Source organism: Eulemur rufifrons, chromosome 2 (assembly GCF_041146395.1).
Source record: "Eulemur rufifrons isolate Redbay chromosome 2, OSU_ERuf_1, whole genome shotgun sequence".
NCBI classification, from domain to species: domain Eukaryota; kingdom Metazoa; phylum Chordata; class Mammalia; order Primates; family Lemuridae; genus Eulemur; species Eulemur rufifrons.
Window position 1 is genome coordinate 46,618,687 of NC_090984.1, and position 72,089 is coordinate 46,690,775.

Consider the following 72,089-nt stretch of genomic DNA (forward strand, 5'->3'; position numbering starts at 1 on the left):
TCTCAAAGGTCCAGAGGCAGAAGGTAGCGATGGTGATGGAGGGGCAGGAGTAAAGGACCTTCATCAGCCATTCTCCTCACCTGTGAGACTGAAACAGCTCAAGACTTCCCCACAGGCCAGAGCAAAAGTAAATTAACCCCATACTTTAAGAGGCACCAAACTAATGCGTTATCAACTCAGGGAAAATCATAGAGCCATCTACTGGTTACAAAGTAAAAAGAGAAGTCATCTGAAAACAATAAACAGAAAAAAATAAAAATATTCAAATCAACTTTAATAACTTCATTACAGAAAAGTGATGGGAAGTATCATCTCATTCCCTTCAATGTAAATAAAAGAGACTATTTTCTTAAATAGAAAAGACACCCGAAGTCAGACATGCCATTAGTAAATGCATTTCGGGAATTAAAACTGTAATATACTAGGTCATCTACTCCACAGTTCTAAGGTCCTCTTCAATTCTCTCAACTCTACATGTTCAAATTCTGTAAAAATAAGACATGAGTTCATTTTATGAAACCTGAGACCTGCAAGTTTAATTAAGGAATTTCAGGTCCTGCAGGTTGGCTGACAAATGATACACTCAGCACCCAATTTTCTGCTATTAGGTGATCTGCAGTACATAATCACAGAGCCTCTGTACCAGCGTTAAGACTGATTTTCCCGAATGGTCATAAAGGTTTTTAACAAAGAAAGAGTTTCGAAGACTTGGGGACAGGATGGGGGCAATAAAGGCCTCATTCAAATAGGGGCCCACTTGAAAGAGCAATATTAAATTTAGAAATTGAGCTATGTCTGCTAAAACACCAAACAGCTTTGCTGCTTAACAAAAAGCTGATATGTTCAAACCAACTCTCCCACACCCCACAGGCCTAGAATGTGACTCTAATGTATAACAGTTTCTGATTTCAAGTACAAAACCCAGAAAAGACTCCCAGGCAAACACTTGGAAGAAACACCTTAGGGTCATTTTCATAGCCTGTGGGCATCATTCCAAACCCCAGCTCGGGACATGATCCAGCCTACGGTGAATGCTACATTTGAGCACAGAACGGCTGACCTTCCATTTAGGGTCAGAAATTGGCTAATCTGTTTCTCAGACTTGCTCCACAGAAGCTGCGCAGATAGATAAAGTTTAACTAAAAAGATGCCAGATGCCGTCCCTTCGCCAAACAAATCTCCGAAACACACTGACCACCGTGCACCAAGTACACAGCGCCACCTACAGCACGATTGGTGCAATTCGCCACGGCCCTCTCCAAAGGCAGCGCTGGAAACACAGGCTCAGCCTGGGAAAAACACTTGTTCAGGTCTGTGTACAGGGCAGAAAGTATCTGACCTAGACTTCAAACTTGGCAGGTATTATGTTTATTTGGGGGTATAAAAAAATAAAGAAATGTGCTATAACAAGCAGGAGGCTGTGCTGATCGGTTATATGCCTGTTTTCTTGCTTGTTTCAGGCTGACATTGAATTGTAACGTGGCGATTTTTCTTCTCCTAAGACCTGTTGCAGGAATTCACCAGGGAGTAAAATCAATCAGAAACAACCACCAAGAGCAGTTGACAGGGAACTATGAAGTGAAACTGTTCATCAATCATCTGCCGTCTCTTAAATTTGGAAAATAGAACCCTAGCTCTGGAATCCTCAACCTTACAGAAGCTGGAACTGGGTGTGATCACAGCTCCAGTGGTTAGAACCATCTGGTTCTGTAACCACTAACTCCCGAGAGCCCACCATCTTTCCTCCCTCCTGAGTCCATCTTCACAGGTCCTTTTATTTATTTTTTAATTCAAACTGACCAACATCTACTATGTGATACAGGGAGAGAGAAGATAGAAGGAGGGAAAAAATACACAAAAATGAGATTAGTTCTTGCCCTCAAAAACTTGTGCCATTTATACTGCCAAGCATTATAATTTCATCACTTCAATATAACGTGCTCTAACATACAGACCCATGTTTTCTATTTAATTTAATTTGTTCAGGGAAGGATCACTGGGTCTGGGACAATCAAGAAAGACTTCATGAAGAGTGGAAAATCCTACTTCTTCAAGTTCAAGCTCAAATGTCAACAGGGACCAGCATGCCAAACAGAAGGAATGATAAGAGCAAAGCCATGGAAGTAGGAAAGTTCTAGATGTGTCCATTGTAAAACAGCACTCACACATACACACACACACACACACACACACAGGCAAAAAGACAGACACACCCTCAATCATACACCATTCCACTCTATCCCCTTACCCTGCTTTATTCTTTCTCAACATTTATTATTACCTGATTCATATGTATTTGTGTAATTATTTTCTGTCTCTCTCCGTGACAGCAGAAACTTCATTTCAAACACTCCTGTGTCCTGAGTGCCTAGTTCAGTGCCTGGCACATTGTAGCATCTAGATAAGTATGGAAGGCAGGAAGGGACGAAGGGACGAAGGAAGGAGTGAAGGAAGGAAGGGAGGGAGGGAGGGAGAAAGTGGAAGGAAGGAGGGGAAAATAATGGAAGGAGAGGAAATGCTCAGAACATCCACTGGAAAACACATGAGAGGGTCTTGGGAAATTAGATGGCCAAGGTGGACGGAGACAGAGTGTGGGGTGTTTTGAATGCCAGATGAGAAGCTTGGGTTTTTTCCTGCTTCTTCAGAGCTGCCAGTTTGGTCAAAAGGTAATGACAATGGCTATGCCAATATTTTAGAAGATTAATCTGGTGAAAGTATAGGATGGATTTGAGGGAAGAGAGACCGGAGGCAAAATGAGCAGTTACTTTAAAATAAATGATAGTGATGGGTTACAGCCATAGGATAAAATGGAAATCAGTGAGACTTTAAAAAATATAAATAAATAAGGACAAGACAAGTTTGGAATATCTTGTTGTGTTAGAAAGTAAAGCAGTGCTCAAAGATTAATAAAGACATGTCGAAAGAACTCAGGAGCCAGCTTGAAGAGGGGTCCCCCTAGCTAAACTTGGAATTTTTGAACTTCAAAATAATAATAGTGATGATTTACAACCCATTGGATAAAATGAGAATCTATGAGACCTTAAAGACATAAATAAACAAATAAATAAATAAATAGGTGAGAAAGGAAAGCCCGTCCTTACAGTGAATACCAACTAACTAATGTAGATGGAAAGACAGAAATGGGAAATCACCATTTGGCAACCATCAGAGGGGGAATCATCAATAATTGCTAAGGCTGGTGAGTAGATGTTCGATAAAGAACAGGATATTGGTGTAATGCCAGAATATCTCCCCACAAATACTTATTAATCACAATGGGGGAAAAAAAACAGTGTCTTTATGATGGAGAAATATGACAGAAACCACCCTGAAAAAGTGGTCAAGGATAATATCAAGGGAAGAGTTAGTACCACGTGCTTTCTAGTGCAATGCACCAAGAGGAGCACAGCATTATTTCTGTGGAATTCCTGCCAAGAATGCATGGCTTGAGTCTAGCCATGAGGACATATCAGTCAGACCCGGGTCAGCCTTCAAAATGAAAGGTCATGCTATGGTTTGAATGTATTCACCAAAAGTTCATGTGTTGGAAATATAATCCCCAATGAGATGACACCTAGAGATAGGTTTTTAGGAAGTAATTAAGGTTAAGCGAGATCATAAGAGTGGAGACCTAATCCTACAGGACTGCTGCCTTAAAAGAAGAGCAAGAGAGACCTAAGACGGTATGCTCTTTCCCTCTTGCCTTGTGAATGTCTTCTGCCATGCAGTGATCTGGGAATGACATTGCTCTGACTGGTTCTATTGGCTTGAGGGCCCTCACCGGCTGCAGCTCTTAGCTCAGGAGTAGGGAACCTACTACAGCCTTAAGGCCACATGTGGCCTTCTAGGTCTTCAAGTGCAGCCTTTTGACTGAATCCAAGTTTTACAGAACAAATCCTTTTCATAAAAGGATTTCATTAAAAACCTAGGACCTAGATATTAGACTTCCCAGCCTCCAGAACTGTAATAAATAAATTTCTTTTCTTTATGAACTACCCAGTCTGTGGTATTCTGTGATAGCAACAAAAAAACAGACTAAGATAGGTCAGTACTCTTCAAATCCTTCTAGGTCATGCAAAATAGGGAAATCCTGAGAAGCTACTTCAGAATGAAGGAGACTAAAGAGACATGACAACTAAATGCAAGATGTGATCCTGGACTGGATCCTAGACCAGAAAGGAAAAAATGAAATTGTTGGGACAGTTGGCAAACTCGGGGTCTGTAGATGGGATAGAAATATATCAGTGTTGATTTAGGGGATTGTGTAGTGATTAATTATAAAAGTGTTGCTTTGGGGAAAAGACCCACTGAAGTATTTAGAGGTGTTGGGCATCATGTCTGTAGCTTGCTCTTAAATAGTTCATTTAAAAAGAGTAGTAGGAATGACTATATATAACAAATTTTCATGTTTAATTACATAGATAGTATATATAAAGTACCTGGTACATGGCCAATGGTCAATCCTCATTACAGTTGTTTTCCCCCAAGAAAGATGGGAGAAATGTTAAGGCTGTGTCCACCGCTTCATCTGAAATGAAGATTGACATCATGCAAACTCTCTTCAACATGAGAGGGTAAGACCCACACCATGGTCAGGTCAGCTGACCCCTCCTCAGCATCTGGATAACAGTGATAATACCAGGTATTTAGCAACATGCCAGTATAATGATAGTTCTTTTTGGATTACAAAGCACTTTTGAGTCCATTATCTCATCCCCACAGTACCCCAATGAGATAGGCAATTATCATTATAGTCGCTGGTATTTTTATATCATTATTATCATAGTTATTATTGTGAAGAAATGGCAGTTCAGAGACCTCAGAGTAGGGCTAAATAGTTTAAATGATGGTTTACCTTTTCAGGGACAGAATCAAGATTGTACTCATAACTTGCACGTACGCACATATAGAACCACAAGTCCTAAAAGTCTCTGGACCCCAGAGGCATCTCTCAGGCCCCAAAGGAAAATGCTAGGGTCATGCGCTCCGCCTTAATATGGAGCTGGCCCAGACTGACCTTAACATTCCTGAGAGTAGGCCCTAGAACCTCAGTGCAGGGCTCCACATCTCTCTGGTATCTACATCTGCACCTCAGCTCATGCCATCCCTCTCCTTGCTCCTTGAGCAAGTGTGCTGTGTTGGAGAATTTATTTATTTACAGCTCACCTTCCTCAAACTAAAACTTGACAACTTTTTATGCAAAGCACCACTCTTGTGGACGCAGCACAGGGTACGCAGGCAGGCTTGGGGTCTATCTTCAGCTCGAGTGCTTACCACGTGGTCATACACAAGTTAGTTAGCTACCCAAGCCTCAGTAATAACAACTTCAGAGCTAAAAAAAAAAAAAAAAGTACATAAACCAGCCCCATCTATTTTATAACCAGTGTGTGTCATTGTTCAGAAATCAAACATTTCATCATTGAAATGTGCAGGTGGCTTTAATCTTGGACTGACATGACTCTGCCTGGTTCTGTTGGCTTGAATTTCCCATTGCATTTCCAGCTGCCCAGTTTTCCATTTGTCCGGTTATATTGTTTACATGGAACGACACCCAAGATTTCCTGAAGCTTATGGCTTCATTTGCACTTCTGGCTTCCCCGACTCCCTCCCTGATGCCAAGCCAGGAAGTGAACAGGGCAGCCCTGGGCTCATCTGCCATCAGCACTCTTGTCCTGTTAGGAGCAGTGATCCTGCACAACAGGACGCATGGTGGCAGAGAACGCACAACCACAACCCGACCATGAGGAAACACCAGACAGATGTAGCATGAGGGATGTCCTATAAAAAAATGGGGAGGGGGGAGATGGGTCCTTCAAAACTGTCAATGTTATAAAAGAAAGGCTGTCGAAATGTTCCAGAGGAAAGAAAGCTAAAGAGACAAGACGACTGACCCTAGACCAGATTCTGTACTGGAGGGGAAAATGCTATAAAGAATATCATTAGGTCAACTGATAAAAGTGGAATAAGGACAGCAGGTAACATCTTGTTATCAGTGCAAATTTGTGAGGTTGATAACTGTACTGTGCTTATGTAAGAGACTGTCCCTACCGTAGTATTTAGTACTCTCAGTATTGTAGTTTAATATTCATTATAATGTAGTATTGAGGATTAAAGGCCATGGCGTAACTTACCTTTAAATTATTCAGAAAAAAAATGTGTATACATATATACTATACTATAAATAACTAAACTTGTATGTATATATGTATATAAGTATGTATGTACATATATTTCATAGAGACAGGAAGAAAAAGCATGAACAATAAAGCAAATGGGAATAAATGTTCCAACAGGTGAATCTAAATAAAGGGTATGTAAGTGCTCATTGCACTGTTTTATATTTGCAACTTTTTGTAAGTGTGAAATTATTTCCAAATAAAAAGTGGAGGGGAAAAAAGAAAGAAATGGCAGCCCTGGCCCCCACTGCTGAGTTCTCACAGAGCCAATGGACAGGATGAATTTAAATATGTCTTTGGCCCTGTCAGTGTCTTTTCTGTGCCCCAGCCTTTGTTAAGAATAACAACCACTTGCATAAAAATCAGCTAATGCTTTCAAAGTGCTCTTGTGCAATTCAGGCACTGGTTTATAAACCTTACACATATTAACTTATTTAATAATGGTTCACACACTGTTATCCCAGTTGGTACCTTGATCACAGTTCTGTTAATGAGAAAAGAGTATAAACAAGTAAGTCAGCAGCTCTGTGACCCTCGCCTCAGCCTGTGAAGAACAGAGGTCACCATTGAGGAGCGGTGGTGCCAGGACACAAACCTAGCTCTTCCTGCTCCAAATTTCATCCTCTTTCCACCCCCTGGTGGTTCCCCAACCTGGGAGAGCACCTGACTTACCTTGAGAGCTTTTAAAAATACAGATTCTCACTCCTAAACATCTAATGTCCTTCTGCACACACTTTCCTAGGCCCAAGCTCCTACTCTGTCTGTTTTCCTGTCCTCCTCTATGATACACCTGCATTCAGGGTCCCTGGGTGTCCTGAGGGCCCTACCTAAGGGACATGCATGACAAGCTGACTCCAGCTGAGGGGCTAAAGGCCCACAGACCATTCCAACCTTCTCCAGCTCCAGGTGGTGCGGTGCACGCAGGTGCAGAGCATCCAGCGTGCAGTGCCCATTCCACTCCTCCTCCACTGTGGAAGGAGGCCTCTCATCCAACAAGCTGCTACGTGGAATCCTGTGTCAGGAATCAGGCACTCTGTGAACCTTTGGATGACACTAGCTAAGGCACAGGAAAGGCATACCAATATCTGATGGGATCGGTTCCAAAAAGGATGAATCACTCTCCCCTGCAGGGTGCAAAGGGCCTGATGGAATCAACTTGCCAGCGCATGTCTGGCTGGGCTCTGGATGGTACCACATCGAGGCCTCCAACAGGTCAAGTATTCAGCAGTGACAGTAACTGGACTAGCTTTGGGCCCATGCAGAGCCTCCATGCCTGCTACTGTAACTCTTCCACCCACAGGCCCATGGTGTGACTGCTGGAGTGACCGAGGACAGAGGCTGGCAGACATCTACCAGATGAGTCATGCTGTCTACCCGGTTGTTGAATGGCCTCTCTGCTGTGCTTACTCTCAGACAGGTATTGATGGGCAACATAGAGACCTGCATGCGTTGTGCCCACTCCCATAGGTTCGGCCACACGCCTCTTCCCCAGACTCCTGCTCTCAGATATTCCACTCCTGCTCCTTCCAGACTGCTGACCAAATCATACGCCACTGCCCTGTAGTCTGTGTAAATGACCTGAGGCCCCTTCTCCCTCCATACAAAATGGACAAACAAGGGTACTTCTCATAGCTCTGCCCACTGGGAGGATTCTCCCCCCCACCCCAACATCCTGTAAAGCCACTCCTGAGTGGGGCAGTAGTGTGGCAGCCCCTACCAGCAGACCCATGCTATTGTCCAAGTGTCATAGGGAAATCCCTCTCCTGCCCAATGAAGCCATGATGTGAGCTGGGGAGGCATCGATCAGTGCAGCAGAGGTAGACGCCACAGGGATGGGGCCAACTGTCCACGTAACACAGTGGCCAGGCTTCAGCCTCAACCCAGCTGGACAGAATCTCCAGGTGAAGGTGTGGAAAGCCCTATGTTGAAAAAAGTTGACTGGGATATGCCAACAGGTTTGGGATACGTAGTTACATAGCATCAAAACCCAACATGTACAAGGCTTCAATGCATAAAGTAGACATAGCCTTTGCCCTCCAGAAGCCCAAAATCTGGTGGGGAGACTCAGTGGGTACAAAAATGTCTTAATGAAGGTTTGAAAACTATCACTTTAAATGAGTTGATAATTAGAAACTGAAGTGGTTACTTACAGATGAGGCAATCAGAAATGGCCAATGCTACTCCTCTGTAAAGAATAAGTAGAATTTAGACACGCAGAGGTGCTGGTGAAATAACACCAGGGACAGGAACAGCATGAGCAAATACGCAGAGGTGAAAGAGGCTTTAGTCCGAGTGTCATAAGGGCAAGGGAGAACCTAGGACTAATTTGGAAGAAGCATTAGGTAAGTGTGCTCGCTTGTGTGCATGCGTGCACACAGACACACACACACACACACACAATGTGGCTTACTCACAAAGGCCTCTCATAGTATTACAGTTTCATCCCATACGGTATTGATAACCAATACCTTAGATTTTACAATACTCCTAAATTCAAAACTTTTGCTTCCTGTAGACCAGATGGAGTAAAATTTTCAGTGCCAGAAATAATGTTCTCATCCTACCTGCAACCCACACTCCCAAAGCTGCCCATCCCCTGAAATTAAGAAACAAGTAAACAACTAAGGCGGGTGGGGAGAGACCCATGGGACAGTACAGAAAAGGGAGGAGCGCCCTCTTGTGGCTCTGACCTGCCTTTGTCGCTCCCTAGCCACGTGACTTGAGCAAGTTCCCTCTCTTTAAGCCTCAGTCCTCCATAAAACACAGGTAAATGCCCTCCTTTTAAGGTGATGGTGAGTATTAAATGATAAATTAGATACATAGCGCCTAAGCCAGTGTTTGCCTCAAAATGCCCGATCAATTGTGTTATTATTTTGATTGTGATTGTGATTATGGTAATGGCTGAGCAAACTCACCTCAGCAGGAAACGGCATTGCTCTCCTCCCTGCACCCACGGAATTTAACCGAAACGGCCCTGTTTATGAGTTACTTTAGTTTCCTACTATTGCCCTAGGTGTATTAAATCTCACCTACCGAAAACATAAGCTGCACGTCTTGTTTCCTGGCTTGTCTCCCAAGCGTCATGTCTCAGACTAGAAATTAGAAACCAGTGTTAATCAGCTTGTGCCTACTTTGCTCACAAATGCTTGATACCTATATGGGGCTAGAGAAAATAAAAACCTGCTTTTGTTTACATTTAAGTAGCGGCAAGCCCTTCCCTTTACGTTATCTCACCTACGCAGTCCTTTGTTTAAGAAATATTTATTGAGCGCCTCAGACGGAAAAACAAAGCCCCCCCCCCCCCCCCCCCGCTCTCCCGGGCTCGGCGTGGAGAGGACCGGGGCCGTGGGGGGACCGGGCGCCGCGGTGGCGGGAGCGACAGGGGGCGTTGGAGGGGCTCCAGGGCCCTGGGGGTGGACTGGGGGCCGTGGAGGTGGCCCGGCGCCAGGCGGCGTGAGCTGGACTTGGACGATGCCCTGAGGGCGCAGAAGAGGAGTCTTTCGTGCTCTTGGAAGGAGTCTGGAAGGAGGAACCGGAGCTCGGGGAGGGTAATCCAGCAGACGGAAAGCGCGTGCAAAGGTGTGGAGAGCCAGCGCGGCACCTCTGGAGACTGCGGGTCCTTGTGGTGCGTTGTAAGGTGATAGGAGGGTGGCTGGAGAGACGGACAGGGGCTCCCGCGACGGAGAGTTCGGACTGCTTTACCCAACGCTTACTTCGCACAGGTAGTGCGGTCACAGCGGGGCGTTACTTCTACCTGGTCAAACCAGGCGTTTCAAGGCACTGCATATAAAACAGATGCGGAAGGACAGGGACCCGGCAGGTTTCCGCCGCACGCAGGAGCGCCTGCTTTTTGGCAGGGGGCGCCCACAGCCCGGGCTCCAGGAACAAACGGGGCGCGCCCTCCGCTTTCGGTGATTCTGTCCCAGGGCCCACTGAGAGGCCCCGAGACGCTGAAAGGGCTCTTGTCAGCTGATGCTGGCAGGAAGCCGTGGTGTCAACAAGCCAAAAACCCATCCTCCCTGGAGGAGCAGTGGGTCTTCTTCCTGGTGAGCAGGTTGCTGTGCCAGTGTCCATGGGAACACTGTCTGTGAACTCCGGCTCCCTTAGACTGGAAGCTTCTCCAAGGCTGGAGCTCAAATTATTCACGTGAGGAACCCCAGCGGCCAGCCAGTCCCCATACAATTCATAACTGTAGAATGGATGAATAAATTAACACTGATGTTGGAGAAGACAGGATGTGTTCACCTTCCTATCCTTATAGCAAATATAGGTTTTTAAGCCCAGCACCTCACTGGAGAACCACCAACCCCCATTCTCAGTCCATATGGCTCACACTGGGCTGACCCAATCTTCTCCCCCAAGGATGGGCACATGATTGGTTCAGGGAAGGTCACAAGCTTGGATCATCAAAGTTTTCATTAGTACTTTCATCACCAGATTTTCATTAATACTGTAACAGAAAAGAGGCACAGTCTCTGAGACTGTGGGCTCTTAGGTCCAGGTAAGTCTAACCCTTTCAGGGCCCACTTTGTCAACATGTGAAGTAAGACTGCCTATAAAAGAAACCATCACAAAGAAGACAGAGCTGAAAGGTCAAGAAAGTAATAAACTGAGCTTCTTGATCCAGCCATGCCTGATCTCCTTCCCAGACTTCCTAGATACTTAAGCCAATGAATTAATTGTTTTGCTACTTGGCAAGTGAAAGAATTTGGACAAATACATTTCTCCCTTTTCTTTCACTCCCTAAGCAGAAATAGTACAGTAATGAACTGGAAGAAAACTTCCAAAGTAATCCTGATATCAACAGTTTTCCCAAGACTTTCTAAGAACAGATGAAGGTTCAAATCCCAATTCTACTTCTCATTTGCCACGTTACCTTGAAAATATTTCAGGCCTATTGACAATGAACATATTGTTCCTAGTCAGAAATGACAGCCCTTTTCTGGATTTGTAAATTGGATTCTAGAAAAGTTTTGTCTTAACCACAACCATTCAATTACTGTTTTAGTCAGCTTGAACTGCTATAACAAAATACCGTAGCTAGGTGACTTAAACAACAGAAATTTATTTTCTCACAGTTCTGGAGGTTGAAAGTCCAAGATCAGGGTGCCAGCATGGTCGAATTCTGGTTTCCAGATGGCCACCTTCTTATTGTGTTCTCACATGGCAGAGAGAGAGAGAGAGAGAGAGAGAGCTCTCTGGTGTCTCCTGTTATAAGGACACTAATCCTATTGGATCAGGGTCCTACCCTATGGCCTCATTTAACCTTAATTACTTCTGCAAGGGCCCCATCTCCAAATCCAGCCACATTGGAGCTGAGGACTTCAACATACGAATGGGGGCCAGGGGGAACACACACATGCAGTCTATAGTAATTACTACATTGTTTTTACACCTATTGGTGTTTAAGCACCTGCAATATTGTATTTGCACATAAAAACCATTAGAAGGCATTCCTCATTTAGAAGACAATCACTAATTAGTAGGATATCAGGTGGATTAGTAGGATTCAAGGATGGATTTGTGAGCTAGACTATTACCAAATAGGTCTTTGAATCTCTACTCAGATAAGGATATCGGGTGGGGGAGAATTTTCTGCCACAGTCATGTTAAATTTCAGAGTATGGTCCCCTGTCAATAACAGGGAGCCTACCCTGGGAGGAAGGGGGAGCCCTGACTGACAATAAGCAAAGTGGAGGCAGAGACCCAGGGCTGGTCAGCACTTGTTGTCCCAGTGCCCTTTTGCTTTTCCCACATCCTCCCATTGCCCCCACACAGTTAGCTGACCTTTCGCCTCTCTACTGAGGCCCATCGTCAGGTGCACCCTCTCTCTCCTCCCCACCCCCTGCCTCCCACCACCTCTCCCTCCAGTTTATGAGATCTCCTCACTTTGTTACTGTGCTTTAGGCCTCTCTGGTGTTCACAGGACTATGGGTGCCAACAGGGCGATTGCCAATGTTTTCCAATTCCTGGAAGGTCTCCTTTAAACCTACAAAAAGGAAGATTTATAACTGCTTTAGCTTACAAGCTGGATATCATCAGCCATGGCAATATCTATTAATTTCAGTCCTGGAATACCAATTTTGTTTATGTCAAAAGTACTTTATGGTTTTACCCCGTGAATAAATCTGAGTACAACCCCCCTGGGGCAGATAGCTGTGACTCCACTCCACAATTGGCAGGAGTTTGGGAATCAAACCTCCTGACAGGGCCCCTTCTTGTGCCCAGAATCTTCCTCTTTTCTGCTCCTCTCCCTCTCCATGGGTGGCACAATTCATCACCATCGTCCAAGCCTGGAAGTCATCCCAACCTCCAAATCCCTGTCCTCACCAGTCATCCCAAAGCCCTGGGCTTCCCTATCCCTGTCCCTTCTACGCTCACTTCTGTATCAAGAGGAAAATCTGGAAAGATACATCATTTTCATTTAGAGTCAGCTGATGAGGGGCACTCCTGCCAGATGGGAAGGCAGAAGAGGAGAAGCCTTTCCCCTTCCAGCAATGGTGGGTGTCTATACCTATAAACATGAGGCTAGTGCAGGCTTCTAGGCTTCGAGGCTATCTCCTGCGATCACCTACTTTGATGTGGCTGACCAACAGCTGAGATCACTGTGGCCAGTATTCCTGCAATTTCTGCAGCCCCCGGTCTGAAAATCAACAGTGGTTTTCCATGATTCTTGTTCCCCTAGAGTACTGTAAGCACCTACTTCCCAGTGTTCCAGCAGTCAGCAAACTTTTTCTGTAAAGGACCAGATAGTAAATATTTTAGGCTTTGCAGGTCACATATGGTCACAACTGCTCAACTCTGCAGTACAAAAGCACCCAAAAACATCACACAAACAAATAGACATGACCATGTTCCAACAGAATTTTATTTATAAAAACAGGCAGCACACTGCACTTGGCTCACAGATCCTAGTTTGCCACCCTCTGCAGTGTTTAATTCCTTTTTGCTCAAGCTATTTAGACAGTGGTTTTTGTTTTCCTGACTGATACAATATCCTGAATATCTGTGAATTTTGTCCTTCCCTTAGTGCCACTGCGTTAAGTTCAAGCCCTCTGCATCTTGACATTAGCTGGCCCTGGCATCGGTCACTCTGTCTGGAGTCTTCTCCCCAACCCATACCTCACCCTTGCTGCCACAATCTCCTGTCATTTGTCTGTAAACTTCCTCAGTGGTTCTACATCACTCTCAGGTGACCTTGTGTCAGTTGGGGTCCCAACGGGGAGCAGATGACAGAATCAAATTAGGATAATTCAAGACGGGTTTACTTACAAATGCGGGGCCCAGGTTCAGGGGAACCACAGGCACAGTGCGGTTGCTCGCGCAGGTTTCACAGAGTGGAGCTCTTCTCTCCCCGCCACACCCCCCTTGGATGAGGGCCCGGAGCCTCACCACAGCCTGGAAGAGTCATGAGAGCCAGGCTTCCCTAATGAAATGTGCTGAAGGACCAGATTTGGGGTTTTTGTTCTCACTGTGTTCGGATTTTTTAACTCTAATTCTCTTCAGACTAGTACTTTAGTAAATTATTAATACAATTAAAAATTATTAGAAAAAAGATGAGGAAAAAACACATAGAAATACAAGCCCAGATTTTTTTTAATTACAAATTAACTATCCTTTATCCAAAATGCTTGGGACCAGAAGTGTTTTGGATTTCAGATTTTTTCAGATTTTGGAATATTTGCATCTCCTATACATAGTGAGGTATCTTGTGGATGGGAGCTAAGTCTAAATATGAAATTCATTTGTATTATATACCTTATATGTATAGCCTGAAGGTAATTTTATACAATATTTTTGATAATTTTGTACACGAAACAATGTTTTGACTATAACTCCATCACATGAGGTCAGCAGTGGAATTTTCCACTTGTGGTGTCATGTTGGCTCTCAAAAACTTTTGAATTTTGGAGCATTTAGGATTTGGGATTTTCAGATTAGGGGTGTTCAACCTGTATTAGATCCAACAGATAAAAATCTCTATCCAATTGCTATGAAAGTTTATGAATTTATATCTTAATTTCTGTTCTTACCCCAGCATGAGGCCAAGACAGCCCGGCAGAGAGGGAGCTAGAGGAATGACAGGCCAACCTCACTCTCCTCCCTCTCTCCTATCTCCTGCCGACACCCTCCAACCAAATCCAACCAGAAAGCAGACAGCAGGAGAGACCACCGACATAGACCGTGCCTGTCCACCTCCTGGGGCAGAGGGCAGGGTGCAGAAGGTGGCAGGTGGAATTGAAGGAACGACAGGAAAGATCCAGCCCAAGGGCCTTCGGAAGACCACTTCCCACCCTGTCTCCATGTGGTCCCGTAGTCTATCTGTACCAAATTACCTATAGCTTCCGAATCCTCTCACCTCTACTCCTTTATACACACTATTCCCCATGCCTGGGAAGCTTCCACTCCTCTGCCTGGCTAAGTCTTGCTCATGGTTCATGACCATAGATATAATAATGGTTTCAGGCTGCTCAGAACATTTTTCTACCAGTCTCCTTCTGTTGGTAGCAAGCTCCACTCCTTCAGATAGAGAGCGGGCAATGACCAAAATTTAGCTGGTTAGTTCAGTTACTTAACAAATATTTACTGAGTGCTTACTCTGGACCATACTTACTATTCCTAGGTCCTCCTTCATGGTGCACAGTACCAGTACACCATGTTCAGTCTCTGGCTGGGGGAAAGCCTGGCCCCAGCACAAACAGGTGCAGCCGGAAGGGTAGCAGCTGGGCTCTCGGTCCACTGTGCTCCACAGCAGGAGTTCTAAGCAGCACAGAAGGGCTACCATGCACTGTGTTTGAAACAATACTGTCCTTGGAATGACTCTGTGAACCCAAACAGGCTCTGTGAAATGATGCCAGCTATCAGCTGAATACCCACAGTAGATGACAAGTACACTAACCCACCACCACCATTTTTTTCTCCCAAGCGCTTAACTTTTCATTCCTACCAGTCAAGATAAAATTCTCTCATGGAACTCAATCAATGACAAACTTTTATTGAGAAAATAGAAGTCTATTCTTCCATTTGATGATTTCCAAAGAATCAACCCATCCTGGGCAGCCCACACGGTGGCTGTTCAAAGGTACTGAAAACGGAGGCATTTCGTCACCATTATCCAGCAAGAAACTCTTCACAGGGTTAGGCTCCAAGTCCTTTGTGCTGCTCTTGGGCAATCCGTGATGGTAATTTTGATCCAGAAGCCATCCAAAGTGAGCAAGGGCTGAGCCATCCTTAACTCATACCCAGATGAAACAGCTTCCTCAGAAAGGCTGGTCCTCCCCAGTAACCCCTGGAAAAAACAACATGGAAAAGATATTTGCAACAAAAGAGATGGGGTGACTTCAGCCAGCAGGATGTTGAAGGGGAAGCCATGCACAGAGCATGCATATCAGCACATAAAGCAAGATCTGTCTAGTGAGATAGAAAGATCCCCATGACTAACAAGGGACAAATTGCTTCGAGTCCTAGCTTTGACATTGACTTGTGTGTGAGCCTGGACATGCTGATGCAATTTAGCAAACCCGTATGAAGCCTCTAGTACATGTAAACTGCTCTTCGTCTGCTTTCTTTGCTCATAAATTAAGGTCAGGATTTCTCAACCTCAGCCCTATTGACATTTTGGACCAGATAATTCTCTGTGGTGGGGATTGACCTGCACATCATAAGATTTTTAGCAGTATCCCTGGCCTCAGCTGCCTAGATGCCACTAGCACCTCTCCAGTTATGACAACCAAAACAGGTCTCCAGATATTACCAAACATCCCCTGCAGGGCAAAATCACTCCTGGTTGAGAACCACTGGTGTAGATATCCTAACTTATCTATCTCAAATGGGTTTGGAAAGGTCAAATGAGATCATCATTTTTTGGAACAAGGAGGAGGAATTATTATTTTTATTATTCTGTTTACTTATTGAATGCCTACTATGTACCCGTCTCTTTATGTGTTATCTCATTAATCTCCATCTTGTGAGGTAAGAAATGTTATTTTTATTTGGCAGCAAAGAAACTTAGACACAGAGAGTTTAAACAACTTTCCCTAAGACACACAGCTACGAAATGGCAAAAGCATGGCTCAAATACAGGTCTGACTCCAAAGTCTATGCTCTTCATTACTGTTTTATTTTTCCTATAACATAATGAAAACAAAAGTAAGGTAGCAGATGAGAAAGTACTTGACATGTGAAAGTGATTTGCTATTGCTATGATTCATCCAGCGGCAAAAGAAGGACAGAGCATGGAAGACAGGAGGACTCGGTCACTGCCAGGAATGAAGAGAAGAGGCTGCATCCCCTGCAGGGCAGTAGACGTGGTACAGTTCTCTCCTCACCCAGGAACCAGGCAGTGCACTTACCTTAGCATCATATTCCAGTACAGGAAAGGCATCAGGTCAGCTTTCATGAGGTACATGGAAAGTCGCTCTTTGCTCTGATCAAAAGGGAAGGTTTCTAGCGGCTGAGCGTTGTAGTCAAACTCCGCAAGAATCACACGGTTGTAGCTGGTCACCAGTGGACACGATGTGTAGCCATCATACTAAAAATATAAATGAGACTGAGTTGGAAAGCAGATTTTTTTTCCATGGTATTATATAGACACTCTAGAAATTATTATTTTCTCTGAGTGGCTGCCATTTTTTTTTCTTTTTTTGAATATTCTAATTTTTATACTGTGAAAAATATAAGTTATATAACAAAAAATAGTACTAAAGGCAAAAGCTAGAGGAGCCCATATTAGAGAAACTAATTAAGAAAGTGGGCCGGGCGCGGTGGCTCACGCCTGTAATCCTAGCACTCTGGGAGGCCGAGGTGGGCGGATCGTTTGAGCTCAGGAGTTCGAGACCAGCCTGAGCAAGAGCGAGACCCCATCTCTACTAAAAATAGAAAGAAATTATATGGACAGCTAAAAATATATATAGAAAAAATTAGCCGGGCATGGTGGTGCATGCCTGTAGTCCCAGCTACTCGGGAGGCTGAGACAGGAGGATCGCTTGAGCCCAGGAGTTTGAGGTTGCTGTGAGCTAGGCTGACGCCACGGCACTCACTCTAGCCTGGGCAACAGAGTGAGACTCTGTCTCAAAAAAAAAAAAAAAAAGAAAGTGGCAAAGTTGTGGGAAAACACTACTTTCATGCAGAATGGAAGATGACAACTGAGACAGTGATTCTTACAAGGTATACAAACCTTCTTCTTTGGTGTTTGATTCTTCATGACCAGAGAAATTGTTTTATCAAGTATCCCTGACTGGGCAGCTATAAAAGAAATGGAAAAGTCAGAAAAATAGTCTCTATGAAAACAAATTTGCAAATAACTTGAATATAAATAAGTTAAAAAGATTCCATTCCCCATAGCTCTAAACTATGAATACAGCACAACCTTCTTACGCTTAATGCTCATTACAGCGGTTATTTTGCAATCCCTCAGATCAGGAGTTAACAAATTTTTCTGTAAAGAAAAATTTTAAACCTTACAAGCCAAGAGGCAAAATCAAAGATATTATATAACAAGAGAAAAACAAATTTCCACAAAAAATATTATTGATAAAATCCAAAATGTAATAATAATTTTTCGTAATATACCTCTGCTAATAAGAGGAATGGAATTCTTTTTCTTAGAATGAGAAAAGAGTTAATATTCCTTATCATCAAATCGCCTATAAATGTTCACCTGTAGAAACCATTCTTAGCCAGCTGTATGAAAACAGACAGTGGGCTGCATTTGGCCCACAAGCTGTAGTTTGCTGGAACTCAAATTAAAAAGCAGTGAGGTTTTTTCTAGAATGAAAGGGTTCAAAAAAATGAGGAGTAAACAACTCTGCTTAAAAATATTACATGGCTATCTTCATCGTGGGCAAAGCAACATCTCTAAAGATCATGTTTCCCTTTTGGAAAACTTTGTTCCTCTTTGAAGACCATGACAGAGTTTGGAACTGTGCTGAGAACACCTGAGGAGGCCCCTGCAGCACAGCATCAGGGCTGGTGGAAAAGGAGAGAAGGTGTCCGGTGGGTCCAGCACAGAGGTCCAGCCTGCAGACCCAGGAGCAGTCACAACGAATGCCCAGGTTAAAGTGTGCGTTGTGTGCCGGCATAGGAGAGCTGTTTTCTTCCTTTATTACAGTCTCCTTCTGTCACTCCCAAGCCTTCAGTTAACTCTTACTAAATGCCACATTTAATAATCTTGACTGGCTGTGAGTAATTAAAGGAGAATCCTGGGGCAGAGAGAAGCAGAGGAAAAGGCATGAGCCTCAAGAATAGGGCAGGACAGGGTCTCGCTCACGATAGTGTAGGGGCCTGGATGGAGGCTGGATGGCAAGAAAACCCAAGCACGGACGTGTGGAGCAGGTATCCCATTGCTTCGGGACACTCAGAGGCTTTGGGGAGGGGAATCTAAGAAGAAATGCAGATCTACTTGGGGAAAGCTAGAACTATTGTTATTTAGACATTGAAAAGAAGAGCAAAAAGACTTTCGCCGTGTGAAATAACACATAAAGAAAAGCATTCACTACTATGTTTGAAATAAAAACGGGTTGGAAACAACCCAAATATAAAGAGTGGACTCATTGAATAAGTTCTGGAGCAACCGTACAACAGAACACAGACTGTAAAACCATGGGGACGCCCTCTCCGCGGCTGGGGGAATGCAGAAGCCACGCAGACAGAAGGCAGGACTGGGAGCGAGACTTTTCACATAAACTTTTATTTAATCATATTTCGTATTATCTATTTGAAACATTGAATTAAATATCTGTTTGAAGTGGGCTAAAAACTGGGTAATCTGGGCCTCACATCACAGGTATTCTCACCCCATAAATTCAGCTGGCTTACATTAAGTGAGCGTAAATTCAAAGTATCGCCCCATAGATTACCTATAAAATTACAAATAGAAAAGGTACTTTTACAATGGGAAAAAAAACAGTGGATACCCTTTAACCCAGTGATGAAATCTAGCTTCACCAAAGACAAAGCAAACTAACGACATGACAGGCTCCTAAGGTGCTGCAGAGGGAGGCACACAACCTCGGGCCCTGAGATTCCTGCCAGAACATACAACCTGAATCTAACCGTAAGAAAGCAACTGGATAGTTCTCAACTGTGGGATAGTCTACAAGATAACTGGCCTAGACTCTTCAAAAATGCCAGTGTCATGAAAGTGAAAAAACAAACATCAGAAAGCCTGTTCTAGATTAAAGGAGACCAAAGAGCTATGACAACTAATGCAGTGTGTGGACCTTCACTGGCAAATAGAATGAATGGGAGGGAAGAGCTACAAAGGAGATTTTTAGGAAAACTAGAGGAATTCTAGCTTTGGAAAAATCTAGAACTGGATTGTATATGAGATGATTTTAATATACAACATTAAATTTCTTGGGCATGATAATGGTCTTATAATTATGGAGATAAATGTCTTTTCTCTTAAGAGATACAGGTTGAAGTATTTAAGGTAAAATATCATGATGTCTAAACTTGCTTTCAAATGACTCAGCAAAAAAGTGTACATAGAGTTATGAAGCAAATTTCAGAAAATATTAATAATTGGTTAATACCTGAAGGGCATATGAGTATCTATCGTACTTTCAAATTTTTCATAGGTTTGAGATATTTGAAATAAAAAATTAGAAGGAAATTACTATTAATAATAAAAAAGACATTCAGTGGTTTTCCTAGCAAGTCTTTCCTAAGGTTGAAATAGTCAACAAAAGTAATACATCATGTTCCACAGGTTTCTAATTCACACAAAACATACCATACCCAGCAGAAGGGAGGTCTGTGTTTTATATCATCCAGAGAAGACAGCTCCTGTCTGTGGAAGACAGAATCTAAAAGGCAATTCTCCCCATCACTGCTGGTGCAGAACATCCAAGTGAAGAATTTAGTTTTCCAGGCTGAGGCCTTAATCGTGTACCAATCCAGGCACGCTCCACTGTATTTGTCTTAACAGAACAATTTTCTGGTCTGCAAGCTTTCATTGACTTGCATGTGTTTTCTGGGAAAACAAATGCTTCCCTATGGTATTTCAGACGGAAGAAAAACAGCCAAGCTGTCTGGCATGAGAGGTAAAGGATACCAGGGATGCCAGTATGGCAGTATGAGAAGTAACAGAATTCCAGAGAGCTGGAAAAGTGATGCCCTCTCTCTAATGCCTCTTCCGAAAACAACCCCTCTGACCTAGAAAAGGCAGATCAGATCATGCTACTCTGGGGAAAAGCACGCAAAAAGTATGAATACTTTCTTCTTTATACAACACTAGGTCCATTGACAACTTGCTTCGGTCTCAGAGAGGCCAAAGTCATTTTTAGGCCAAAAAATTTCTGCATTATTAATGGAATGCTGCTGATGCCAAACTTCTGTTTTTGTTCGGATGCTGCCTCATAATTTCGAGAGAGAGAGACACAGAGCTGGTTGGCTTACCTGCCGCAGCAGCAGTCTTTGACGTGGGAAGGTTGGTGCAGTCCCCAATCCCAAACACATTTGGGTACCTCTTGTGCTGCAGAGTTTCTTTATCCACATCCACCCAGCCGCCAGCATCCGCCACGGGACTGGTCTTGAGCACATCTGGTGGACTCATTGGTGGTGTGACATGAAGCATTTCGTACTACACGAAAGGAAAATATCCATGTTCACACTTTTGCAATATTTCTACAGCCCACAAGCTCTCCCCCTGCCTCTTCCTTACTCCACACACCGTGCTATGGCTCCTTGAGCATTACACAATCAGTGCTTACGTCAATCCACCCCCACTCCAAGATCTCCTATGTTCCTGTGGAGGACGGTGGTAAACTAAATAACCATTCTTTCAGTGATCTTGCCATACGGGGCCCATGTGATCCCTGTGGCAGTAGGCCTAGGGAAATCTGAGAGAGTGGAGTAAAGCTCACTAATGTTCTGAAAGAATCCACTGATGTATCTATTAATACTAAAATAAGGGGGTGGTGTATTTCAGTTGCTGTCTCCCTGGCCCTTCACTGTCAACTTGTAAAGTCGGGTACTTCACTTACATTCTGTAAGGAGGTGCTCAATGTCCCTGAAACTTGTAAAGGCTGTTAGGAGCCGGTAAGTGAGCATCATTCCCAAACATGGGTCAACTCTCAAAGCACACAAAGGAAACTGTCAAAACATCAATTTAAGGAAAAAAAAGGGTGGGTGATAGATATGCCAGCTAGTACTTTGGAAAAGGAGAGAGGAGTCTGATTCAGTACTGGGTTCACTGAGCAGTAAAGAGGTGGGGTGGATTTTTTTTTTTTTTTTTTTCAACACACTGTATCAAAGTTACCATTGGTAATAGTGCACTGACCCATCCTAATCACTTATGAAGGCTCGGTTAGCTCTTTTGTTTGTTTATATAATATTATTCTACTTTTTGTAGTGTAGTTCATTCTTTTTACTCTTTTTAGTTTTAATGAAATCCATCTCACAACTTCAATTTGCTAGTGGGTCCACTGGAGGACACATTGGTTCTAATCTTCATATAACATTTCATTAGGGTAAAAACTTTAGCATTCAAAACCATTTCAACTTTGTGATGGTCAATAGCCCCTTGTTTCCATAAGGAAGTGCATGCCCTCACCCAGGCTCAACAATCACTGATGGCAATGGGAATTAAGGAGATGACTTGTATTTATTCCAACTCTCAGACAAGTATAAGCTTAATTAACCTTAAGGAAGGAGTACTGCAAATGGTTGGTGCTCCTCTACAGGATAATCTTGGGAGGCCCTTTGGGCACATGGGTCTCTGAGGCCAGGTCTGTTAGAGAATGCTGAGACTGAACACATGTCTGCAGGATGATGAAGGAAATGGTCAACAACCATCATCTGCCAAAGTATTTCTGCAGTCAACTAGGACTATTTTTTTTTTAACTGAGGTCAAAACCTTACTAGAGTCATCTCTATCTGATGGAGTTAATGTGCACAATTGAATTTCACAAGTACACATGAATTCCACACATCTTTTCCAGGAGGAACATTAAATATTTTCACATAATCATTATAAAGCATGGAGTTTTTTTACTTGAGTTAACATCCTACACAAAAGAAATACTAGGGTCTGCTCTACGGATTTATTAAAAATTAACACTGGCACTTAGTTGTAGCTTGTTCTTTATTATTTATTTCTACAAACCATGTAGGATAAATGACTTGGTTCTCCTTCATTAACATAAATAATTCATGCAGAGTAGTGATTTTCAAACTTTAGTGTTTATAAGCAGCATTTGGGAGACTTGTGAAAAACACAGGTACCTGAGCCCCACCACCCCAAGATCTAGTAGATCTGGGTGAAGCACAGGCATCTCTACCTTAGCAAAATCTGCTAGTGATTCTGACACATGGAACTTGTACATCACATTCTTAGAAGCTCTGGCTTGAAGGAACAGGTCCATTTACAAGGAAATATATCATGCTTTTACTTAGACAAGTCACTTCACCTCTCGGGTCATTGATTAGCTTATCCATAAAGATTGCAGTAGACAACATAATCTCCAGTTTCTTCCAGCTCTAGGACTCTATGGTATTAAACAAGTTTAGATTTTTAAAAACTTAGGAGACTTGGAGCAGTTCACTATATATGCTCTCTATTAAGGATCCAAGATGATAGACTTTGGGGTACATTTAATTCTTCATAGCAGTTGTTCTCAATCCTAGTTAAACATTAGAGTCATTAGGGAATTTGTGGAACTCTGTATCCTCGGTTCACACCCCAGACTAACTAATCAAAACCCCTGGGGGTGAGACCCAGCGTGAGCACATTTTAAAAGTGTCCCAGGTGATTCCAATGTGCAGCCAGGGTTGAGCACTACTGCTTTAAATCCTTCTGGTAGATTTTTTAAAATTCAGATTTTAAGAGTGGAATTGAAAGAATATCTGCCTTGAAACTCTATAATTCAAAGGGGACACATATCTTCTTTCTTTACAAACCCTTTAGAAGAAAAATAACCATTCATTTATCCACGTCCTACCTACAACCTCAACTATCCAGAGCACAGCTAAGAAACCAGTAAAACCCAAATAACAAAGTTAAGTTCACGCACTCAAGCTCTTACACTTTGCTCATAAGAATATGCCTTGGGCTCTCACTCATAGCCCATTCACTTTTGCTTTACACAAAATTTAGCAAGTTTGGCTCTTTTGTTTTCCAGCAATAAAAAATAAGGAGAAGCTGGAGGGACCTTCCAAAGTCACTTATATCTGCCTAATAGCCAGGGAAAAAGGAGAACTGAACAACTACAAAAAGGACATGCATAAAAACAAAGAACAGAGTAATCTGAGACCCTTTGGTAAAGTGTTAGCTAGCCCTAAACAACCCAGTAAACTCTGAGCATATGACTATATAGGAGCTATTCAAAAAGATGAACCTGAGCCAGGGCAGGTGGATACCAGATGGGCCTGGGACATCCTGTTTCACCAGAATGGAAGGAAGTGCTCAAACACATGATGGGCATGTCACAGGGGCACAGGAGCCAGCTGGGAGGGTCACCTACTGACCAAATCCAGAAAAATTTGAGCACCAAAATAATTAAGAACAGTAATGAATGATAAACCATTGGGGGGAAAATAGGAACTCATGCACTCATACCAGTAATTAATTAAAAGAAAAAGAAAGGCTACTGTTGACAGAATGCCAAGAGCCTACTGGGAAATGCGGAAGGAATACTAGAGTTAGAAAATCATCATTTTGCAACTGCCATAGTAAAGATTACATTAGGCAAGAATCATCAATAGATTCTAACTCTAGGGGAGACAATGAGTTGACTGTTTCCATGGTCTTAAAGTGTCTCCCCACAAACTTATTAGTAGCAAGGGAGAAAAATAATAGTAATTATTTGGTGGAATATTGGATCATATCTTGACTGGCTATCAAAATTAACATCATCAATTAAGGGCAGATGAACATTGTGTACTTGCAAATGTGATACCCTAGAAGGACACAACATTGTTCAGTCAGTGTTCTAGTCTAAAAAGCAGAGCCTCAAACTAATCCCAAGAAAACACAGATAAGCCCAAAATGAGGAACATTCTGCTAGGGGAAAAAAAAAAAAAAAGTGGTGGGAGGAGGGCTCTATTATTCCAAAATGTAACTGTCATAAAAGACAAAGACAGGCCATGGAAATGTCCCAGATTAAAGGAGGCTAAAGAGACATTATAATTAAATGCAATTCCTGACTGTAGGCTGGGTCCCGTACTGCGTACAGTCTACAGTCCTGTACTAAAGGGAAAAAGGCTGTAAATGCTGTTGGGTCAATCAACAAAATTGGAATACAAATAGAAGGTTAAAATATTATATCTGTCCTAAATTTACTAAGTTGATAACTGTTCTGGGGTTACACAAGAGAATACTCCTATCTTACGAAATTTACACTAAAGTGTTAATATTTAGGGGTAAAGAGACATGATGTATAATGTATGTAACTTATCTTTGGGAAAATTAGAGAGAGAGACATAGAGACAGAGACAGAGAGACGGAGAGAGTTGGAGAGAGATCAAATGATAAAGCTGAAGCAAATGGGGTAAAATCCTGTAAGTGAATCTAGGTAAAAGCTATATGCAATTTTCTTTGTACTATTTTTATTTTTGCAACTTCTCCAAGTTTGAGATTATTTCCAAATGTTTTTTTAAAAATATGACCCTGAGTCATCAGTAACATTTTAAATGATGTGCAATATATTCCATTTTTAAAAGGATAGATAGATGTAATACTTTTTAGAAAGAGTTGAACTAAAAGACTTAACATTTGAAGTTTTGATGTTTGAAGACTAATCTTTGGTTCACATCAAAATTCCTTGTTATGGAACCCTTCATTTTTTGAAAAATGCCAGATGAATAAAAAACATGGCTGTGAATGCTTTCTCGTTGCTAACTGCTCTTGCCAGGGTGATGTAGACAAATATTCTTCCATCCCTGCTTCTCCAGATGCCTTTCCATCGTGTTCTTAATCCTCACCATGCCTCCACGAAAGTACGATTCCCAGGGAACAGAAGAAGAAACTGAGACACATGAAGGCCACGCTCACACAACAACAGCTAGATCTTCCCAAGGGTGGTAGCTCTGCCAAACCCTTCCAGAAGGATTTTTAAGTGCTTCCTTTGATGCACAGGGGAAAGATGTCTAAAGACAGCCTCTTCTACAGGTGAAGGACATCAGTGTCATTCCTGAACTACCCTCAGGGCTGCTTCCTGCGCACGAGCAGGACTGTTTCTCACATGCCACAAATTGAGACAACCGCCAGATCCCGCATTTGAGAAAGCCCTCCCTTCACTCTAGGCAGTAACTTAAGTTGTGGGATATTTTTGGCTCCTTCAAATGACTTGGTGCCAGGAAAAGTAGAGTCAAAAGAATGGGACAAAAATTCACTTGGCACCAATATATAAGCCCTTCTCACCTCCCGCTGACAAAATCTCTTACAGCTTTCTTTTCCTCGCCCATTTTTGTCCACTTTCTTGCCTATCACTTCCCCAAGATGCTTGTTTAAACCAGCCTTCCCCAGCACACAATTACGGTTGACAGGGAGGCGGGAGCCGTGGCATTACCACATCCACAGTGTGGTTCAGCAGACAATGCTAACAGCTTAACCTTGCCACTCACTGAAATCACGTGGGTCTCTCCGGGTTTATCCAGGTTCTCAAAAACAGCCTCTTGTTTGTCAGCTCGGACTTCAACGAGGTTTTGCTTGTAGTTAACGGTGATGTTCCTCTCCTGGATGATCTCCTGCAGGGCATCTGCGTACTTCTTAACCCCAAAAATTCCTCCAAGAGAAGTGTTGAAAATGATATTGGCCTTGGATCGCTTCCCCACCTAAGAAACAGGAAAGAAGAAAAACAACCAAAACAAAACATTACTCTTTTTTTTTTTAAACTAGACAAGAATTAAAGCTTTCAGAAGAGATCTTGCCAGCTTTTCCCATCACTATACCCCGGGGGGATGATGGGTGGGCCAGTTCACTGCCTCTTACTTATTTTTTGCCCAGGACACAGCAACCAAGTGCACACATGAGCTGGAGGTCAAGGTGGGCACCGTTCAGCTGAAGGGTAAAGGGACAGTCAAGTCCAGGTAAGGATAGAATAGAACCTAGTTGTTTACTCATGTGTTCATTCACTCAGTAAATACTTAACCAAGTCCTAGCATTGGCCAGGTACTGTTCTAGGTGCTGAGGGAGCAGCAGTGAACAAAACAAAGTTCCTGTCCCCTGTTCGTGTTTCAGAGAAGCTGTCATTGCACCTGACAGAGAAACTTCCTCTCGGGCCATCCAACACTTGGGAGAAAAGAGTTATGCAAAAGGAATTTCCAGGATGGAAGAAAGAACTGGTCTCTTGCTCTTTCCTTTGTTCAGCTTCTCTTAGGACTTGCTCACCTGGATCTCACCATTTGAAGAAGTTAGGTGTGTAAGAACCTCAAAAGGTTGTGCCAACCCCTTACGACCCAGAAGTTTCTCAGAATCGGAAATGATTGCTGGAACTGTCCCTTAACCCCACCCCCTGGAGAGTTGCAGTTCACAGAACTCAGGTGGAAGCTTTGCCCAGTGCCGGGTCCCAAGCACACGTTCAACAACTCTTCAGTCCTGTCTTCCCCAGTTGGTCTCCCCATCTGTCCCCACACAGGACCACAGGCTGCTTTGAATCCTGCCACTGTCTCAAGTCAAGCCCCGCTTTGGTAAACCAAATGTCACATCCCAGACAATGGCAGGAGGGCAAGAACAGCTTCCCCCACAACCCTGAGCCAAGCATACTTAGCTGCAGACACCTGTTCCCACACAGAGGGTGTTTGGAGAACACTGAGAAAGCCTCCCCTGCCCAAACATCTTTCTACAAGGTCTAAAGTGAACACTTTTTTGGGTTTTTTGTTTTGTTTTGCTTCAGAGGACATCCAAGTAAACCATCTTTTTTTTTTTTTTTTTTTTTTTTTTTGAGACACAGTCTCACTCTGTTGCCCAGGGTAGAGTACAATGGCATCATCATAGCTCACTGCAACCTCAAACTCCCAGGCTCAAGCAATCCTCCCACCTCAGCCTCCCATGTAACTGGGACTACAGGCGTGGGGCCACCACACCCGGCTAATTTTTTTATTTTTATTTTTTATTTTTATTTTTTTGTAGAGACAGGGTCTCACTGTGTTGTTGCTCAGACTGGTCTCAAACTCCCGGCCTCAAGCACCCTGGCCTCCCAAAGACCTAGGATTACAGGCGTGAGCTACCATGCCAGGCTTCTGCTTTTAAAATTGGCATTTTGCCTATATGCAAAAATGTGTATCAAGAGCCAGAAAAGGCCGGGCGTGGTGGCTCACGCCTGTAATCCTAGCACTCTGGGAGGCCGAGGTGGGCGGATCGTTTGAGCTCAGGAGTTCGAGACCAGCCTGAGCAAGAGCGAGACCCCATCTCTACTAAAAATAGAAAGAAATTATATGGACAGCTAAATATATATATATATATATATATATATAGAAAAAATTAGCCGGGCATGGTGGTGCATGCCTGTAGTCCCAGCTACTTGGGAGGCTGAGACAGTAGGATCGCTTGAGCTCAGGAGTTTGAGGTTGCTGTGAGCTAGGCTGACGCCACGGCACTCACTCTAGCCTGGGCAACAGAGTGAGACTCTGTCTCAAAAAAAAAAAAAAAAAGAGCCAGAAAATATTCAGGACCTTGAACTTGAGTGGAAGTTGAGGATAGCATTATGTACAAAAATGAATTTTTTAGTCTAACTATATTGAAATTTAAATAATCTCTAACATACCTCCCCAGTAGACTTTTATTCATATATTTAAAAGTATGTTACGAAGACTATTAGTGCATAGTAATACATCTAAATTTCTATGTACAGTATGATTTTAACCATATTTTTAAAAAAGCATATAGAAAAAACTAGGAAACATCAAACTGATGATAGCAGCTTTATTACAGCAATTAGATCATGGGTGACCTCCTCCTTCCAATTATATAATTTTGTTACATATGTAATAAAAATTTAGAAATAAAAAAGGTATTATGATAGTAATAAAAATAGAATTCTGGCAATCACTGAGTTAGCACCATCTGCCCTCCTCATCTCTGGCCCTGGAAAGGAAGCATACCTTCCTGAAATAGGCTTCCGATAAATACATGATCTTCTGCGGGGCTCCAGCACACTTCACTGGAGTATTTGGGAAGGTAAAGACAGCATTGCCCTCCTTGAAGTCCTGCAGAGCTTTCCACGTCTTCTCTACCGTCTTCACTGAATAATTAGACCCTATTTTGGGATGCGCGAAACCTTCAGGTAGGCCTTTAATCTGCAACAAAGCACACAAAAATTCTTTATAAATAGAAGCAGTGTCTTTAGAGTCCTTGTTCTTTGCCATTTCTACAACCTTTCCAGTATTTCAGTACTACTATTGCCCTCAATACTCACACACAGGGAGCAGGCAGGTGGGTGGGGTTGGTAAGACCAGAGCTGTGGCACCTGCAGTCGCCTGTCAAACTGCAGAATGGGCTCGGCCCCGGGGAACTCCTCCGCCTCCCTGGCCTTGAGACTATGATTTAAATGCAACCAAAAACACTTGCACCCCCTAAATTAATAATTAAATAAATACATACAACTCTTCCCACCATCAAAGTGAGAGCAAGAAGCCACCCATCCTTCCTTATAGGAAAACCAGTTGCCTTACTGAGAAGAAGAAAGATAGGCAGGACTAAAAGCCATTTATATTGTCAAGAATAGGAAACTTAAATTGCCCTGTATCAGTCTGTACCAGATCAAATTCTTGGTAAAGGCAGTAAAGTCAAGTAATTAAAAAAACAGATTTTAGAATCCCACACACCTGGTTTGAGTCCTGGCTTTTCCACTCACTAGTGTTGTGACCCTGAATAAATTACCTAGGACTTCTAAGCCAGTGGATCTCAAAGAGTGGTCCCCAGGCCAGTAGCACCAGCACCACCTGGGAACTTGCTAGAAATGCAAATTACCAGGCCCCACTCTAGCCCTACTGACTCAGAAACTTCGGGGGCAGGCCCAGCACTCTGTTTTAACAGGGCCCCCAGCGGATGCTGATGCACACTGAGGTTTGAGAAGCTTATGTTCATCACCTGTAAAATGGGGATAAAAGTACATGCTGCATAGTGCTGTTGGCAGGAGTAAACAAGAGCACGCATGTTCAGGGATGAGAGAAAGGACTGATGCACACGGTAGGTGTCCCATAAAAGTTAGCCTATACCTGCCAATACAATTAACTACATACTTAATCTCAAATGCTAGAATTATCACAGAGTGCAATGAAGATGCCACAGATCGAGCTAAAGAGACTCAAGCACCAGTTCTCAGCAAGAGAAGATTCAACTTCAGCCATCAAGAAACAGTCCTCAATATGGGCTGGTCCTTCAGAGCCTCCCCAGGTCATGCTCCAGGCCACCTCTGGGGTCAGCCCAGACACCTATCCCTGAGGCCTCAAGGAAACAGAGTCCTATCATCTCCTCAGTGGCCAGAGTTCATTATTTGTTCACACTCACTATAAAGAGAAACTATTGTGATGCATGCCTGTAATCCTAGCACTCTGGGAGTCCGAGGTAGAGGATCACTTGAGGTCAGGAGTTTGAGACCAGCCTGAGCAAGAGCCAGACCCCATCTCTACTAAAAATAGAAAGAAATTATATGGACAGCTAAAAATATATAGAGAGAAAAATTAGCCAGGCATGGTGGTGCATGCCTGTAGTCCCAGCTACTCGGGAGGCTGAGGCAGGAGGATCGCTTAAGCCCAGGAGTTTGAGGTTGCTGTGAGCTAGGCTGACGCCACAGCACTCTAGCCCGGGCAACAGAGCGAGACTCTGTCTCAAAAAAGAAAAAAAAAAGAGAAACTATTTCTTTGCTACTGATCACCCCTGTTACAGTTTAGATAGCAGTAATATGAACAGTCTCAATAATAATTATTATTACAGAGTCACCTTATGTTTTAATGTTTTCAAAGTTTTACAACTCTGCTAACATTGGATATTCACTGTACGCCTCTGAGGGAGGCAGGGAGATATTATTGGCCCATAGAACAGATGGGAAAACTGAAGCAGAGCAAGATTGAGAATCTTGTCCAGGTTTCTGAAGAACTAGACACCAAGGTCTCTGACCGCCTGCCTACGAGTGTTCCCTCAGGACCACCGAGTCTCCTAGTTCCCAAAGGAAAACTCGCCATCCAAGAGATAAACAAACAGCTGATGATCCATTTTCTCCTTCATTATTTTTCTCTAGTCTAAAGAAGCCATTGTTGAGGGAAAAGGCGCCATAGAGTGGTAACCACGATCCTGTGTGGTGAAGGGTGGCGTGTGGCCCCTCATCCCAGCAGTTGCTTCCCCAGGAGCTCTGCGCAGAGAGAGGCAGAGGAGGGGACAGGGGAGAGTGAGAGTCAGGGAAAGAAACATGATGTGACTCCCCCTCTGGCTGCACAGTGACAGGCTGGGTGCTGGGGAGCAGGGGACTGTCCCACCACACAGAGTAGACCAGCAAGCAGGACGCCATGCTGCAGAGACCCTGTGAGGCTGCCGGAGAAAGAGCGGGGGACAGATGGACAGAGAGAGCCTGCCTGGTCCAACAGAGCCCAGATTGGAGACCCAGCCCCGCCACAGGCTCACCTACATTCCTGCCCTGGAGTTCCAGAAACATCTCGGTATTTTCATCAAATGATCCCCGCTTTTTGTTTACTACTAACTGAGTAGTTTTCTAGTATCCGCAATCAAAGAGTGCCAAGTAGCACAGTGACCATGGTTAAATTGCTTACATTCTCTTAGCCTCAGTTTCCTCATCTTTAAGTAGAGATAAAAATGCCTCTCTCACAAGTACTTGTGAAGAATCAATACTTGATTCCTGGAATGGTTCCTGGTACATAATAGAGATTCCATAACAATAGCTACTTTTAAATATCATTATTTCTTGGTTTGCTGCAAGAGGCTGCTATGAACTCTCAGCACTGACCTCTTCAGTCCTCCTCACGTGGCACTAGAGGACGTTGGGTAGCCTACCTTAGAGACCGTGCTGCCTTTGCTAGCTCAACACTGCGGGGGCTTTGGAGGAGGCATGGACCTTCCAAAAGTAGCAGAAATTGGCACACTTCTCCATTTGGTCTACTCCGTAGCTTGTCTGTCACTCCACGAGACTCATGGCACTTTGTCTCAAAATCATCTCAGCGCTTACACCTACTCATGGCTTCTCTGAATCTTCACATAACACATCCCAAGACATTTTCACTACCCTCCCCCGGACATGTCACAATTCAGGTTTTGTTTTGTTTTTGTTTGTTAACACAAAAATACATTTCGCAGACCCTTACTGGGCCAACCCCAGTGAGGTCCTTGCCCAGATCACATTCCCGCAGCTTATGACCAGGTTAGCACTAATGCTTCATGTGCTGCGACTGTTTATCTACAGTCCCCAGCAAGCTCCTGGAAATGGCTACTACTGACTTACTCCGCTATATTTTAGAAAAATAAACTTGAATCTCACAGCCGTCAGATAGCATCTGGCTCCGCAGCTCACTGAAAAGGGAGATCTAAGGAACTTCTGGGTAGCGTCTACATTGCGTCAGTCACAAAAAAACCCAGCATTTACACAACAAAACCAGATGTCCTTCCAGCATCTGATAAACTAACTGCTGGTATTCTACCCTTAAAGTCTGCTTAAAAATTCATAATCTAAATCTTACTTCCAAAAGAAAATGTAATCTTTAATACTGCCAACTCAGTCCCACATAGAAAGGCAGGTTTCTTGCAAGGATGGAAAAGGCTGCTATTTTCTAAGAATTACCATTAGGGCGTGGACATCCTGAACTCTGATTAAAGCTTAAAACTAGAACATGTTGTTATGACTGACAGAATCTTAGAGATGACTTTTTTAAAAACCATAAAAGGCCTGTTGAAAAATAAAACTAGAAGAGGATTTCTTGGAACTTCATTCCTTGGCAAAATGAATATAAAGCAACTAAATGCAATGTTTAATCTTGACATTATAAGCCAATGTAACACAGAAACAATTTAAAACAGTACCTTCTCATAGTCCAGCTGGATTCCAAGAGCAATAATAAGATATTTGTAGGAGATCTGCAACACAAAAAGATGTTATTTTAAACCAGGACCCAAAAAGCAGCACCCCAAGGGCTGACTGAGGTCCCAGATGTGTGTGGTCAGCGCCATCTTTCCATTTTTTGATGTAATGTCTTGGGACAGAGGTAGGCAGGCGGGCAGAGAGGGGTACATGGTCCAGTTCACCATCCACGCCCTCTGCTCTCTATGCTCTGGCATGATGCCCCCAGTGTTACTGGGGTGGATATTTTCCAGCATCCCATTCCTCTGGGAGCCAGGTGTCAGGTAGAAAGCTGGCTGCTTCAAAAGAAAGAGATGCAAAAAGGGCCTGCTATTTTAACATGTAGCATTAGCATTTGTTCAATAAACATTCAGATGCAAGATACTATTCTAAGCAACAGGGTATGCAGTGCGTGTTCAACAAATACTTGTCTTTGTTGTTTTATTTATTAATTCAACATCACTCCACCTATCCTCCAATTACCACACACCTTGCCATCTTGTGCAGTAGTCAACACACACGCATTCATACAGGCACACACGTGCATATATACCACTCTTTCACCATGAAGCTATCCAGTTGGAGAGTGACTGTGCATTGATACAAGCCCTCAGATGAACAAAAAATCCAAAGGCCCCGCTGGTTACCTCCGTGCCGTTGTCTGTGCGGATGCAGTCCTTGTCTGGGTTCAGCTCAACCACTCTGGCTTGGATCCATTCCACACCAGATGGGATCACACTCGCTGTGGGACGACCAGACGAGGACAACTGTTTGGCACCAGCACCCACCAGCGTCCAGATTGGCTGATAGAAATGTCTCTGAGAAACAAAGGAGTTGGAGATTTATTCCAATTTGAGGCTGATCAACAGGGTTATAACTAAAGGTATATGAGCTAGACTCTCTCAATTACTCCCTCCTGACCCTTAGAGCATCCCATAGAAAAGTCTCCAAAAGGTTAGTTCCCCCTGGTTGGTGTCTTCTATCATCTTAAGCTCTGAAGGACAGTCACTCGACTTAAGAATTCTTCCAAGATCATCCATAAAAGCTATACTGTCTTTAGTGACCACGTTATTATTTATTGCTGAAAGCCGACTTGATCTTTAATATGTACATGTTATATATACATGCATATAGACACACACATTATGAATACCTTTATGTGCACAGATATAAAGAAAAATTAAGCCTGGCAGCCTAAATATGGTACCTCAGCAGCATATGGAGACAGTGGTAAGTCTGGAAAGTTTACAGCCACTTCTGGGGATCCTCAAAACTTCATTAACTTCCGATTGTGTTTCCCAAGCCCATGGAGGACTGCAGACACTCCCAATTAGCCCTTCTCCTTTCTCCGAGGTTTTACACCAGCCTCCACAATGCAACACGAGCCTGAACTTTCACGGGTTTCTGGAATTCTCTTGCTTCAAATGGTTCACTCTTGATCTAAGTTAGTTGAGAAATTTCTAGACTCAGGGGCAAGGGGCAGACTGGTTTGATGGCCTCTGAAAATTCCAGTTCACTCATGGAGTGGACCGGGAGACCAAGAGCTCTGCATATTGCCAAAGTGCCTCAAACTGGCTGGCCAGAGCTGCCAAAACCCACGGAAAGGTGAAGAGGACACCAGAAATGTCTTGGCAATTTCTCTACAACTAGTAGGGGATATGATCAAATAGGAGGAGGGCAGAGGTCTCCAGGTGTGAGAGCTCATCAATGTCAAGTCTATCTTGAACAGGGAGAGGAACAAAAATACAAGCTCAGTTTTTAGATTACAAACATCAGCTCCAGCTACCACTAAACCAGACTCAGCAGGAAAGCACCAAAAGCCTGAGCCACTGGCAGCTCCTTTGAGAGACTCCTGCCCTGCCCTTCCTCTCAGGGCAGGGCAGACATGATTCTGGCCTCCTGAATTGCGTCCAGACCCTGGAAGAGCCAGTCTCATTACAAAGAGAAGCCCGACTGGGAGACCTGCCCATGAGTTAGCCAAAGTACAACATACACCGGAGAGAATGACCACCTGGTACAGCTCTCCGACCACTGTCATTTAAAGTGATGTCCCTCAATTGAAGAGACACCACTTTAAAAGGGAAAGTGGCAGAGAGCACCCCCTAGTCTCCTGTCAGACCACAGCCCTGGGTAGCATCATCCTCTACTGGGGAGACATCTTGGAAAGGAGCCCGCCTTTCTTGTCCTACCCTCCCCCCAAAATAGGTACCTCATCCATTTGCTTCTTCCTCCCAAGGATACAGCTCCCAACTGGTGCATGCCCAGTTCCATGGGAAACATTAGGGAAACCACCAAAAATATTGAATATTTTTCTGAAGCTTTTGGACAATTTTAAAATGTTTTTCATGAAACTTAGTCTTTCCTCCTAGTGTCAGCTACCTTTCCTCCCTTATAATCTGTTTATAATCCCCTTGTACTTAAATTTCTCAAGCCCACTGACAGCTTTCCAGAAGCCTCTCAGCCCTCCAACTCATCTTCCCTTCCCTAGACTAGAACAGACAGGAAAGTACAATGGCCACTGGTTTTCCTCCAGGCAGGATAATGGGGTGGAAGGGTGTCATGGGTTGAATTGTAGGCTGAAGTTCTAATCCCAGTATGTGTGTATGTGACCTTGTTTGGAAATAGGGTCTTTGCAGATGCAATCGAGTGAACATGAGGTCATTCTTTTTTTTTTTTTTTTTTTTTTTTTTTTGAGACAGAGTCTCCCTCTGTTGCCTGGGCTAGAGTGCCATGGCGTCAGTCTAGCTCACAGCAACCTCAAACTCCTGGGCTCAAGCAATCCTACTGTCTCAGCCTCCTGAGTAGCTGGGACTACAGGCATGCACCACCATGCCTGGCTAATTTTTTTTTTTTCTATATATATTTTTAGCTGTCCAAATCATTTCTTTCTATTTTTAGTAGAGACGGGGTCTCGCTCTTGCTCAGGCTGGTCTCGAACTCCTGACCTCGAGCAATCCACCTGCCTGGGCCTCCCAGAGTGCTAGGATTACAGGCATGAGCCACCACGCCTGGCCCCATGAGGTCATTCTTGAATAGAGTATGCTCTAAATCCAATGACTGGTGTCCTTCTAAGAAGGTCACATGAAGACACAAGGACACTGAGACACACAGAGAACACCAAGTGAAGATGGAACAACTCAGCTGCAAGCCAAGAAGCGGCAAGAATTGTGGGCAACCACCAGAAGCCAGCACAGAGGCGAGAGAACTGTGAGAGAAATAATGTCTGCTGTTTTAAGCCACCCAATTTGTAGTAACTTTTTAAGGCAGCCCTAAGAAACTAATACAAAGGAGAACACAAAAAGCCAAGAGATCTGTCCTCCCTCTGGACCTCCTTCCCTCCACTTTCTCCCAGTCTTTTGGGATGAGTGCCCACTCAGGCACTCATAAGGGGAGACTTACCTCGCTGGGCTCAACGATAGCCACGTTCTCAGCACCCACCTTCCTCTTCACACGGGCGGCCATGGTGATCCCACCGGTGCCCCCACCCAGCACCAGCACCTCATAGTGGCTCTTGGCTGCGCAGCTGGTCCCCGTGTGCAGCTGAAGGGGGCCGGCCTGCTGAGAGCCCAGCCTGAGCAGGCAGGCAAAGAGCCGGGTGCGGGGCCCCGACACCAAGGTGACCAGCGGGGACATCTTCAGGTGGGATCAGGCTAGAAGGGAAGAGATGGGGCTATGAGTACCACGGTAGAGACTACCATGGGACCAAGGCATTGTCTTTTGGAGAGGAAGGGGAGGCGGGCACCTGATCCGCTCCAGCTGGTCTGGTCCCCACCATCTCTTAAGACCTCTTTCCCTTTGGCTGTGGTCCCCAGGTATCCCGGGAGCACTGGATTGGTAGCTAACAATCGGCTAAGCTTTCCATCTCTCTCGATTCTCCTACGTTCAGGCCATTAAGGACTTTGTCTGAACCAGGTACCCCCACCCTTTAAACTTTCCTAGTAACTTGTCTGTACCCATCCTCGTCCATCCATAAGACCTAGGGCACCATCGGTTGTATCCAGGTGGCCCATTCTCCTCTCAGGAAGGCTCCTCAATGCTTTCTTTGGCTTTTCAGTCCATTGAAACTGATGTATGAGTCCAGACGGAAACCCATAACACTCCTTGTGGTCAAGGGCACCCGAGACTTTGCTGAAGCAGAAACAGCCCAGCAAGAAACCCACCTTCTGCCACTCAGGGTTCTGACTGTGACAATCTGGGCCTCAGCCCCCACTCAGAGCCCTCCTGGCTCTGCTTACCCAGGGACGTGCAATTTAATCAAATCACGCAGGCAAAGGCCCTCCACCCCTTCAGCAATTTCAACCAGATGATTTAAAAAAAGGCCATAAAAGGAGCCCTGCCTGGTATCATAAAGTTATATTTTATGTAAAGAATCTGCACATGCTGCTGACCAGCTTTTTATTATAGCCAATTCAGTAAACAATTTCTCCTTAGCAGTTCCTCTGAGAGATGCACTTTTACCTTTAGGAAAACGTGTTTCTACTCTGAGCAGCTAGTGCTTTGGCAGAGAGGAAATGAAAACTTCTCAGAGACTGGCCTTTGCTTCCCCTGTGCAAAGAATTGGCCTGACCTCTAGGCCCCCACCCACCTGTATAACTTCAACGGCCGCACTGAGGATCTCTCCCTCCTGGGTATTACAGTGCCTCAAGTTCTACCATCAAGTTCAGTCCTTCAGGTTCAATACTGCTCCAAGAACTCTTATTAAAATGCAAATTCCCAGCCTGGGAGTAACACTTCTAGCTGCTAAGGTCTCTAACATCTTAATGGAATGATTTAATTATATCATTTCTCCCCCCCCCCCCCCAAACACTCCCCACCCCACTGGAGAAGAGGAAGGCTGCACAAGAGGATTAGAGAAGGCTGAGAGGGGAAGGGGCTAGGAAAGAAAGAAGGGCAGGCCCTGGAGGGGGGAAATGATGGGCAGTGGGAAGGGGCAGCCGGGGGTGCTAATTTTAATTAAGATTAACTCTATTTCAGAGTTTGGGCACCACTGACAATTTCCTCAATATTTCATATCTGAGAAGCAACCCAGAGCTGGAGAGAGGGGATTCAGAGGCCCCCAGTAAGCAGGGCAGGCTCATACATTATTGCTGCCAAGTCTAAAATCAATGCAACCCTTCTAGAAAATAACAGTTATCATCTTGGGCCCTGTATTTCCATTTCTGAGAATCTAGTCTAAGGAAATAACCTCTAATACTGAAGAAGAAACACTATTACAAAGATATTTCTCACACACTTATTCATAATATGGTCAACCATCTGTTAACTGGTTTGTGGACTAGTCCTGATTATGTCCTAGGGATGGAAAAAAACAACTACAAGCTCCGTACCAGCCAGGGAAGGCTCAGGTCTCCAATTTAATACGAGGGCAGAGAGCAGTCTGAATGTCAGAACACTGGGGAAAGGTTAAGTAAAATATGGTACACAAAATGACTTAGGTAGTCTTTTAAAATTATGTTTACAAAGAATATATAAAATGCTTATGTTATGATCAGGATACAAATTGGAAATGCAATATTATCTCAACTGTGTAAGAGAAAATGCATTGGAGAAAAAAAAAAAAGACAGCCAAAATCTATCTGAGCACTGGGTAAGTGGTTTTCTCTGGCTTTTGGAACAAGGGTGGGCCGGGCGTGGTGGCTCATGCCTGTAATCCTAGCACTCTGGGAGGCCAAGGCGGGCGGATCATTTGAGCTCAGGAGTTGGAGACCAGCCTGAGCAAGAACGAGACCCCGTCTCTACTAAAAAAAATAGAAAGAAATTAGCTGGACAACTAAAACTATATAGAACAAATTAGCCGGGCATGGTGGCGCATGCCTGTAGTCCCAGCTACTCGGGAGGCTGAGGAAGTAGGACTGCTTGAGCCCAGGAGTTTGAGGTTGCTGTGAGCTGGGCTAACGCCACAGCACTCTAGCTGGGCAACAGAGTGAGACTTTGTCTCAAAAAAAATAAAAATAAAAAAAAGAACAAGGGTGATTTTGATTTCTTCTGCTTTTCTGTATTTTATAAAAGTTTTTACTACATACATATTAATGTTAATAAAATCTTCATTTTGGTGGTAGTGACTAACAAATACTAAGTCCTTTACATAAGCATTTAACTTGTGAGTTGCCCGCTGTTATCATCCCCATTTTACAGATGGTAAAACTGAGGCAGGTAGCAGTTAAGTGGCTTCCTCAAGGTCATACAGCCCATAAGGGCTGCCTTGTGATTTGCACCCAGGCGTCTACTTTAGACTTCTCCACTATGCCATCTGTGACATTTAGAATAACTATGTATCAACAACAACAAAACAATGCTTGTGTGATAATGTTAAATGGAAAATAAAAAGGAAACATATTTTCCGCAACTTCCCAGAAAAGAGACACCATATTTTCATGGTCCTGACACTGAATCTTAGCCCCAAAGCTCCCTTCCAGCCTAACACACTGTGGTTCCTCTCTTGAAAGTTAATGCAAGTATTTCCCTCATTCAGCCAACAAGGCTGCTTCTGTCTTATTTCAACAGTGACCCGTAGTCTGTTTATGGATTCAGTATTTCTAAACGCAAAGTCCTCTGAACCAGTTTCATCAGCATCATGAATAACAACTATGAAGCAGAATGTCCTGGCCTTTGCAGTCAAATTTCACTTTCCAACTATAAACAACAATTCCAAAAATACAAAAGAATGTGCTAGGGCAAATGCCCCAAATTTCAAAATTCCCAAAAATCTCAGTAACTCTCTCCAACAGTGTAACATCATCTAAACTCCCAGATCAGCAAACCTAGAACCATAATCCAACTCTGCTTGTGGAGAAGCAGTCTAGAGTCAAAGACTAGAACCATGCCAGGGCAATGATACATAAGCATAAGTTTTTAAAATGCCACTTTGGAACTGTGGTATAATAAAAAATATATTTGGTCCTTGTTCCGGTTCCTATCACAGAACTCCTAAAACCTTTGGAATTTTCTCAGTGATAGGAGTGTCTTTTATTGTTCAGAATGAGCCCCTGAGTTTGTGCTAACGAGGTGACCAAGGGTGGGACCCCTGGATAGATCAGGGTGGGAGCTGGTCACCAGAAAGACCAAACACACGACTGTGATTAGAAGGCTGGAATTTTCAGCCCCAGCCCTGATCTCCAGGAGGGGAAGGGCCTGGAGACCAAGTTCTAGAAAAACTCTTGAACATGGAGCCAAAGAGCTTCCAGGTTGATGAACGCATTGTGCTGGGAGGGCCACGAGGAGGGGCCATGGAAGCTCCGAGGCGCCACTCCCCATACTTGGCCTACGTATCTCTTCTATAAAATATTTGGCCATTTCTGAGTTGTATCTCTTATAGTAAGTAAACCAGTAAACATAAGTAAGGTGTTTTCCTGAGTTCTTTGAGTAGTTGTAGCTAATTATGGAACTTGAGGGGGGATCGTGGGAACCCTGGAATTTGCAGCCAGCCAGATACAAGGGTGGGTCACCTGGGGGCCAGCAGCAGATGCGCTGCCTGGCTGGCATCTGAAATGGTGACAGTCTGTGGGACGGAGCCTTTAACCTACAGGGTCCATGCTAAGTCCAGGAAGGAACGTCAGAACTGAGTGGAACTGTTGGGCACTCGGTTCGTGTCAGAGAACTGGCTGGTGTTGGGGACCATACATTTTGCGTTGGAAGCAGTGTCAGAAAATATCACTCAGGAACCAACCCAAATTTCTGACATTGACCTAAACCAAGTCTATTGCTTCCTCCAATTGTCTGTTTTGTGATTGTTGCAACAGCCAAACAATCTTAACCAGAAAGCAGAAGAAACGAAAAGAAGGCCAAACTCGACCCTGAAGTCAGCAGAGAAGAAATAGAAAACCTCTGTCAACAAAATAATCAAGGAGTATACATCTAATATGACTTCTTAGACTCCCCAGAAGACAGACTGAAACATACACTTGTTGGTTTAAGAAATAAGAGTTAACTGCCAATGATACAGAAGAATGCAACTACTTTATATCTACATTCCTACAAGGTGAAACACACTTTTAAAAAATCAATAAAAAGGCAAATTTAGTTTTTACTTAACAAGTGACACATGTAATATATTTTATAATTAAATAATATCATGCTTTTAAGTTAGATAAAAATCCCTCTATTAATTCTAAATCAATTGAATGCCTCCTTCAAAGCATTCAAATAAATGCTCTGATATATCTACAGTAACTGGAGAAGTAAAATCCCTGCTGATTGAAAGTTAAGAGAGCTGCCTGAGTATCTACTTACATCACTGGCCACTGGCTCCAGGCCAAGGTCTGGACAAGCCTTTGGAACGCCACACCTTTCCTCGGCAGCCCTTGCTGGACAAGCAGTACAGGCTGCCTGTGACAAAAACTTCCTAATCTCATGTCACATGACATGGTGGGTGAGCAGCTAGAATTACGACATTCATTGCAAAGGTCCACCAAGCCAGCAGGCTTGTAGTCAACCCTGCAGCTATTTCTGCTTTTGAGGAAACAGTGAGGCTTTTTACAGTTCCCAATTGTTTTATCTCAAGCCTAGGCCAGGCTGGGCCCACTTTGCTCTGATTTTCAATAACCACAGAGCCAACCTTTAACAGACCACCTTTGGAGAACACTTCCAAAGTCAAAGCAGAAAGCAAACAACAAACAGCCTCAGCTCTTGCCCCGCCCAACCCATTCCTCCCACCAGACCTGGGCAGAGCTGACTCTGAGCTGTCACTCTGGATCCCCATGGCTTCCGGTCTCTGAGGCAAGAGCGAGCCTTGTCTACACAGCACGGGTCAGGCTTATACCTAATGCCCAGGTGGTGAGACGCCTGGAAGACTTCTCTTCCACTAGATCCTCCTACTTGGGCTTTCTGGGCCTATTTAATTAAGTCAGACCTCACATTGTCATCAGTTATTTACACCTCGTAACCAAATTATTTCCAGAAGACAGGATAAGAAAAAGTAGGAAGAAATTATCATCATCACAATAGCTAACATTTATTGAGTGTTTACTATTAATAGTTATGTTGTCTCAGAAAATCCTCACAACTCTGTAAATAGTATCCCCATTTTACAGACGAGAAAATTGAAGCTTAGAATAGGGTTAGAGAACTTGCCTAAGGTCACATCACTAATTAAGCTGCAGAATTTAATTCAAACTATCTGATAATTCAGGAAAAATGCCTACTGGCTGAATTTTATTCTCATTCAAATTTAAAGCAACTTGGTTGAATCCCATGGAATGGAGTGGGAGGGAATATACGGTATTAAATTTTAGCTTACTAAGTAAATTGAAAAGAAGAAAATATGAGGTTTTGTTGCAGGGAGAGTAAAGTACAATAATAGTACTGATTTACTTTTTTAAGAGTCTTTTTTTAAGGGGGGGAGGCGTAGTGGCTCATGCCTGCAATCCCACCACTTTAGGTGGCCAAGGTGGGAGAATTGCTTGAGGCCAGGAAGTCAAGACCAGGCTGAGCAAGAGTGAGACCCCCAGACTCTGTCTCTACAAAAAATAGAAAAATTAGCCGGGCATAGTGGTGTGCACCTGTGGTCCCAGCTACTCAGGAGGCTGAGGCAGCAGGATCACTTGAGCCCAGGAGTTTGAGGTTGCTGTGAGCTATGATAATGCCACTGCACTCTAGCATGGGCAACAGAGCGAGACCCTGTCTCAAAAAAAAAGTCTTTATCTTTTAGAAATGTACACTGAAATTCTAACAGTTAAAATGATTTAGAATTTGCTTGAAAATATTTCAGGAGGGTGCATAGGAGTGTAGGTGAAACAATATGGGTCATGAGGTGTTAGCAACTTGAAGCCAGCTGATGGATAGATATGGGTGTTCCTTGTGCTGGTCTATTTTCTTATATGTTTAAAAGTTAAAATGAGTGAAAGAATGAAAAGGCAAAAAACAAAAATCATAAAAACAGTGCCTCAGAGCGGAAACTGGCTTTGCAGAAGTTAAGAAGCACAGCAGAGAAAACACAAATTACCTTAGGGAATACCTAAATCATCATGAACACTCTAATAGTAGAAATATAGATGTTACTGCTGGTGAGGGCTCAGAATGAAATAAGAAACATGTTATTGGACGCTGGAGAAAAGGGATCCATGTTATATAGTGGCAGAAAGCTTAAGAGAATTGCACTTCTGTGGAAAGTAGAATTTGTACAGCAGTTCCCCCTTTAGCCATGGGGAATATGTTCCAAGACCCCTAGTGGACGCTTGAAACCTCAGCTAGTACAGAATCCTAGATATACTATGTTTATTCCTAAACTTACAGACCTATGAGAAGGTTCAGTTTATAAATTAGGCACAATAAAAGATTAACAACAATAATAATAAAATAGGACAATTATAACACTATGTCAGCATCACTACTCTTATACTTTGGGGCCATTATTAAGTATTATAAAATAAGGGTTACTTGAACACAAGCACTGCAATACTACAACAGTCGATCTGATGACAAGATGGCTACTACGTAACAGGCAGGTACCATATATAGCGTGGAGACACTGAACAAAAGGATGATTTATGTCCCAGGCAGGACAAAGTGGGACAACATGAGATTTCATCATGCCACTCAGAATGGCGCACAATTTAAAACTTATGAATTGTTTATTTCTGGGATTTTTCATTTAGTATTTTCAGACCTCAGCTGACCATAGGTAACTGAAACTGCAGAAAGCAAAAAAATGGATGGAGGGTGGGGACTATGGTAAAAGATCAAATTGAACATTTAGCTGAAGAGATTCCAAGTGAAGTACTGAAGACGCAGCCAGAGTTTTTCTTGCTGCTTTTACTAAAATGAAAGAGAAAAGAAATAAACCGAAGGAATAAGTGTTGAACAAAAACGAACTAGAACTACTCAGCTGCAAACACATGCTACATTTCATGAGAAAGGAAAGACGTCCCAGAGGGCAGAGCTGAAAACCACAGAATCATTCCCAGGCCTTGAAACCAAATGGAATTTGTCCAGTTGGATTTTGAAATTTCTTGGGACTGATGACTCCTTTTTCCCTCCCATTTTCTCCCTTTTTAACCAGAGTCTTTAACTTTTATCCTATTTCTATCCTACCATTGTATTTTGGGAGCAAATAATTTGTTTCTTTAGTTTCACAGGAATTTGTTCACCAGGACAGATCATACCCAGAACCTCATCTATACATAATCAAATTATTTAGACAATGAAATTTTGAGCTAATGAGACTTAGATTAGAATTTGGACTTGAGTTAATGCTGTAATGAGTTGAGACTTTGGGGGAACTTGGACGGGGGGAAATAATATTTTGCATGTGGGATGGTCATGGAGCTCTGGGAGTCTGAGTGTAGACTGTGATAAGCAAAATAATGCGCCGCTCCCCGCCCCCAAAGATGCCTTAATGCCCAGGACATGTGAATACGTTCCCTTACGTGGCAAAAGCGACTTTGTAGATGTAATTAAGTCAAGGATATTGAGATGAAGAGACTATCCTGCATTGTCCAGGTAAGCCCAATCCTATGTAATCACATAGATCCTTAAAAGCTGAAAACCTTTCCTAGCTGTGTTCAGAGGCAGACATGACCATGGAAGAATGGTCAGAAAGATGAAAAGTTGCTGGCTTTGAAGATGGAGTAAGGGAGCCAGGAACCAAAGATGCGGGCAGTATCTACAAACTAGAAAAAGAAATGAAATAGATTCTCCTTTGGAGCTTTCAGAAGAAGTGTGACCCTGCCAGCAACTTGATTTTACTAGTGATACCTGTGCTAGACTTCTCAACTACAGTATTGTAAGATATAAATCTGCAATAGGAAACTAATACATAGATCATAATATTTAATCTTCACAACAATCCCATGAGATAGACATTGTTATTCTCATTTACTTCTCTGAACTTCAGTTCTCTGAGTTTCAGAGAAGTTAAATGACATGCTGTTTAAATTCACAAGCTGAGGCAGAAGGATCATCTGAGACCAGGAGTTCAAGACCAGCCTGGGCAACATAGCGAGACCTTGTCTCTATAAAAAATAAGAAAAATTAGCTGGGCATGGTGGTGCATGCCTATAGTCCCAGCTGCTTGGGAGGCTGAGGCAGGAGGATCACTTGAGCCCAGGAGTTCAAGGCTGCAACGAGCTTTGATCACACTACTGCACTACAGCCTGGGCAACAGAATGAGACCCTGTCTCTAAGAGGAAAAAAAAATCTACAAGCTGAAATATAAGCCCATATTTTTGGAAGCTAACCCCAACACCCTTTCCACTAGTCCAGTAATGTTATAGGTTTAGAAAATAAAGGTACTCCATTTTTTGGTAACTGTTCCTGAGAAGGTGGCCAAAGAGCTCAGTGCTACACTCTTGGTAGACTGCAGAGGTTTCCTACCTATACCACCAACCATCTGGACCACCCCAGGGAAGGACAAAAAGGGCCCAGAGAGTGTCAGTGGTGATAGATGAGACCAGAGTCTAGAACCAGAGTCTGAAACCATCAAGAGGTTTCGATCTCTCTGGGAAAGTAGATGCGTCAAAATGTCAACAAATAACTGAGTGACTACAAGAAAGTTCCACGAAGGGAAAGGTAGGTAATACGACTGTAGAATCAATGTGGGCTAGAGGGACTAGAGAAGCTGGGACTCAGGCTGGACTTTGGGCCATGGCTAAGATAAGGAACCAGGAGAGGCCATTTCAGGAAGATATAACAGTTGAGAGGAGGGGGAAGGACTAACATGTACTCCGTTCCACTAGAATGCATGCCTTGTCAGCACAAGGGCCTGATGTGACATGTTCACTGTTTTATTCCCAGTTCCTGGTACAGCAGCCAGTACAATGAAGGATCTTAGTAATATTTGCTAAAAATAATGAATTAACTGATGGGTGAATTTATTCAATACCTTTATATGAATGAAGGTAGAATTTCATTCCAAAAAATGTATACTGAGTGCAGAGGTCGAAAGAGAAAGATATGCACACATCCAACTACCCATAGCTCCAGTGGCAGAAGCATAGTGCCATGTAATCAATATGAACCATATACCATGAGGTGTTTTGATGATGCATAATCGATGAAAGCTTCAGGAAATAGGTAAAATCTGAGCAGGAGGTAAAAGACTAGCAACATTTTGATAAGTGGAACTTCTATGGGAGGGTACACCAAGAGGAGGGAAGAGCATAAGCCAACGAATCAAAGAGATGGTGACTGCCTTCCAGATCTCTCTCCACCCTTCTCTGCTCATGCTCTGAGCCCTGAGAGCAGACCCGTAGGGTGTGCATCAACTGGCCTCCCTTGTCCTCTGCCCTCCAGTTGGGTTCATCCAATGGATGGCACTAGCAGAAGATTAGAGGCTGGAAAAAGAGGGAGGTCAGGCTATACTCTCCAGCCCCCTCACTGCCAAGCCTCCACTCAACAATGGCCGTATCCCTCAGCCATAGGCCTTGGCTCCTATGGGGTGGCCCTCTCCTCAGCTGTAGCTCTATCCACCCTCTCTATGCATCCTCAGGCCCCAAACCAATACAATTGCTTCACCCTCTTGCTGATTTCCCTCAAGCCTGCCCAAGCCTCTGTAAATAGTTATTTCATTAAGCCCTCAGTAAAAACACTTTCAATGTGCCAACTGTTTCCCAGATACACTGACTGATAAGACAGGAAGCGCAGCTTATCAGTCAGGCAGTGTTTGGGCAATGGCAGGCAGACCAGATGTGACTGACTTTGGGATGACAAGAAGGAAATATCTTAACCATATTATGAAGAGCTGTGCTAGGACACTGAGGCTTTCCATGGAAAAACAAAGCTCTGGAAAGTGATAGAACAAATGGGGCAGCTTAAGAGGAATCTGGTGTGGAGCAAATTAAGTTGGAGGAGAAACAAAAATAGTTCAGCACATCAGTTAGGAGACATTGCAGCGGTCCAGGTGTGAGTGATAGGGCCTGAATTTGGTGTTAGCATTAGAAATGCAAACAAAGATTCAGATAAAAGAGAGGGTGGGAAAAAAGAATGATTTCGGAGAAGTAGGAAAGGCCTCTGGGAGAAAAACAAGTCAAAGTTGACATCCAGGCAGCTGAAGACAAAGGAATTATGTGAGCACAAACAGGGAAGTCAAGGCAGGAGCCTGTTTGAGCTAGTTTGGAACAACAGCTTTTAAGGTTTTAGAAGTAGAATCACTTGGAATGAGAATCACCTAATGGATAAAAAGGAGGGTAGCCTAGGGCAGGTGTGCACTGGGAAGGGAGAGAAATAAGATTGCATAGGCATATGTTACTAACACTTGGGTCTGGGAGCTTAATCCTAGACAATAGTAATCCCATCTAGGGGTCACAAAGCAGCAACCTGCAGCCCAAAATGCTGTGTTTTGTTTGGCTCACAGTGTTTTCTTGAATTTTGAATTAGGTGCCAACATTAAAAATTTTGGAGATCTCACCAAAAAAAATCCAGATTGTTGGCCCCTGGCAACACCAAGCCCACATTCTCACATGGAAACCCTTGGCTGGAGCTGAGCGGTCATTGGCTATCTCCACCGTGCACAGGGTTCTGCTTCACCCCAGCCCACCCAGCCTCCTTGCTCATTTAAGTTACCTGCCCAGCCTGGTGTGTATTTGAGCTTGCCATCCCTGCGACAGCAGTGAGAGTCCTTGGAAGGTCTTAGTGAAACTGGATTTAGAAAGATTTAGACACTGCTAAATTTGACTGGCTTTTAAAAAAAATAAAGATTTAGAAAGATTCTCCTGGGGAAATTGACAGGATGAATTGGAGCAATTCAGTTGAGTTCAGCATTTTTTAGTGTTTACTATATGCCAGGCATTGTGCTAGGCACTGTGGAGCCAGCGGTGAATAAGAAGAGTCCATCTATTGCAATAGGAAAGGCCAGGAATGTGAAAATCCATTAGGTGGCTGTTTCGGAAATTCAGGCACCAGTTTAGACCTGGTGGGAACTGAAATGAAGCCATGAATATGAGACACGTGTTGAAGACAGTTTTGCAACAATTAGCTATATGGGATAAAGAAGAAGGAAGAATGTGAACTATGACATTACATCCACGTGTTCAGGTGGATTTAATGGAGAGGATGTAACAATACTGGATTTCTCAAAAGATAGTAAAGGTCCAAAGCAGAGTGAGAGAAAAGGAAACTACCCTCCTTGAAAATCAACTGAGTGTTGTTCCACGAAGGGATTACGCTGCCGTGCCCTTCCTCTTGGCACACCTCCTCTTGAGTAATGGCAGCATTTTCTCACCTGCGTGTTCAGGAACTGGATTGCTATATTGTTAACAAATAAGGAAAATGGAGCAATCTTAGCCCTTCAGGGTGATGTTGGAACCCTCCCTCTGGAGCTGTTATAAATCCAAACATTTGTTTAAATATTAAGCTATGAATCAAGTCCAGTTGTGGACCAGGACTGAGTCATCAGAGAAACAGGAGCAATCGTACTTGTGCAGCTCTCTGATGATTCAAGGCTTGGAGCCACAGTGGGGTTCTTTAGTTCCCTAACTTATTAGGGGCAAACTATGGGAATTTTCTTTAAAGAGTTACTGATTAGGAGTCACTAATGAAGATTCCAATGAAACAGTGGCTCCCTTTGCTACTAAGAAATTTCCTTCAAGTTTCCCTAGCCTATACTTTTTTATCGTCAGAGAAAGCATTATAATGGGAGGACTGACAATTTCACCAAACCAATACATTTGCTAAGCAGAAAACAAAAATTATATTTACATAAGGAAAATACTTGCATTCGGGTTCCAGAGAAGGAAAAAAATAAGTCAGTCAATTGGATTATTTCAAGGGTTAAGGGTTTTGACTGAATTCTATAAAAAGAACAAATCTTGTTTTTCTGCTTGCTTTAAGCCAGTGGGGACTTGACTTCTCACGTTCTAGTGTATAAATAAGCACAACCCCACCATTCACAGTTGGCCTCTGGTCAAGTATATTTAAGGTTTCCTTTCAAAGTCTACATGTGCCTCTGTGTGCCCATCTGCAGATTGCAGAACTCAGTTCACTGGAGAAGGAAGCCTGTGCACTTACGTTGCTCCCAGTCACACAGCAGGGATCAACTTAGGCCTTAGTTTCCTGAATCTGTTAAATGAACACAGAAAAATTACTCATCGGCCTCTGGAACATTACAATTCCCACTCAGAGTCTCTCATGCAAGGAGACTCTGAAAGGTGGAGTTTCATTGTAAACAGGGACTGACCGATTACCCAGGCATATCATTCCCTGGAATCCAGTGTGTGAGGTCTTAGCACAATGAGAAAAGACTCTTTAATTACGAGGTATACATTTGTTCTTTGAACATGGTTGGAGGAGACGCTAAACTTAATCCTTTAATGGTTAGGACAGAATGAGCTGTAGACAAGATACCAGGTGTGCTGGTTTCCCTAACAGGGAGAGTCTCTATGTCCAACTACATGACACAGGTCCACGTTCCAGGTAGTGCCAGGTAGGGCTCCTCCTTAGCCATTCCAGACCATGCTTTGTTCGTCAATGGGATAAAGGATTGGGCTGGCTGGCTTCAAAGGTCCCTTCCTTCTCTAAAGCTTTGTGATCCTCTAAATGAGGAGAAAAGGGACATGAAGGTTCACAAGTAGGCATTCAAATGGCAACAAGTAGACATTTGATCTGCTAACTCTTTAGATTGATCAGAACTGTGAATTATTGTGGCAAAGAATGGCAAGGGTTTATATCCAGGCCTGGAACACAATCAAAATGGAAATCATTCCTCTCAGTCTCTGTCCCCACGTGCCATTCCTGCACCATTATCCACTGTGATTCACGGGACAGCTGCTCTGGGTAGGTGCACTGGCCCAGGCATAATAAAAGCATATGGAAAAAAATCATTTGTGGAAGGCTTGCTATGTGACAGGCATTATGATATGTGCTTTACATAATTTCTCACAACAACCAGAGAGGTGGGAATTATTATCTCCATCTTATAAGTGAGGAAACAGAGACTGTGGGACCAGAGCAAGTCACTTAACCATTCTGAGTCATTTTCCTGAGTATAAAATAAGTCGATGTGTCTAACTGACATTAAAGACCTTATTACTCTACGATTCAAAACCAGCTTAGATTTGGTCACCTAAACCTTGGCTCATGATTATCATCCAAGCTCAGATGGCCAGAGAATGAGACGGACCCTCATCTATCTCAAGCATCATTCATGTGTTCACAGAAATGCAAAACCACATTTACTAAACTCAGTACTTTCTTGAGGAGCTCTCACAATCTATACCCTAAACAAGGTGGTTATTAAAACACATCATTTTCCTATGGAGACATTGGGGGCTGCCTCAGACAAACAGCCAAGGAAACAAAAACGTATCATAGAGCATTATCACCACAGGCCCCACTTCCAGAAGTCAGGGATGGGTTCCAGGATAAAGACATAGGTATTTCCTCTCCATTAACGCGGATAAGCTGAAGCTGCTAGTTCCCAGCTGGACAGAGTGAAAGTTCCCAGCTGGACAGAGTGAAAGTTCCCAGAGGGGTGGGCTGAGACCAAAACTTGGAAATTCATTATGATTAGAAGGCAGTCACCCCATGGTACTTAAGGATGTACCATCATCCCATCACCAACCATGTGTTTATAAAGCACCTACTATGTGCAGAGCACAACAGCTAACCTGGGTCATTTTTTGAAGACTCCAAGTTCTTTTCCTAACAGTCAGCCTTGTAAAGGTAAATATAGCTTTAATGACCTCAGCCAGGAGCCTAGGGACCATACAGAGTGTCTGTAGAAAGAGAGTACATATGAGACTCTTCTGGACAGGTGGGGTGCACAGTAGTATTAATTTGCTAAGGCCATCACAACAAAATACTATAGACTGGATGGTTCAAACAACAGAAATTTATTTTCTCACAGTTCTGGAGGCTGAAAGTGCAAGACCAAGGTGTGATAATACTGGCTTCTCCTGAGGCCGCTCTCCTTGGCTTGCAGATGACCACCTTCTTGCTATGTCCTCGCACGGCCTTTTCTCTGTGCACATATGCCCCTGATGTCTCTTCCTCTTCCTACAAAGACACCATTCCTATTGGAGTAGGGCCCCACCCTAATGACCTAATTTAACTTAACTACATCTTTAAAGGCCCTATCTCTGGATACAGGCACATCCCAAGATACTGGGAGTTAGGGCTTAACATATGAATTTGCAGGTGGCGGGGCACACACAGTCCATAACACCAGTGTTTGCCCTTCCCAAAGCTATAGGCATAGGCAGCACCAGTGGATTCTGAATTTCCTGTTTTACAAAGTTCTCTCCCCACCTCTTGCCCCAATTTAGCACTTTCACAGAGTAAATCGCAGGGAGAGTTGGCTGGATCTACTTTTCTTTATTAGTACCATGCACATTTGTTAGATTACATAGACTTTTAAGGCTGGGAATTAAGAAGCAACTAGTTAGCTCCCGGCCTAGTCTGGGCAGCTTTTAGCAAACTACTCACACTGCCCCTATTACCAAATCTTCAGAGTCAGAGAGAAGTTATGCAGTGGGTAGTGGATCCGGGAAAGGTGAAAAAAAAAGAGGGAAGAGGAATGTACATCTGTGCCCAGAAATGCCTCATCATGGGTCTGTGTCCACTCATTGTAAGACATTTCCTGTGTTACAACACATTGGATTAACAAGCCTCGACACAGGCAAGATGGAGGAGAAACTGTTCCGCAATGAAATCCTGGTTTCCTTCCTACACACCACACACAGATCCATGGGCCCCGGCTGATATTTCAAGCACTCCAGTTCCAGATGTCTTTATATATTTGTTCAACCAGTTTAAAAGAAAAAAAAAAGAACCCTCAAATTTAAACAATCACTTCCTAAACCACCAGCTGTCTCCTTGATGAATTTTGTTTTTTAGTTGTAGTTACAAGCAACCCTCTTCAACCCATGTATTCATTCAATGAATATTTGCTGAGTGCCTTCCATGTACCAGGTTTGGGGATACAGTGGTGAAGGCCATAAGCTTGGGAGGGATACAGACAAGTTCTAATAAACGGTACCTACTTCACCTCTCTGTACCAGATGCAGTGCTGGTTGCCTTAAATACATGGGAAGGTGTTACTATCTCCACTGTACAATGAAGAAGCTGAGGCTCAAAGAAGTTCCAAAGCCAAGGTCATGCTGGACCGTGGAGGTGTCAATGGATGTGTCACGCCCAGAAGGTAAGTCATCTGACCATCTGACTTCCTGGGCACTGCCCTTTCTACTGTCAGGGGATCTTAACCTTGGGGCCAGGAACTTAAATGGAAAAAAAAATTATATCTATTTTCACTAATATTTAACATTTACATCTTTTATTTCATTAATATTTAATTGAAATTTAACATTTTCTTCAATTATGTGTGTAGGCAACAAACCACAGGAGCATTAGCAGTACCTAAGACTTCATTACCAGTAGAAATCACAGATATTTTCTTATTATACAGGTGTTGCCTATGTCTTGAAATATTGTTTATGCTCTTTACTACTTCAAAATTAGGGTAGTTATTAGGTCCACTGCTAGATCTCGTTATTTAATACAGCATTAGTTTTAAAAAGGCACATATATTGCTATATCATAAATTATTTTAATATTTTGACAAGTGTTTTGCAATTAGTTTCCTTTATAATACTCTGCCTTTATTTTATACCTTTAAAAGCATTGCTCTGCGAAAGGGTTCTTAGTCTTCCCAGAGCTGCCAAAGGGGTACGTGACACAAAAATGGGTCAGAGCCCAGAGGCAGCCCAGGCAAATCCAGACGCTGTGTCTTTGAGCAAAAAGCTAGGCTGGGATTTGAATAACTAAAATACAGATGAAGAGGAAAGGAAAGGAGCCCTCATTCCACCAGGGGACCCTTTCTCCCCTTTCCACCAATTTCCGTTTGGCACATGCCCTAAATGCTCTCCCTTACAGGTTCCAGCTGCACCTGACATATCGAGGGCCCGTCTGTGCCATGCACAGTGTCGGTGGATAAATGTGTCACCCTATGGGCAGACGGGCCGATGTCAGTCTCTGGCGTCCGAAGGCTGCACCCACTCCCGCTCCGGGACCGTGGTGAGTGACAGTCAACAAGTGGAAAGCGCCAGAATTCTCCACACACCAAAACCACGGATCCTTCGGTTTTTAACCGCCCCTCGCAGGTCGCCCTCTCTGCTCTCCGCTTGGACACTCAGAGAAGGAAGCAAAAGTCCCAAGACCCAGGTCCCAGACAAGGACGGCAAAAACTGCAGGTGTCTGGGGGTTGGGGAAAAAAAGTATGGGGCGCAGCGCAATGGGTCTGCGGAGTCTCAGCTGCGGAGGCAGAGATGGGCCAACAACGCCTCACTGGTGATCTCCGTCCCCGCCCTGTCCCCCTCCCCTGGCCGAGGGCCGGAGATCGGTTCCCAGATGCCTCTTACCCAGGGGTGAGCGGAGCCTTCCGCCACTGCGTTGGCGCAGCAAAAACTGCCGATCCCTTCTGGGGCTCAGGGCCTCTGCTAGGGACCCGCCCGCCCTCCGCGCCCTCCAGGCGGAGACTGGAGGCGGGGAGAGCGAGGCTCCCCCCGGAAAAAAGTTCTCGCCGCTGCCCCGCCCGGCGCCGCTGCCCAGGCACCATAACCAGTGCAGACTGAATAACCAGTGCCCCGGGGCTTTGAGTGCTCGCGGAGGACAGAGCCAGGAGCTGGGGTCCAGCCGTCCCAGGGAGCTGCCTGCCCGGCGGGTGAGCGGGCAGGGCAGATTAGCCCCTAACCCCTGGAGCGCGGCCCCGCGGGCTCACGCGCACAAGCAGAGGACACGGAGGCCACCTGACGGTCCCGCCCCTGGGTGCCAACAGCTTTGCATAATCTGGACAGCCAAAGGTGGAGGTGGGGCGCTGTGGAGAGAGGCCCTGGCAGTTTGCATTGGGTCCGCCAGGGTGCTCTGGGCTTCTCACCAGGTTCCCACGACTTCCCAGAAAGACAGCTATTCCCACGCTCATGTCACAGACGAGGTGACTGAGGCTCAGAGAAGCTCAGTGACTTGCCCTGGTGAGCGCTAGCGCTACCCTCGAAGCGCGCAGGCTGAGGTCAGCTGGCTTTCAGCCATTGGCCTCCACACACTGTCCCATCCCATTTTCATGACCGGACATTTTCAATTGACTGTTCTTTCTAGGAGTGTGCAAAGTGTAGGTCAGTGGTTCTCCACCATATCAGATCCAGCAGCCCCTTTTTATAATAAATACAGGGTGTTCCGAAAGTCTTGCTGCAATTTTAAGCTTTAATAACCTCAGAAGTGCAAGTGCTGCAAGCTTTCAAAAAAAAAAAAAACCTTCGAAAGTATATTTACATTTTTTACACTTTTATTTGGCTTTGTGAATTTAGAGTAATTATTTTTAATTGTTTCAATCGACACTTTCTATCTTCAGAGGGGCCGATTGCATCTATGATAAAATCACCAGAAACACCATAGTTACAAATGCAAATTGTAGACTCTTATTGGCAACTGATTCCACCTGCAGCATTGTTTCTGTGACATGATTTTCTGAAACGGTGAATAATTCTGAAGCTCCAAAAAAAAAAAAATGAAGTATAATCATCTCAATTTTTTCCAATAAATCTGTTCCGGGAAATTTTGGTGTATTAAAACCATGCAAAAATGCTTGATATTTATAATTATCTGAGCTATTACAGAACCTAATTTATTTTACCAAAAAAAAAATGGTTTTTTGCATACTTGAATGTTGGAGCAAACAGTGGGGCACCAGAAATTGTGCAGGTCTCTGGACAGTTCATTGTTGTATGGCACTGTTCACATAGCACAGGAGGTTGGCATCCCTGGTTCCCACTCTCTATATGCCAATAGATTGTGTCCCAAAATTTTCACAAATAAAATTGTCCCCCCCTATATTTCCAAAATTCCTCACCTGACCTCCCAGGCCCACCACACTCCTCATCCCAGTTAAGAAGCCCCAGTTTATACAGGAAGGGTACGGATAAGCAGGAATCACAGGAAATGTGCCAACACTTGCTAGGTGGTTTTAGGTTGGTGGCTATGGAATCAGATTCAGAGTTAAGAAATATGTCCTGAGCAAATCCCACATCCTGGGGGCCTCACATGTATTTATTCTATCATCTCACCCAAGACCCCTCCTTCCACTGCAAAAGAGAACACATCAAAGGGGAGCAGAGGTTATAACTTGCCCATCAGACAAGAAGGGGACTGAGAGTTACTCACTGACTTATGCAGTCATTCTTTCATCCGACGGATATTCACTGAGTCCTTGCCCAGCACATGTCAAGCAAGTCCCATACCTGCTGTCTGGGCATGCACTGTTAAAAATTCAGACTTGGGGCCGGGCGTGGTGGCTCACGCCTGTAATCCTAGCACTCTGGGAGGCCGAGGTGGGCGGATCGTTTGAGCTCAGGAGTTCAAGACCAGCCTGAGCAAGAGCGAGACCCCATCTCTACTAAAAATAGAAAGAAATTATATGGACAGCTAAAATATATATATATATATATATATATATACATAGAAAAAATTAGCCGGGCATGGTGGTGCATGCCTGTAGTCCCAGCTACTCGGGAGGCTGAGACAGGAGGATCGCTTGAGCCCAGGAGTTTGAGGTTGCTGTGAGCTAGGCTGACGCCACAGCACTCACTCTAGCCTGGGCAACAGAGTGAGACTGTCTCAAAAAAAAAAAAAAAAAAAAAAAAATTCAGACTTGATTCCTACCCATGTGATGTTTGCAGAAAAGTGAAAGTACACTCAGGGAGATGGGAAACTAGGAGAAGCATGTTCAAGTGTGAGAAGAGGAAGTGATAGGAGGGGCTGGCACTAAAAGGAACGCACCCCGATTCAAGAACATCCACAAGAAGGGAAAGCAAACTGACAAGGCTCTGGGAAGACACATAGGCACATGAGCAGGAATGGGTGGGAACAGAGAAAGGGAGCCTTAATAACACAGGAAAGGGAAGGGACAGGAGAAAGAGCAGGGCAAAGAAGCTGATCCTATCGGCATGCAGCTTTAACTAGTACTGTCCTCTTTGCTCATTCAGCAAGCCCCACCTTCATCCCTTCCCTGCCAAAAATGCTTCCCTACGTGAATCAGTAGCTAGAGAAGCAGCTCACACACACACACACACACACACACACACACACTCCACCTGGCAAAACCTCCCTAGCTGGGACAGTAAGCCAGTAACACAGCTTCTGCTGAGCTGCAGTGAGACTTGTGCAAGAGCTGGGGATGAGTTCCTGCTATGCACTGAGAACACATGGTGTTCATCCTGCCAGACCACCTGGCAGTCTCAGAACAGAAGGAGGTGGGTAGACAGGACAATTATGTTTTATGCCTGGTTTTTAAAGGAAGCCCCAACACCTCCCAAATATGCTGTTTTCCTCACGGCCAACCTGCTTGTCAAATAATAACTAAAATTGCTATCGGGCTACAGGATAGCTCAAGTTTCCTCGATTGTGTCATTGAAGATCAAGTTGTTTTTCAGACAAGAAGCACTACTGTATATGGAGGTGCTTCACAAACTACAAAGCTTTCTATCTCAATCAACATTCTTGGTTGCAAGCAAGAAGCCAGCTCTGGAGCCCTTAAGTAGAAAAGGAGTATTAAAATGCTCTCAGGGGTGTCACAGAATCATCAAAATGGTGGAGTAATGATGGCAGGAGACATGAATAGGAATCAGGGTGGCCCTGGAGAATCAAAAAGCAGTAAGTACCACACCATCTTTTAGCAGGAACAGGCTGGCTGCCCCCAAGATACTCCTATATCATCACAAATCACTCTAGAGTGAATGACACAAATATAAAGAGAATCAGAATTCAATTCTCAGTGGAAGTGTGAGTTGACCAACTGTATGACAAAGGCCAGCATCACAGCTGTCAAAGCTGGGAGAGACATACTTGACCCCTCTGACTTCCACCAGAACTATTATGATGAGTGTCCCCCCAAAATGGGGAAGGAGTTGAATACCAAGAAGGTGGGTGAGTGGAAGATGTCTACTATAGGCTCCATATATATAAAGTCTTCGTATCATATGTTGTTTTCTGCATATATAAGCAAGGTAATATGATAGTGAAAAATCCTCAGTCCTAGAGCCACAAAGGGTTCTGTTAAATATATGTATATTAGCAGTGTGTGGCTCAGGCAGCTTGACTTTCCATCCAGAGGGATCTCCTAGGATGTAAGAAAACTACTGGATCTCGAATTGTCTTTTGGGCAGTTCTTTTACCTGAATTTCCTCATCTATAAAATAGAGATAAAATCTGTCCTCCTACCACAAGGGTATGCTAGAAGAATAAACATTGTGCCTCTTGAGCCATAAGTACCTCAGAGTATGTGGGACTATGAAGACCAAAAGTTACCTTTGTGTTTGCAATCACTACTCTCAAAGAGAAGGTACCAGTTTGCCTCAGTTAACTGCATCTATAAAATGAGTATTTTGAAAAGTATTTCCTTCATAGGATCCCTATGAAGATGAAATGAGTTAATATATAAAAAGTGACTGCTACTATAGCTGGCATAGAATAAGTATTCAGTTAACAGTAGGTGCTAATATTATAGTTATTGTAGTTATCATGTTATTGCTATGGTTTAAATGTTTGTCTCCTCCAAAACTCATGTTGACAATTTATTGCCATTGTAATAGTATTAAGAGGTGGGACATTTGGGAGGTGATTAGGTCATGAGGGCTCCACCCTCATGAGTGGGATTGGTGCCATTACAAAAGAATGAGTTCCTCCCCCTCTCGCTCTGTGTCAGGAATGGAAAAACAAACACCACATGTTCTCACTAGTAAGTGGGAGATAAACAATGGGTACACATATTCATAAAGTGGTGTAAAGGACATTGGAAAGTAAGAAGTGGGGAGGGTGGGGGGGGATGAGTGATAAAAACTTACCTGTTGGGTACAGTGTGCACTATTCTGGTGACAAGCACACTAAAAGACCTATTAGCATTATACAATTCATCCATGTAACAAGAACACTTGTACCCCCTTATATTAAATATTTTGAAATAAAAATTATAAAAAATAAGAAAAACAATGGAAAAATAATAAGAAAAATCAATGAGACCAAAAGTTGATTCTTTGAAAAGATCAACAAAACTGAAAAATCTTTAGTGAGGAGAAACTATAGGAAAAAAAAAGAAAGAGAACACTCAAATCACTAAAATCAGAAATTAAAGTGGAGACATTACTACCAATTATACAAAAATAAAAACAATTATAAGAGAGTACTGTAAACAACTGTACACCAACAAATTGGACAATCTAGATGAAATGGACAAATTTCTAGAAATACAAAACCTACCAAGACTAAATCACTAAAAAACAGAAAATATGAATAGACTGATAACAAGTAAGGAGATTAAATAAGTAATTAAAAATCTCCCCAGAAAGAAAAGCCCTGGACTTGATGGTTTCCTGTATGAATTCTACCAAACATTTAAATAAGAAATAACTCCAATCCTTCTCAAACTTTTCCAAAAAATTTAACAGGAAAGAATACTTCCTAACTGATTCTATGAGGGCAGCATTACCCTAACACCAAAACCAGACAAAGACACCACAAGGAAAGGAAACTACAGACCAATATCCCTTATGAAAATTGATGTAAAAATCCTTAACAGAATGTTAGCAAACTGAATTCAGCAGCATATTATAACAAAGAATTATGTGCTGTGACTAAGTGGGTTATTCCTGGAGTGGATGATTTAACATACAAAACTCAATGTAATACACCAAATTAACAGAATGAAGGAAAAAAGCCACATGATAATCTCAACTGATGCAGAAAAAACATTTGACAAAATTCAGCATCCTTTTATAATAAAAACCACTCAATAAACTAGAACTAGAAAGAAAACTACCTCAGTATAATAAAAGCCATATATGAAAAACCCACAGCAAACATACTCAATGGTGAAAGACTGAAAACTTTCTCTCTAATATCAGAAGCAAGGCAAGGATGCCCACTTTCACTATTTCTATTCAACATAATAGTGGAAGTTCTAGTCAGAGCAATTAGGCAAGAGAAAGAAATAAGAACAACCAAATTGGAAAGGAAGAAGTAAAATGATCTCTGTTTGCAGATTATATAATCTTATATGTAGAAAATCATAAAGATTCCACACAAAAAAAAACCCTATTAGAACTAATAAATGAATTCAGCAATGTAGCAGGATAAAAAGTCAACACAAAAATCAGTTGCATTTCTATACACTAACAATGAATAATCTGAAAAGGATATTACAAAAACAATTTCATTTATAATAGCATCAAAAATAATAAAATCCTTAGAAATTAATCAAGGGAGGAAAAGACCTGTACCTTGAAAACTACAAAACATTAGTGAAATGAATTAAAGAAGACATAAATAAATGGAAACACATTCCATGTTCACAGTTCGGCAGACTTAATTTTGCTAAGATGTCAATACAACCCAAAGTGATCCACAGATTTAATACTATCCCTATCAAAATCCCAATGATATTTTTTGCAAAATAAAAAAACTGATCCTAAAATTTATATATCTTCTCAAGGAACCCCAATTAACCAACCAATCTTGAAAAAGAAGAACAAAGTTGGAGGTCTCACACTTCCTGATTTTAAAACTTACCATAAAGCTGTGATAATCTAAAGTGTGGTACTGGCATAAAGACAGACATATAGACCCATGGAATAGAGGGCCAAGAAATAAATCCTTGCATAATAGTCAAATGATTTTTGACAAGGGTGTCAAAACCATTTAATGGGAAAAGAATAGTCTTTTAACAAATGGTGCTAGGAAAACTGGATTATGCAAAAGAATGAAGTTGGACCCTTCCCTAACCCTATATGTAAAAATTAAATCAAATGTATCAAAGACATAAATGTAAACCTTAGAAGAAAACATAGAGAGAAATCTTCGCAACATTGGATTTGGCAATGATTTCTTAGATATGACACCAAAAGTGTAGGCAAGCAAAGACAAATTGAACTTCATGAAAACTTAAAAATTTTGTGCATCAGAAGAAAGTGTCAACAGACTAGAAAGCAACACACAGAATGACATAATATTTGCAAAAATATTTGCAAATCCTATACCTGATAAGGTATTAACATACAGAATATATAGAGACCTCCTCAAACTTAACAAAAACAACAGAAAAAGATTTTTTAAATGGGCAAAAGACTAGACAAAGATATGCAAATGGAAAATAAGCAATGAAAGATGCTCAACATCACTAACCATTAGGGAAATGCAAATCAAAACTACAATGAGTACCACTTCACCCCAATTAGGTTGGCTACTACCAAAACTGAAAAGAGGCCGGGCACGGTGGCTCATGCCTGTAATCCTAGCACACTGTGAGGCCGAGGCAGGAGGATTGCTCAAGGTCAGGAGTTCGAGACCAGTCTGAGCAAGAGCGAGACCCCATCTCTACTAAAAATAGAAAGAAATTATCTGGACAACTAAAATATATATAGAAAAAATTAGCTGGGCAGGGTGGCACATACCTGTAGTCCCACCTACTTGGGAGGCTGAGGCAGTAGGATCGCTTGAGCCCAGGAGTTTGAGGTTGCTGTGAGCTAGGCTGATGCCACGGCACTCTAGCCCGGGCAACAGAGCGAGACTCTGTCTCAAAAAAAAAAAAAAATGAAAAGAAAAGAACAAGTGTTGGCAAGGATGTAGAGAAATTGGAACCCTTGTGCACCATTGGTGGGGATGTAAAATGGTGCAGCTGCTGTCGAAAACAATATGGCAGTTTCTCCAAAAATTAAAAATAGAATTACCATATGATACAGTAATTCCACCTCTGGATATATACCCAGAAGAATTGAAAGAAGAATCCCAAAAAGATATTTGTATACCCATGTTTATAGCAGCATTATTCACAATAGGTAGAACACGGAATCAACCCAAGTGTCCATCGACAGATGAGTGGATTTTATAAGATGAAAAGAGTTATGGAGATGGATAGTGGTGATGGTTGCAACAACATTATGAATGTATTTAATACCACTGAATTGTACACATAAAATAGTTAAAATGCTAAATTTTATGTTATATGTATTTTACCGTAATAATAAAAGTTGAATCTGAGAGTGGGAGTGATAGTCACAAGAGATGAAGCAAAAACTGGAGGAGGCCCCGATCTATCTTCAGACTCCTTCAGGCAAATGAATACATGCTGTTGTTCCTTCTGCCTCAAGAGTGAGAGCTAGTGAGTGGGAGGCCTCCTTTGGAGTTGACATTTGGTTGCTTTTCAGTGTCGATCCCTTCAAGATTCTTTCTTCCCAAACCTGCCTCATCCTAGCGGTGAGTCCCTTAATCCTAGTCTCTACTCCCTTGGTCCTTTATGTCATGGTTACTTATTATTCTCTCTAATAAAGCTATGTATAATGTAATAAATTGTGTCTCTCCAAGGAAAATATAAACCCATTTCAGTCCATAGGAACTGTGTCATCTTCATCTTCTTGGAGCCAGGGCTTAGCATGTCTTTTACCTGATTAAAGTATGTTGGGCTCCATGAAACAGTTCCTAGAGAGTAGGAATGTAAGTGCCAGACAGGAGCTAAAACAGGCTACCTCAAAGGACTGTTAAAAATCCAACAAATTGGCCGGGCGAGGTGGCTCACGCCTGTAATCCTAGCACTCTGGGAGGCCGAGGCGGGTGGATCGCTCAAGGTCAGGAGTTCGAGACCAGCCTGAGCAAGAGCGAGACCCCGTCTCTACTAAAAATAGAAAGAAATTATCTGGCCAACTAAAATATATATAGAAAAAAATTAGCCGTGCATGGTGGCGCATGCCTGTAGTCCCAGCTACTCGGGAGGCTGAGGCAGTAGGATCACTTAAGCCCAGGAGTTTGAGGTTGCTGTGAGCTAGGCTGACGCCACGGCACTCACTCTAGCCAGGGCAACAAAGCGACACTCTGTCTCAAAAAAAAAAAAAAAAAAAAAAAATCCAACAAATTCATAACTCACCTTTGATAAGTACCTGAAGGGCTAGTATTCAAGGAGAAACTCATGAGTAGGGGGATGTATGGAGATCTAAGTCCTTCCTGACCCCTGGAGCAGTAGAAGTTCTTCTACTAGTTCATCTATCTCTCCCCCATGCATGTTTTGAACAAGGAAAAGTAAGTCTAGAAAGGAGGTCCTGAGTGGCTGTGAAGTTGCATCCTTGAGGTCCTGGCCAGTGAGCGTGTCCCTGGAGGGCCTGGGGACTCCCATAGTTCCAGATGAAGCATTAAGAATGGAGGGCTCTTGGCCTGATTTTGGTAATGCTGTTATACAGGGCCATTGACATAACCCTGAAAAACTTGCTGAAGCCCAAAAAGAGACGCAAATGAGTGAAAGCAACCAGAGTCTCCTCCTGCCAGTCAATAACGTGGACGCTGGGGCCACCAACCTCAAGATCCAGGGAGGCCCCTACCGAAAGTATTTCTCTAGGAAATGTCACTTAAGGCTTCTTTGTTTCCTCTCAACTACCCTTTACTTTTCTCCCTCTTTCTTACTCCCATTCTCTTTCTCAATGATTTCTCACCTTTCCCTCCCAGGAACCTCTACTACAACCCCATGCCGAAAATATAGTCAGCCTTGTCAATCAGGGGAGGAGTTATGGTAAAAATCAGATAACAAAACTTTATTCCCTGTGTGACCTGCACTGCACATTTGAAATCCAGTCATTTCATGGATAACCAGTATCCAGCTATGATCCAGGAGATAGGAAGCCTAAATTGTTTTCATTTTTGGGAAGAAGAAACTCAAAGCCATGTTGAAGGGTGTGTTACATACACAGATGATAGGATAGCAAGATTACGGCACTGTGTTATTCCAGGTACTAACTGGGGTCACTGCATATGTCTACTCACAGTTATAATGGAGCAAGGGAGTACAGGAGGAAGTTGGTGAATCGCCTGAGTTCTGCACACATTCCTGCCTGCCCCACTGTGCAGATGCAGCTTCCCTGCCCTGCTAGCTGATGATCAGCTACTCCTGCTAGCACAGCAACTCCTCTCGTGCCTGCAGGTCCCTGGACACAAAGGTGCAAAGTGCCCTGTCAGCAGCCACAACTTATAGTTCAAATGGGACCTTTATTATGTCCCTGGCAACAGTGTGTTCCCTTTGGGGATCAGGACCTCCAACCATGCAGAGCCCAGAGTTGCAGGGAAAGAAAGCACAAAATCCCCCAGTGGGTCATTGGGAATGATGGTAAGTGGGTCATTGGAAATGATGGTAAGTAGGACCACTCCTGCTTCCACCCCTTGGTTTCCAGGCCCTTGTATCCTTCCTACTGGGGACACAGCACTACATAGAGGTGACATAGCACCATATATCACTGACTTTATAAATGCACCATATCCTGAAAGATGGAACTCCATCCTTTCACATTCTCTCTCAGAGTTGTGACTTTAGATCATTCCAACAATATATAAGGCCAGTTACCTCTGGGTATTCATGTCACAACCAGAGAATCCCATGGTCGTGACCCACTCCCACACCTCCTTCACTTGAAGTGGATCGCCTGGTTGGATGCTCTGCTATATGGGATTCATACCTATGGATCAGGTATTCCCTAAGCCTCCAGATAGAAGTGCTGGCTGAGGCTCTGTGGACAGGAAAACCACACAATAATATTCATTTGCTGTTTGCCTTAGAGTTATGTTAGCTCTCTCACCTTCTATCATAATATAGTCTGAGAGATCTGGACCTCTTGGGTTATTCAAGAGAATATCACACTAATCCGTGACACTGAGATGACATCAAGTTGATTGGACAGGACCAGCCAGCATGGGGAAGTATGCTGGAGGCCTTGATAAGATACATGCATTTCAGAGGATGGGAGATAAACCCTAGGAAAACTCCAGAACAGGCCATTTCAGTGACATTTTTAGAGGTCCAGTGGTTGGAGGTGTTCTGAAATATCCCCTTCTAAAGTAAAAGGCAAATTGCCGCATCTTCTAACCCTATCATCAAGAAGAAAGACAGTGCCTTATAGGCCTCTTTGTGTTCTGGAGGCAACACATTCCACCCCAGGGATATTTTTATGGCCCATATACTAGATGACACAGAAAGCTGCCAGCTTTGAGTGGGGCTGGAACAGGACAGGGTGTTGCAGCTGGTCCAAGCCACAGTGCAGTCAGCCCTGCTGACAGAGGCCCATGGTGTTGGAGGTGGGAGTGGTGGGGAAAATGCAGTATGACCACTGACTGGGTCCGCAGGCTCACTGGGCCCATTGTAAGCTGGACTTTATCCAGAACCCCATTTTTACCTCGTACCCATAGGGAGTGCCCCAGAGGCTCCCACTCTAACAGGAAGGCCATGATGCTTCTTTGAGTCTCTTGGTATCAGTGCAACTCAGACCCTTTGTCCAATAGTCCTAGAAATGTCTGATTATTCCCCCTTTCCCAGTATATGGTCACCCAAGTAAATGGCCATAGGTCCCTTGAGGAGACTGGGGAAATCGTCATGGCATGTATTTGCCATAGTGTTGCGGGGTTCCTCCTCCAGCCACCTCTTCAGACAATGGGTTCCAGATCTGGAAATTGACTCAAGTCTGGGAACTGAGCAAGAGATTGTGGCTTTTTATTGAAATGATTGCTCTCAGACTCTTGCTCCTGCAATTTTGCTTTTTAAAAAAAAAAAAAATAGAGCAGGGATCAGCAAATAATGGCCCATGAGCCAAATCCAGTCAACCACCTGTTTTTGTAAATGAAGTTTTACTGAAACACAGCTACACTGGTTTGTTTATACACTGTCTATGACTGCTTTTGTGCCACAGCAACTGAGCTGAGCAGCTGCAACAGAGAGCATATGACTCACAAAGCCTAAAATATTTACAATCTGCCCTGTTACCTAAGAAGTTTGTTGACCCTTCTTATATATAGATGCTAAGCAGCGCCCCTGTTGACTGTCTGCTTATCTTGGCCCTAAGTGCAAAATAGACACCATGCTCCATAGACCATTTCCACAACTTCCCTCCCCCTGCTGGTAAAGCCCATGACTGCTCCTCAACCCTGTCTTTTGTTAGGGACCTCTCGCCTGGCCTCAGGCAGTTAAGCACAACCTCCTGGCCTCCGTCATGCCCATAGATGCTGACCAGCTCAGTTTGTGACCATGCTCCTACCATCAGCCCCGGCCTGCAGAACTCCATAGCGATGGTGTCTTTCTCACCAGAGCACTTTGATGGCCAGGTGGATGGTGTGTCCTGTGTGCCCTCTTCATGGGACATGGTGGGTCTTTTGGCCCTACCTAATATAGCCCTCCCAACATGCCCACTTCCTTCAGCCTCTTTATTCTTTACTGTCTGCCTGAGTGAAGAAGAGAAGGAAGGTTGGGGGGAAGCAACCTAAACTGCTGAGCAGAGCTTCAGCAAAGCCAATGGGGAGTTCTTGAACAAAAGTCAACCATCAGAGAAGCCCCAAGTCTCCCAGGAGCGGACCTGCCTTAGTATCCCTGCCATGCTCAACCATCTCTAGGAGCAGCCTGTAGGAAGTGCGCCCCAGTGCAGGCGCAGACGGGGCTCAGAGCACAGTGCTGGGGCCCTTGGCAGTCATGCTCCCTGCGGCTGGAGGTGAGTGAGGCATATATCCACATGGCCACCAGAGGAGCTCAGAACAAAGACTAGGGTGGGTGTGACACAGCCAGCTTTAAATGCCAGTCTGCATCTTTAATAACAGGTCGGACTTGAAGGTGGTACAAGCTGCTGCTCAGAATGACACCTGTTTTGGGGTAGGGGAGGATGAGTCAGTAGAATGAGAGGACTCCCGGGCGGACTGCGGAGCGGCAAAGTGACTCGTGTGTGCCTCACCTCTTCTCTCCTTGCTATTATACTGTCAATCCAAACAGGAAAGGAGTACTTGCCCTCATGAGAAGCAATCTCTTCCTTGTTCCTCCGTTCTGGGATAGTGAATTTGTGGACCTCAGGATTCGTCATCTGAGGCCTGGGCTGGGAAGTGATTAGAGGCCAGAAACAACCCATCTGTGATGAGTACATTTGTCTGGGCGCTGCCACTACACCAAGAGCCATGGGATACAAGGCTTCCAATGTTAATGCTGGATGAGTCTTAGGGATCACCTCTGTCTGCACATTTTCCCCTGAGGGAATCTAACTTGCTCCAGTGAGAAACACCTGGCTTCTAGTTGCAGCTATGTTCTTTCCCCAAAGCTATAAAGGTACTGCAAAAGAGATGGAACTAACTAGTAGACTGCAGACCCAGAAATGCAGGCTCAGGAAGGCAATATTAAAGACAGCTGTCTCTACTTGGTAGTGGTGGCAAAATATCTCAGAATGGTCCTGCCTTATTGGGAACGTCCCAGCCATTCCGGAGTAGTCTGTTTCACCCAGAAGCTTCATCTTCCTTCTGTCTGCTTCAGCATCATTAGCAGCACAAGGGAAGGCCCCGGAGCCACACACATCTCACCCAGTTCCAGTCTCACTGTTGCTTGTATCTGTCCCTAAAGGTGTTGAGTTTTGGAGTCTGTCTAGAATTAAAGCAACCTTGCAGGAAAATCAAGAGCTCTGTGCATCCTTACCACTAGGCTCTCTCCTAATGGGCAAACTCAAGCCACCTTCACTTTTCTTCTTCCAATATTGTCAAACTGGATAAAGAGAATTAGCAGAACTAGGCACAATGGCTCACACCTGTAATCCCAGCAACTCAGGAGGCCAAGGCTGGAGGATCACTCGAGCCCAGGAGTTCAAGATCAGCCTGAAAAGCATAGCAAGACCCTATCTCTAAAAAAGTGAAGAAAAAATTACCTAGTTATGGTAGTGCACACCTGTAGTCCCAGCTACTCGAGAGACTGAGGCAAGAGGATCGCTTGAGCCTGGGAGCCGGAGGCTACAGTGAGCTATAATCATGCTACTGTACTCCAGCCTGGGCAACAGTGGGAGACCCTGTCTCTAAAAAAAAAAAAAAAAAAAAAAAAAAAATAGGAGAAAATTAGCAGATGAAGTGGTATCCACCCATAGGGTCTCTAGTTTATGAAAATATGAAAATTCCCCTGTGACGTGGTAGCTTTAAGTTTTTCCCAAAATCAAATCCCAGCCCCACCACTTACCTCTGTGTGATCCTGGGCAGTTACCCAAACTCAATGTGTCTCAGCTTCCTCATCTGTAAAATGGTAATAACAATAGCTACCTCCTAAGGTTGCTGCTATGAGATAACATGTATAAAACACTTGACACATAAAATAAATGCTCAACAGAGCTGGAGCTCTGAATTTTAGATTTGAGAATGAGCTGGAAGTAAATCTGGGATTAGAAATCCAGCCAGAGATGTGAACACTTTAAGAAAAGAAACTGGACAAAATAAGAGAAACACCCAACAAGCAATGAACACAGGTGTGTGGCTGAGAGCAGGATTGCATCTGCATGCTGGCCATTGATGTCTTCTTCCTTGAATTCCTGGATTAGCAGACATGGAAATACATAAACTCCAAAGTAGGATCCTTATAATTAAATTAAATAATGCATATTAAAACACTTTGAAAAAATGTAACATACTAGAGCACCTAATAGAAAATGATAATGTCAGATGCCGATGATAGTTGCAATAAATAGAGACATGTTAAGGTTAACTTGTAAATGGGAGAAGCAGGGGACAGGAGGATGATACAGTACAAATGTTTGTGGAAATGTGGAAAACATAAATCTTAGCCCAGTAATCAAATCCCATAGGAACCCAAGAAAAGTCCAGCACCCAGGTCTCACAGAGCCTCATACAAGAAAATTTTTCAGGACCCAAGGTGTTGAGGAGTCTGATTACTTTGTCCCCTTTCCGAAGTATAAGTTCATGGATCCCTACTCATCCCCACTTAACACCCACTTGCTCTCTGTCTGCATCTGTGTGTTCTCACTTCTCCTGCAATAAAGTGCTGATTCTCTCTGAGTATTCTGGTGCACATTCCCAAGGCAGTGAATGATTACTGAGCCAATAAGATTCTCTATAGTCCCCATCCAGGCAGTTTCTCCAGTCGCTGATTAGCCCATGGCTTGGCTGCCCTAGGATCAGGTGCCCACCCTAGATCCAATCAGCTAAGGCCCGACATCACAGGGTCAGATGAACAAAAACAGAATTCCCAGGCCCTTTTCTCACAAGCAAGATCTTTGAACTGGAATGTTTTTCTTAAAAGAGGATTCTGAGCATGGTTGATGATGATGATAGATTAAGTGACCATGACACAAAAACTTCATGCCTAACATCAAACTAGAAGATGCAAAAAGTTTTTTTAAAAAAGTTGTTTTAAATGCTATCAAAAGTTTTAGATATATTGCTTTCAAGCATCTCATTGTTTAAACAAAAAGTCAGACCATACAGAAAATCATGGCTTACCTAGAAAGCTGCAGTTAAAAGGCCTATCAAGCCAATCCAGACGATACTAGACTTTGTAGAACAAGGGGAGCAAAGAGTACCACAAGATGGCAGTATTATCCCATCTGTGCTCTATCTGGGCGTTAACTCCGAGAGGTGCTCATCTAGTGAGCCTGCTCTCAAACTGCCCACCTCTTCCCTGAAGCTGTTTTTAAGAGTGCCGAACAGCTCCTAGTTGATGGAGAAGTATAAATCTAAATAGTAGATGTAGCATCTATTTTTGTAACCTCAAGTTCACTCAGTATCTCCAAGCACATTTGGTTCCCAAGATCTTGAGACTGGTTATTTATTTTTTAGCCTAATAAAATATGTAATTAGGCATGGAAGCAGTAGCTTGGATTATTCAAGGATTATAGGCTATTTAGCTATGTATGAATTACAGAAATTCAATTTTTTTATTGTAATATTCCTTATTTGGCATTTATGTAATCCAGTTTTTTACTATAACTATTTTTAATCTATGCGTCTCTCTCTCTCCCCTACAAGATTCAACTCAATCCCAAAATATATACTGAAAAACAACTGTGAATATAAATTTTATGTGTCAACTTTGCTAGGCCATGTTACCCAGATATTTAGTCAAACACCAGTCTAGATGTTGCTGTGAAGGTACTTTTAAATGAGATTAAATATAAATTAGCGGACTTTGAGTGAAGTAGATTACCCTCCATAATGGCGGGGGAGTCATCCAACCAGTTGAACGCTGTAAGAGAAAAACACAGGTCCAGGACGAAGAGGGAATTCTGGCTCCAGACTGCCTTTGGACTCAAACTGCAACATCACCTCTTCCCTGGGTCTCCAGCCTGCTGGCATGCCCTGCAAATTTTAGACTTGCCAGCTCCCACAATCATGTAAGCTAATTCCTTAAAAATATCTCTCTGTGGAGAACCCTGACTAATACAACTATAGGCTAGGTGCTGCACCGTGGAATAAAAAGGTGATGAAGAAATATCTTTGATCTTATGTTGGGAAAATTCCCTGCCAAAACCAAGAACTGCCTCTGTAAGTAGAGGGCAAGCTCAGGAAGAGATAGATTACTCCAGGTTGTAAGTAGTCAAAGATTTATTCAGGGGAAACTTACATAGCAGGCAGTCTTAGGCAGCAGCAAGCAGATCTCTGCATTTGCAATATACACCTGTCTAACCTTTTATATCATGAAAATAAAAGGGAAAAGAAAAAAAATCACTAATGGCATATTAAGCCATCTGGTTGCTTTCTTAATTTATTTACCTTCTACTTACAGAGATTGTTTGGTTCCCTACAATCAACATACTTAAGAGGGGAGTTTCCAGGAAGTGGCAGTTATCTTGGCCCTCTGGTTACTGTGTCCTACAACTCACTTTGCAGTTACATGTCTAGTACACATTTTCACAACATCTTGAGAGACACATGAACACAAAACTAATACTGTGAGTGCTAAGGCAAATGTATTCTGAAAGTACTATGGGAACACAGAAAAAGAGAAATTATTTGGGTGGCAGGGAGAAAAACCATAAGAGATGACATTTGAAATGCAAAGAATTAATAGGTATCCAACAGGCAGACATCATAGGCAGAGGAAACCCCAGGAACAAAAATAAATGTGCAAAAAGGGGCCCTCATGTAGATATGTGAGTTCAAAGTACAGAGATACAACATCCAACATTTGAACTCTTACTATTTTGTTAAAGACTTTTTAAAAATTGTTGTGAAATTTCACAACCTTATGAAGCTAAAACTCTTATCCCAACTTTAGTTTCAGGAAGTGAGGAATACCGGGTTTAAGCAATTGGTCTAAGGTCCCAAATCAAGTAAGAATATGAACTAAAGCAGTCTGACTTCAGAGTCCTCAGTCCTCACCACTGTATTACTAAAGCCCTATATGCACCATCAAAGTGGAAGAAAGGAACCCTCAGGTTTATAGAAGTGTTTTTGTTTCTTAGTATTCCCTTGTACTTTTTAACTGTCTTTTCTGATGAATAAAAGTCAAACTTAAAAATAAGAGTGTAGATTACCCATACATTCTTGGAGTGATTTTCAGCCCCATCCTCAGGATTTGAACATTGCAATGATCCTGGAGCCGATTAGGAATATATTTATGGTCTAAACCAGAATTAACAGCTACCACCTTTCCTTCAGTTTACAATGAAGTAACAGTAGTGGGCGACTTTTTGCTACTTTTAACCTAAAAGTGGACTAGGTGGATTTCATTAATATATTATTCTTTACATGCTTACAAGCCTCCATTATTCAGGGTGTGTACATGAAGGATAAATTACCTTGACCTTCCACGTTGGTCTCAGGCTGTCCCTTTCTCTTTCTCTTTCTCAACTACCACCCGTCCACGCCAAATTTTACCCAAGATCTTCTCTTTGTCTTTCCTTTACATTATTTCTTTGGAATTTTGCATTAAACCCTTTTTAAATTACAGTCATTAGAACTGACTCCTCATTTCTCTCTTACTGGCTTTGAAAATAAAACCTGTCTTACTCAAATATTAATCTGAAGACTAAATGGCATCTGGCCACATACATGCAAACTGAGCTGAAACAGGAATAACTAGTAACAGAACAAATCTTAAATATCTGATAAATCTGAACAAACATAGATAGGAACTACCTTCATCCAAAAGAAAAATCTGGAAACTAAGTAACTTCTTAAAATATGTGCACAATGAGGATTGGAGGTTTAATGATTAAGAATCACTGCTTTGGAGCAGGGGTCACCAACCTATGGTGAGTTGTATAATTATTTCATTATATATAATAATAATAGAAATAAAGTGTACAGTAACTGTAATGTGCTTGAATCATCCTGAAACCATCCCCACCTCCACAGTTCATGGAAAAATTGTCTTCCATAAAAACGGTCCCTGGTGCCAAAAAGGTTGAGGACTGCTGCTTTGGAGGGTATTTTAGATAGACAAACAGACAGACAAACAGACAAAGGTTTCATCATATGAATCTGATGAAATCTAGACCCAATCTTGAGAAATACACACACACAAAATTCTGTGAGAAATTTATGAGAGCTCATGTCCCCTCCAAAAGTCATCCACAGAAGTCCCTCAAGGGTCCAAGAACTCCAAGGTTAAAAAAATTAAAAACCTGACCTAAATATTCTATTAGCTGGAAATTTCCATTACTTATAGCTATACACACAGGGTTCTTTTGAAGCACTTTCTACCAAACCACTAAAAGGAGTAGCTATTATTTTTATTCTCAAAGAATAGAGAAGAACTTTATGAAGTTGGGTTATTTCAACTACAATCTTTTCACACTTTCTATCACCCTTCTGAAAGGAATTTCATGAGTGGATCCATAATTCTGTGACACAATAGATGGAGATTAACAGGAAGATGGACAGGAGAGGAGATCAAAAGAGTAGAATATTTGAAATAATGTACATAAAGGGGAGTATATGGTGCTATGTACAAAATGGTGCTTGATAAATGACATCAGATAATTCAGAGTTTTTTTATTAAATATGTAAAAAGTTCTCATTTTACAAGCTCAAAATCAGACAAATGTATGAGGGTACATAAAGTGGTATATTTATAAACCGTAACCACCCCAAAACTCACTCTAGACACAATCTATTAATATATTACATTCAAAGTCTGCATATTTATATAACACTTATTGCAAAATAAATACAAAATGAACTCCCATCATTTCAGTGCGGTACACATTTGATATAGTTTCAAAACAAAGGCAACTTTTTAGCTAAAACCCAGAAACTTCCTAAATACTTATTCACTATTTTGTACAAAAATACAGTATGACAAATTATAAGGGTTCCACTCAGGTTTAGTCAGTAAGATATGTTTCTGTTACTGAAATACAGCTAAAGTTTTAGATTTTAATTACCAAGATAACAGTACTTCTGATTCACAACTGACCTTAAAATAGTGGGTGTTAATATATATTCATTTGATGAAATTTTTAGAAGTCTTCAAAACTTAAATAATACAATTCTGAAAGTAGATGTGCCTTGCCATTCACTTAATAAACATGATTTATTTTAATACAGGTCACATAAGTTCAATTAACTAGCCAGAATTCTTTATCTCTTTCCTGCCTGCTAGGGTTCAGTCTTAAATCTGACTATATCAAAAGCAGCAGTTCAGAATTTATTTCATAAGGTTAATCCTAAGAGTTACTGGGTAGCTTTTAAACTATTTCACTGCTTATAAATATAAATCTTTAGATAGTCTATACCAGTGGGTCCTTATATCATCATTATCGGGGGAGCTCTTTAAAAAATACATGGGCTCCACATCATAAATTATGACCAAGAATCCAAAATGTCTGTATTTTTTTTTAAGTTTCCAGGTGATAATACTATGCAGCTTAGTGTGGGAAACCCTGACCTAAACCACTAGACCTGTGGTTCTCAACTTTTAAGGTAAATCAGAATCACTTGGGGAAATTTTAAAAACAAAAAAACAAAAACAAACAGAAAATCCAGATGTGCTTTAGTAAATTGAGAGTGGTATCCAGGAACCAGCATTTGCAACTATTGCAGTTGGTCCAAAACCACTCTGAAAAACAATGCCCTGCCTTTGTCAGATATATTATAAATGAGTACATTCAGCAATTTAGGTGATATTGTCCTGCAAGCCCTAGTATATCTTGCCTTAAGCAGTTTTGGCAAGTGTTTGAGGGCAACACCGAGCCTTTTCAAATAAAATATATTTAAATTCTTAAAT

General features: G+C 43.0%; 1 protein-coding gene across 3 annotated transcripts; it reads right to left on the reverse strand.

The window, feature by feature from the left end:
- Window positions 1-14,918: 14,918 nt before the first annotated feature.
- On the reverse strand, window positions 14,919-54,357 carry SQOR (sulfide quinone oxidoreductase). 3 transcript variants are annotated; one of them, XM_069460425.1, is made up of 10 exons: window positions 54,263-54,357; window positions 35,582-35,832; window positions 32,830-33,000; window positions 32,146-32,199; window positions 28,221-28,415; window positions 25,743-25,952; window positions 20,577-20,760; window positions 17,353-17,420; window positions 16,529-16,707; window positions 14,919-15,465 (listed from the first exon to the last, which is right to left on the reverse strand). In XM_069460425.1, the coding sequence occupies exons 2-10, from the start codon at window positions 35,813-35,815 to the stop codon at window positions 15,408-15,410; spliced, it is 1,353 nt and encodes a 450-aa protein (XP_069316526.1). In that variant the 5' UTR covers window positions 35,816-35,832; window positions 54,263-54,357; the 3' UTR covers window positions 14,919-15,407. The 3 variants fall into 3 exon arrangements, with proteins under 3 accessions (XP_069316526.1, XP_069316537.1, XP_069316517.1); XM_069460436.1 differs by lacking the exon at window positions 54,263-54,357 and adding an exon at window positions 40,412-40,455; XM_069460416.1 differs by lacking the exon at window positions 54,263-54,357 and adding an exon at window positions 52,468-52,815 and having other exon boundaries at window positions 14,920-15,465.
- Between the last annotated feature and the right edge of the window lie 17,732 nt (window positions 54,358-72,089).

What these genes read in the sequence shown, in the direction of transcription:
- SQOR (XM_069460425.1), bottom strand. Translation starts at nt 35,815, where the DNA reads ATGTCCCCGCTGGTCACCTTGGTGTCGGGGCCCCGCACCCGGCTCTTT. An exon ending in CTATCGTTGAGCCCAGCGAG is followed by an intron (nt 33,001 to 35,581) that starts GTAAGTCTCCCC and finishes TTTGTTTCTCAG; the next exon opens with AGACATTTCTATCAGCCAAT. An exon ending in GCACAGACAACGGCACGGAG is followed by an intron (nt 32,200 to 32,829) that starts GTAACCAGCGGG and finishes TTTGTGTTGCAG; the next exon opens with ATCTCCTACAAATATCTTAT.